Source organism: Salvia miltiorrhiza, chromosome 8 (assembly GCF_028751815.1).
Source record: "Salvia miltiorrhiza cultivar Shanhuang (shh) chromosome 8, IMPLAD_Smil_shh, whole genome shotgun sequence".
Lineage (NCBI taxonomy): Eukaryota > Viridiplantae > Streptophyta > Magnoliopsida > Lamiales > Lamiaceae > Salvia > Salvia miltiorrhiza.
The window spans coordinates 41,063,963-41,136,051 of NC_080394.1; the positions used below are offsets into that span (position 1 = coordinate 41,063,963).

A 72,089-nucleotide genomic window follows, 5' to 3' on the forward strand; every position below is an offset into this window, starting at 1 on the left:
CACTCACACTATATCACGTTGATATCAGCCACAACACACACACTAACACCTACAACACACACACTAACACCTAAAACACACACACACACTTCACGCATAACACCATTTTCTTTGGTGTTGGAGCTTTTGACCTCCGATTTGAGCACCGAGACGAGCGTCGATCATCTTTTCGATCACGTATCTAAGTAGGTAAGATCTCTACCTACGTTTTGATGGTTTTCTTTTCGATTTTCGTCGACGTCGAAAAACGTCGATTCTCGACTTTATTTTGAAACGACGTCGGATCGTCGTGAAATTTTAGTATGTTGTTCTTGGGTAGATGTTGAGCATGTTTAATGAAGGGAGTAAGAACGGAACGAACCGTAGCTATGAAACCCATGAGGGCAGCCCCGTTTTTCACATATTAGCTTGTCTTTCGATTTTTGTTTGATCGTTTTGACTTGATATTTGTGCTTAGGGGTATGCTAGAATCGATATATATTAAATTCGTATTTTTCCAAGCACGAAAATTGTATAAATTTTTAGAGTATGATTATTTAAATTCGTGAAGTTTGAGACGTTGCATAATGAATATTATTGCGTATATGTGTTCTACGATATCACATGAGCATGCTAATTGATTTACAATTTATGGATGATAATTGTTGAACGAAATTAAAACTGGAATTCTGTCAAAATTTTACAGCAGTTTCAAGCTTATGTTTCGATGAGTTTTCATTGCTTGATGGCTCTGAAATTTTAGTATGTTTATCTATGATATGTGTATTTCGTTGCTGCAAAATTTCATGTCTTTTGGATGATGTTTGCTATTTTAAAGATATTTTGAAAAATCCTTGACAGAATCTGTCAACTATTGGTAGACTTCACAAAAACGTTTATATCTATTAATCCATGAAGGATTTTGCATCACCGTTTTTTTTTAAACGAAACTAGACTTCAATACTTTTCTAAAAACATAAGATTTCGATTTTTATGACCTCTGAAATAGAGCAGTTTATTATTTCAAAAATGCCCTGTTCTGCTGTCATATTTGTCCAACAGTAAAAGTGTATGAGTTTCATTGTTTATTTGGCAGATCATATGAACGTTTTCTCTTGTGAAATTTTAACCAAATCTTCAAGGATACCTTTAGTTTTGGATGATTAAATTTGATGGAATTTTATTAAGGTTTTCCTTGGTTTCTAATGGCCTAAACAAAATTGGCAGAAACTGTCAATCTTTGACAGCCTGCACTAAAAGAGCAATATCTCCAAAAACCTTTAACCTTTTTGGTTAACTACCATTTTTAGAGTGAACTACACTTCATGAAGTTTTTGAGATCAATTGGTATGAGAGTTTATGATGATTGAGTTGGTTGTTATGAAGTTTTAAAGATGACACAAAAACAGCAAAACTTTCTAGAAAATAACTTGATTATATTTGTTTTGATGGATGATACGATATGACTAAATGGTGTGAGTTGTGAGAGTTATGATTAACGCACATAAATGTTGGTATCTGACACTCGAACAATTGGTGTCGAGTATAAATGATAGTTTACTGATAAAGAGTTTTGATGATTTTGAATTGTTTGGGTTGCGTTGAAAAGATGTCAAGATGTTAAGTTTTGAGTCGAGAGACGAGTTCACGTAGTGAGATTCACGCGTTGAAATCTCGTGGCTGACATGATATATGAATAGGTCATGCCGAAATTTTTAGTGAAATTAGAATTTGAGCATAGTCAATTCTTGTTGACCCGTGACTCAAATACATGCCTAATGGAAAGTTTAACTTTCTAATCGGTTAATTAGACGAGATGAGAGCGAATAGATCTGCTAAGAAAGTGAACTTTTCGATGTGTTAAATATTTCTTTTAATTGAAGCGCTGCTAATTATAACATAAGGATGTTATAATTAATGAGTAATGACGAGAGATAATAATTGTTATATTGATTAACAATCAAGAGAGATGAACATTAGAGATACTAATGTTTCATAAAAGAGATTAGATTATTAATCGAGGTTTCTTTTATAACTTCTCACCAATTCTTCATAACGATGAAGGTCCTTTTGGGAAGTAACGACTTGAGGGAGAGAGTGACGTTACTCATTGATACAGAGACACAACGAGGTGGGCATTACTTTTATTATACGTATATAGAGATCCCCTGCTTGTCGTAGGCCTCTTATACGAATGAATGCATGAGATGATTTAACTGTTAATTTCAGTTTTATATATCTATCAAACGAGTTTAATGCTACCTTTGAGCAAGTTATTTCATGACAAAATCTTTGAGTTAAAGTTATTTCAAGTATTGTCTTGCCATAAAATGTTTAAATTTTAGTATGATATCTATCTGCTTTGGCTTTGCCAATGATGCAATCGAATTCGGGTCCTGAGCAGTTGATAGCTATCCTGCCAGGACTAGTGTACACCAGTGACCGTGAGTCATCTAGCGGGTTGGCCGGTCAAGTGACCGTGAGAGGTGGCCACCTCTCCGGCACACAGTTTCAGATATGATAGATTACAAAAGAACTTAGTCTGATCAGACGAACTTTAAGAATCACAAATGAACTTAGTAAGCTTGGGCCTTTTTAGCGAAAAACTCCCTTGCTGTACTGTTTATGATGGCATGACAATTTACAGTTTTGAAGCATGTATTTTTATACCTAGGCATACGTGCCCACTGAGTGCTTTTGTACTCAGCCCTGCATATGTTTTCTAAATGTGCAGGTTGAGCTGATGTGATGATGGTGCTGCAATGAGCGGAGTCTCCAGGGTTGTTAATAAATAGTTAACCTGTCTAGAATATGTCTTCATACATATGTCTAGCTACTTTCCGCTGCAAGATGTTGTTGATGTTATAGTATGTTATGTCATACTTTGAGTCTTAAGAGAATGGTTTCATACGATGTATAACTTGATTAATGATATTAATTAAGTTTTATGCTGTCTTTCATAGACTGTTTTCAATTGAGTATTAATGAATAAAAATGACGAGTTTTATTAAGATGAGTAAGTTTTACGGCTATAAATGACGCCCTTTTCTTCCCCTTCTTCTTTAACCCCATCCCTAGTCGTGGATCACTCGACCTAACTATCCATAGTTAGGGCGGGCTGTGACAATATATATATAGGGAGAGGTTCAAATATGAACCACTAAATAAAATTAGAACAGAGAACCATTTTAAACCATTCGATCATCAAGATCTACGGTGGATGCATCATCTTGGTGGATGAATGCAGATCCTGGGTTCGAATCCTGAAGGGAGCAAAAAATTTATTATTTTCGGATGCATTAAATTTAATAGCGAATGCATTAATTTATATAGTAGATGCATTGATTTTAATGGTTCTTATGTTCTCACGATAAGTGTGGTTCTCACTATAACCGCACCCTATATATATATATATTGATTGATCATCAAATTAATATTTTTCATATCAAGAGTCTGGAAGTACATAAATGCATTGGCTTCGGTAAAATTTCAAATAGAATATTTCCAATAAACGAAATCTAGACACATAAGACAAACACATATATATGTAAAGCTTCAACAAGTTTGGCAGAAGCCAACTCACACAACTGTGTAAGCAGCATTTAAATAAGGAAATATTACCACCATTAGTTAATTTACCTCCCCACAAAAAGAAATTAGACTAAAGTTTTAGAGCCATGCCAACATGGAATAGATCACCGTCATTTAATTTCTATAACAAATTAATAAAATATAATTTTAATCTCGTATATTATTCCAATTTCCAGCCTTTATAAAATCCGGAGTCCACCCAGGTCCACACAAGTCTTCCCTTTCTCTCTCCACTATCGTACTTGCATGTATCCATGGAGACTACCTCAGCTACCAACCATGAAAAAACACGCTCTAATTTGTTCGAAAATGTTAAGGTTAGGCTGATGGAGACAGCGAAGAATACGAAGAAAATCGGAGAAGATGATCCCAGGAGAATCTTTCACTCCGTTAAGGTTGGATTCACTCTGACGTTAGTGTCTTTGTTTTACTACTTCAGACCACTCTACAATGGCTTCGGACAAGCCGGAATGTGGGCCATTTTGACCGTCGTCGTCGTCTTCGAATTCTCAGTTGGTACGTATATATATATAATCACTTACATGACATTAATTATTTGATAATTCTGATGATGATATGATATGTATTTATTAATTTTGTAGGTGGAACAATTTCGAAAAGTTTGAACAGAGGGGGTGCTACATTACTAGCTGGTGCATTAGGAGTTGGAGCTGAATATTTGGCCAATCTTTGTGGAGAGAGAGGAGAGCCTATTGTTCTTGGCCTTTTGGTTTTCATTCTAGGTAATTAAACAAATTAATTTCTTTAAATATGTATATGATGATGAAGTTGTTAATTCCATGTTTATTGTGAGTGCAGCTGCTGTATCAACATTTACGCGATTTATCCCAAATGTGAAGAGAAGATACGATTATGGGGTTTTGATATTCATACTTACCTTCAGCCTGGTGGCGGTGTCCGGTGCTCGGATTAGTGAGATCATGGAGTTGGCTCATCAACGCCTCTCCACCATTCTCATCGGCGGCGCCACCTGCATCGTCGTATCCCTTTGCATTTACCCCGTTTGGGCTGGTCAAGATTTGCATCATCTCATTGCTTCTAATATACAAAACCTTTCTGCCTCCTTACAAGGTACGTACGTGTATTTATATTTATATTATCTAAATTTTTATTATAGCTAGGCTAGGAAATTAATTAATTTGTGAATTAATTTCCAGGTTTTGGTAACGAGTTTGGCGATGTGGTTTCGTCTAAGGATGGTAGGGATAAGTCATATCACCAAATTCATAAAAGTGTGCTCAACTCAAAAGCAACCGAGGAATCATTGGTTAGTACTTTTTTGTTTTCCTTTTCTTTTCATATATATATATATATATGCATGTTTTTTACTATTAATAATATTCTATTATAGGCGAATTTTGCATGGTGGGAACCAAGTCATGGACGTTTCAAGTTCAATCATCCATGGAAACTCTACTTGAACGTGGGTAGCATAGTCAGGCAATGTGCATGCCAAATTGAAACACTTAGTGGATGCACAATCAATTCCAAACCTCAGGTAAAAAACAAAAAAATTTCAAGAATTGATATAACTAACTTACAATTTTTCTAATCGATATAATATTATTTTGATTAATTTTAAATTTAATTTTATAGGGAGTATCTGAATTCCATCAGAAAATCCAACCATCGTGCGTGAAAATGAGCATGGAATGCGGCAAGGCTCTAAAGGAATTATCAACAGCAATTAAAAGCATGTGGATTCCATCATCAGCCGTTGCAGTCCATTTAAACAACTCCAAAGCTGCAGCTGATGAACTCAAAAACATAATGGAAAACTATTCCTCGTTGCCAAGTGAAGCAGACGGCCTTCAAGAAATCGTGCCCATACTCGTTGTTGCATCCATACTCATCGACATCATTAAATTCGTCGAAAAAATCGCAGTGTCCGTTAATGAATTATCTCAGGAAGCAGGGTTTAAACAACCGCAGCTGCTCCACCGTGGGATTGTGAAGCCTATAAATGATGATGATCAAGTAGTTGTAGAGATCGTCGACACGCCGGAGAGGAAGAAGCCTCTAAGAAATTAATTAATTAATTATGGGACTTAATTAATAATTAAATAGATTGTTATTACATGTTTCTCGATGGAAATATGAAACCATGTATATATGCACCATTGTTGTGCATAGGTTGATGATGTATTTTTGTCGGAGATCGATGTGTGATATTAATATTTGAATTTTTATCATATCACAAAATTAAACCATCTTGTTATAGTACAAAAGGTGTGTGCAAATAAAATTGCTCTTCTTTTTGGTAGAAGGTGCGTTATACTTTTGTCACCATTTGGCTGCATGCTTTTTGTTGATCCAAAGCCCTTTTAACTTTTTGCTCATCTTTCTTTCTTGAAGCATTATTTAACTAATAAAGTATGTAATATACGTCCCTCACTAATATCCATCACATCAAGTTCATCAACCAAATTAAGTCGGAAAATCTCCAAGTTGATCACTAAAATCCCTTTTCTTTTTTTATTTTTATAATATAATATTTCCTAAATTCGGTTATATATATATATGATCACGAGGTGTGTTCTAAAAATCCTTGTCTTAGGTCCAACAAATTAATACTTGTCTGAATCCTGTTTAATTAGGGTTTTATACCATCATATTGTATCAAGGGTGTGGATGAAATATATACATTTCTTAAGATATAAAATAAGAATAATTTTCAGCCCTTAGATCATCAAGATCTACGGTTGATTCGTAATTCTGTTGGATGGATTTATGGTCCTGAGTTCGAATCCCAAAGGTAGCAAAAAATTATTTTTCACAATTCATACCTTTATGCAGCGAATTCATACGTATTCTACATAAAATTCATACATTAAAAATTGTTCTTATTTCTTATTTTAAAATGTGCTCTCACGGTAGCCCACCCCTATATATATATATATATATATATATATATATATATATATATATATATATATATATATATATATATATAGGGTTAGGTTATATTGAGAAGCTCAAATGTGTTGAGAAGTTGAGAAGCAATTTAATTAGATGAACATGCCAATTAGTTTTTATGAACACGAGTTTGATCTGGGGTTCGATCATTGGCGGTGACGTATTTTTTAATAAATTAAATAGATTCGTATGTTCGTCAGTTGTATTTGGTATGTTCAAAGAATTTATTTATATAGTGTCTAATTACCATGTTCATCAAAATATACTAACATGTTCATCTATTACATTGCTTCTCAACTTCTCAACACATTTGAGCTTCTCAATTGAACCAATTCCTATATATATATATATATATATATATATATATATATATATATATATATAGGGGGGCTAAAATAAAAATATTTCTTAAAATATAAAATATAAACAATTTTCAGTCCTTAGATCATCAAGATCTACTGTTGATTCGTAACCCTGTTGGATGAATTCGTGGTCATGAGTTTGAATCTCAAAGATAGCAAAAATTTATTTTTCACAATTCGTAACCCCGTTGGATGAATTCATACGTTCTACATAAAATTCGTACATTGAAAAATATTTTTATTTTTATTTTAAGAAGTGTTTTCACGGTAACTCTTCCCTATATATATATATATATATATATATATATATATATATATATATATAATAGAAAATCTCAGTTTCCGACCGACGATAGTGTACATGTTCCAAAATACGTTAATTACATTAAGGAAATAAAAGAAATTAATATAAGTATGATGGTTGAGTGCATCACAGGCTAGGAATAATATTATATATATACCAGAAATGGCTGCACGCTGTCCACAGCATATATATATAGGCCCAAAATGATTAATTGTTAGTAGTACTAGTAAGTGGTGATATATATTGAGATACTATAAAACTCGATTTATTTAGAAACTAGAAAGAAATAGCCTAGATAGCCACTCAAGAAATGCACCCTATAAAGAAAATGAAGGGAATTGAGTTGTTTTCCACTCGATCTCAGCAAGTGGCAAAATTAAAGAACACGAATACTTCCCTGAAACTATTTCACAATGAAATCAGGTTAGATTTGACCCGATTCAATTCATATAATATATATTAAATCTGCGCCTCAATTATCATATGAGGACTTAATGCAGATAATTTGAACCCGCGCCTTGCATGTCAAGGTCGCGGGTTCGAAACCCATTAAAGGCGATTTTCTCTTCTTTCTTTCGAACGCCTCTCGTTTTTCATTTTCTTCTGCAAAATTTTGTTTTTTCTTTTGTTAGCGAAATTTTGTTTTTTCTTCTTTGAAAGTATAATTTTCAGTTTCTTTTTTTTTCTTCTTTTTAGTTTTTTTTTTTGAAAAGTTATAGTGTCATTTGAAATCTTGTAGTGTCATATGAAATGTTAAAGTGTCATTTGTATGTCGGAGTAGTATCATTTGAAATGTTAAAGTGTCATTTGAAATGTTGTAGTGTCATTGAAAATCTTAAAGTGTCATTTGAATATCGGAGTAGTATCATTTGAAATGTTATAGTGGCATTTGAAATCTTAAATATTATAGTGTCATTTGTATAATACAATAGTGTCATTTGAAATGTTATAGTGTCAATCATAGTGTCACTTTAAACCTTATAGCGTCATTTAAAATGTTATAGTGTCAATTTCGTTCTTCTAATGTCATTTGTATATGTGAATAGTGTCATTTTCAACTTTTCAGTGTCGGTTATACGCGTGCATTATCATTTACAATGTTATAGTGTCAATTTCAATCTTATAGTATCATTTGTATGTCGGAGTAGTGTCATTTAAAATGTTAAAGTGTCATTTGAAATCTTGTAATGTCATTTGTATGTCGAAGTACTGTCATTTAATATGGTATAGTGTCATCTAAAATGTTATATTGTAATTTAAAATGTTATAGTGTTAATTTTCGTATTATAATATCATTTGTATAACATAATAGTGTCATTTAAAATGTTAGTGTCAATTATACAATGTCATTTTTTTAGGGAAAAGATTATAATGTCATTTGTATAATAGAATAGTGTCATTTAAATATAAATGTAGTATCATTTATTAATGCATATAGTGTTATGTAATAAGAAAAATAGTGTCATTTAAATATATTAAAAGTGTCATTTAAATATAAATATAATATCATTTATTAATGCATATAGTGTTACTTATTAAGAAAAATAGTGTCATTTTTATATATTAAAAGTGTCATTTACTAAGAAGAAGAAAAAAAGAAGGAAAAAAAATGAAGAAAAAAGAAGAAAAAAACAAGGAAAAATCGGGGGGGGAAAAAGAAGAAAAAAGAAGTAGAAAAAAGGGGGAAAAAAAGAAATAAAAAAGGGAAGTCAGCGCTTGAAAAAAAAAATCAACTTTTGGCTTCAGAAAAGGTTTCAAACCCTCAGACTTCCAGGAGATCATGTTGAACCACTTGCGCTAGCAAATTCAGATGGTAGATAATGTGTAAATTTAGTATATATTATATGATTTTGAATCGGGTTAGATTTGACCTGATTGGTGCAACTGATTGCACAAGAAAGTGCCTCCAAAAAGAATCTGTTCAATGAATTTAGAGAGTGAGAAAGAGTAAGTTGTTGAAGGAAATTCAAAATAGAAGAGTTTGATCAATTTTAGTTACAGGAAATTTTTTCATATATAGGATTTCATGAGATGGGCCAAATCCAGCCATTTATCTTAACCAAAAATGACTGTTTGTTGGTTAAAAACTTTTTAGATAAAAGATTTTATCGATTTACATCCTCAAATGCATTCTTCAAACATTAATGTGTAAAGGGGTTCCCTAGGGTTTCTAGGGTTTTTTGTTCTCTAGGCGTCTCTAGGGTTTTGTCTCTCCTCTGTGAGTTTTATTAGGGTTTCTACTCTCTCCGTTGACGATTTTGATCGTCGGCCTTGCTGTCTTCTTGTGTCGTTTCTTTCTTTTCCCTCCAGTCTTCCTTTTTCCTTTTCTTCTGTGTGGATGTGAGTGTTGGTTTTCGTTTGTCTCTTCTTTGTTCTTGCAGGATATGGAGCGCGGCGGTTCCTCGCGGGGTTATGGTTTGGGATCAGAAGTGGAAGAGCGAACTGATCGTGAATCTGACATTATCGACATCTCTAGTGATGTTGTGGGCGAAGAATACCCCGCAACTGAACAAAGCTATTGTCTTGTGGGTAAATTGGTGTGTATGAAACCTCCTAATGGTTTTCATCTGGTGGAAGTTATGCAGAAATCCTGGAAAACGCAGAAGCCTTTCATTGCTAGAGAGTGGAGGAAGAATTTATTTCTGTTTACTTTTACATCGGAAGGGGATCGTGAATGGGTCCTTAAGCGCCAGCCTTGGCATTTTGATGGGCAACTTTTCGCCATAGCGTGCCTGGACGGATCTGAACAACCTTCAAATATCACCATTGATAGGGGAAGTTTCTGGGTGAGAGCGTATGATCTTCCGATGAGATGTACTCGGCCCGCTGTTCTGCGCCATATTGCAGCGAAGGTTGGCTACGTTGAAGATATTGATACAGATTCGAACTATGCTGGGTGCTTTGCAAGATTTAAAGTCAGTCTCAATATCAAGGTGCCCCTTCTGCGTGGGATAACTATTTCTTTTGAAGGAAGGCAGTTGTGGATACCACTCAAATATGAGAATCTCCCTACCTTCTGTTATCGCTGTGGTTTTTTGGGTCACCATATTCGAGCTTGTGATAAAGAATCTGATGAAGATGAGAATGGTAAACAGTTTGAAGAACTTCTTTATGGTGCTTTTCTCAAGGCTTCTCCCCTTAAGAAAATCCATCCTCCTCGAAAATCCGACTCCCCCCCTCGTCGCTTCACTTCCCCTAATGTCCCACCTCCCCCATCAAACCTCCCTCCTGATATTCAAGCCATCATCCTCACCCATAACAATTACCGTAAACCACGCCCGCCCCCCTTGGCTCACAATCCAATTGCTGATACTATCACTCTCATGCCTCTGAATGAGCCTAGGTCTAGCCAACAACCACAAAAGCAAATGATGACAGATACTAATACTGACAGCTTTACCAACACCACCAGATGCCATTCTTCTAATACTTCACCCACTTTTCCTTCTTCCTTTTCAGCTCCCAACCTTTCCCACAAGAATTCTTCCTGCTCTACCCAACTGGTTACGGATATTATGGGATGCCATTCTTCTAATATCTTAACCGCTTCTCCTCCTTCCTCTACAGCTCCCAACCTTTCCCACAAGACTTCGTCCTGCTCTACCCAACTGGTTACTGATATTATGGAATTTCTTAAACTTCAACCCCAGCCTGATTCTACCTCTAATCTGGTTCCTAATCCCCTCCCATCTAGCATCATTAATCCGACAGCTCCCTTCACTCCAACAAATATCCTTATCCAAAATCTCAAGTTGCAGCCTACCCTGGAACAGAAAACAACCATCATCTCTGACGTTCAGTCCTCACGACCGAACGGAAAAAAATGGAAACGCTGTGCCAGAATTCCTACACCCTCACCTTCTACTGCCCTCGTTGTTCCCGGTTCTAATAAAAAGCGTCATTTGCGCGAGGAGGAAAGTGACGTTTTTTCTGTCAAGATAGATACTTTTGAGCTAGCCCCGAAACGACTCAGAGGCCTCTCTCCTGACAATGCTCCCACCTCATTTGCACCATCGGCGGAGATTGCTTCGGAGCAATCCCGTCGGGCACAATGAATTCTTTACTCTGGAATTGTCGGGGGCTTGGGAATCCCTCGACAATTCGTCAACTCGTTTGGTTAACCAAACAAAAGCGTCCCGATGTGGTTTTTCTTATGGAAACTAAACTCTTAACTGTGGATTGGCAGCCTATTCTCACGGCTACGGGTTTCAATAATTTTTTGGCCATTGATTGTGTTTGTTCGGCTAGAGGCCGAAGTGGTGGTTTATGTCTTCTTTGGGGGGATGATCTGAATATCACTCTTAAATCTTCCTCTTCTCATCACATTTTGGTTTCGGTGGACGATGGCATTCATGGAGTTTGGGATTTTTGTGGTATTTATGGGTGTAGTAAGACTGAAGAACACTTTCACACGTGGAATCTTATGCATTCTCTTCTATCGCAAGTGTCGAGTAAATGGATTTGTGGCGGCGACTTTAATGAAACTTTGTATCATTTTGAAAAAAGAGGGGGGAGTCTGAAGGCGGACTCAAGACTGCTACAGTTCAGAGATACTATTGATAGATGCGGCCTGAATGATCTTGGTTTCATTGGTGATCCTTTCACTTGGTCTAATAATCAACGGGGCGACGATAACATTTTAGAAAGACTTGACAGGGTTCTCGGTAGTTCAGATTGGATTTCTATGTTTCCGGGCTTTGAGGTGTCTCATCTCCTTCGAAAGTCAAGCGATCATTGCCCTATTCTTTTGTGTTTGGAGAAGGGTCCTGATGATCAGCAAACTCGACCTAAACCATTTCGCTTTGAGGCGTTGTGGCTTAGGGATGACAGTTGTAAGCCGTTTTGTGAGCAGCTTTGGAATACCAGTCTCGGTTCCTGCTCACCAGAAGATGTTAGCAGCAAGATTAAGTGTATGGGTCATGAACTCAAGCTCTGGGAAAAATCGGTGTTCGGTCATGTTAAAAAAAATGCGCTCAAATCAGGGAGCAACTGGCGGATTTGCAAAGGCCTTGTCGAGATCCTTGGTCCAAGGAGGAACAACACCAGCTTGAGAATGAGCTTGACGATCTCCTTTATAAGGAAGAGATTATGTGGAAACAGAGGTCTCGGGCTGATTGGATGGCGAATGGGGATAGGAATTCGGGTTTTTTCCATAAAGTGGCTGAAGGACAGAAAAAACGAAACCACATCAAGGAGATTCAGCGTGTTGACGACACCATGACGAAAAAGAATAGTGAGATGGATGAGATATTTCGGGATTACTTTCAAGAGCTCTTCTCTTCAGAACCTCACCATAACCCTACTGAGGTCCTTCGCTCCATCGATCCGGTAGTCACAGATGATATGAACAGAGAGCTCACTCTCCCTTTCTCACAGATGGAAATTGTTCAAGCCCTTAAACAGATGTCCCCTTTGAAGGCCCCTGGGCCAGACGGTATGCCTGCTCTTTTCTACTCTACTTTCTGGTCTGTTACTAAAACTGATATTGTCCCTATGTTACTTGATATTCTTAACAATGGTGTCTCTCCTGGTCCCATTAATTCTACTTTCCTCTGTTTGATTCCTAAAAAGAAAAAGTGTGTCCATCCCTCTGAATTTCGTCCGATTAGTCTTTGTAATGTCATTTATAAAATTGTCTCAAAGGTTTTGACTAATCGTCTCAAAGTGTGTCTCCCGTCTATTATTCATGAGAGTCAGTCTGCTTTTGTCCCGGGCCGTCAGATTACTGACAATGCTCTTCTGGCTTTTGAGATTTTTCACATGATGAAGTTGAATAAGGCTAAATCCCATGGTGTGTTTGCGTTTAAATTAGATATGGCGAAGGCCTATGATAGGGTTGAATGGGATTTCTTGGATTCTATTATGAGGCATTTGGGTTTCTCCCCTTCTTTTGTGGATTTGATTATGCGTTGTGTTCGTTCTGTGTCGTTTCGTGTTCTTGTTAACGGTTTCCCAGGTGAATCTTTTGAGCCAAGTCGTGGGCTGCGACAGGGTGACCCTCTTTCACCCTTTCTCTTTCTTTTTTGTACGGAAGCTCTGTCGGGTTTGCTTCGGAAGGCTGAATCACAGAATTTATTACACGGTGCTCGTTTATGTAGAACGGCCCCGAGGGTTAGTCATCTTTTGTTTGCAGATGATTGCATCATTTTTGGTAGAGGAAATGCTAAGGAGGTGGGAGTGGTCTGTGATGTATTGCGAGCTTATGAAGGTGTGTCAGGGCAAAAGGTTAATCTTGAGAAATCCACCATTACTTTCAGTGGTGGTATTGCTGAGTCGTTCCAAATTGAGCTGGCGAACTTGTTGGGTGTTAACAGAGGAGGGCAGCGATCTACTTATCTGGGCATACCTAGTACAGTTGGGCGTTCTAAGAGCGAGATTTTCCAGATGCTTGTTGACAGAACTAGGAAAAAATCAAAAGACTGGAAGAAACGTTATCTCTCTGGCGCGGGCAAGATGGTTCTTATCAAAACAGTTCTTCAATCTATTCCATCTTACCTAATGAGTTGTTTCTCTATTCCTGATCAGATTTGCCAGCGCCTGAATAGTGTGGCGTCGAACTTTTTCTGGGGTCAAAAACACGAAGAAAGGAGAATTCACTGGAAAAGTTGGAAAAAATTGTGTACGGCGAAAGGTGTTGGTGGTTTGGGGTTCAGAGATATTAGCCTGTTTAATCAGGCTATGCTTGCTAAACAAGCTTGGCGTCTCCTACTCAATGACAATACTCTTCTTGCTCGATCTCTTAAGGCGAGATACTATCCGCGGATGATCTACTGTTGGCTAGAAATGCTCATAACCCATCCTTCACTTGGAAAAGCATTCTTGTTGGTAGAGACTTACTTGCGGAGGGTGTGGCTTAGAAATTGGGTAAAGGAGATCGGATCCGTATTGGAGTTGATCGGTGGCTGCTAGCTAGGAGAGGTCAGTTTGTGACAGCTGAAGTTGAGGAAGAAAAGCAGTTCTTGCTGGTTAAGGAGCTTTTCATTGAGGAAGATGGATCATGGGATGAAGATAAGCTGTTGGAGGTGATGGACAATAGTCATAGAGAACGGATTTTGGCGCAACTTCAAGGTAACCCTGCTGAACCCGATAAGCCTTTCTGGCCAAATGGAAAGTTTAATATGTATTCGGTGCGGACAGGCTACCAGTTGGCGTTGAACTTAAGATCCAGGTTTGACGCTTCTTCTTCTGATTCGAATGGCGAGTTATGGAAGTGGATATGGGGTCTTGATGTTATTCCAAAAGTTAGACTTTTCATGTGGAGATGTCTAGCTGATGCTCTTCCCACAAACAAGGCTCTCCGGAGCAGGAGTATTGATGTGGACGCTTTCTGTAGAAGGTGTGGTGACCAAGAAGAAACCGTGGAACATGCGCTTCGGGATTGTGGATGGGCTGAGGCCCTCTGGTCTGTTTCTCCTCTTCGACTGCAACCTTTATCTGGAGTTTGTTCGATAAAGGATTGGTTTGAAATGATTCGTAGCAGCCCTCATCGGGAGAGTCAGGCAAGGTTTGCGACGCTAGCTTGGTCCATTTGGTATGCTCGGAATTTGCTTGTCTTTCAACAAAAAGAATTGGATCATGTGGATTGTCTTGCCATTGCTTCCAGAGCTCAATGGGTGGCGCCTGTGATTGATTCACCAAATCAGATTAAAACTACAAAAGTGGCCTGCACCAGGGAGGGACAGATGAAGATGTCGATTGATGCGGCGATTGTTGAAGGTGTCGGATTCGGTGTGGGCGTTGTGATGAGAGATAGAGAGAACAATATCATCTGCTGTCGGTATGGATTCAGAGCTGGTGAGTTTAAAGTTGTCGATGGGGAGGCAGTCGCTATGCTCGAAAGTTTCCATTTGTGCAGGGAGCAGGGTATCTTGGACGCTGTTTTTGAAACGGATAACCAAATCTTATATTGGATGCTGATGAAACGGGTGGAAGATCTCTCTTATCTCGGCACTACTCTGAACTCTATTTATGGGATGATGTTGGAATATAAAAATAAACTTGATTTTTTGAGTGAAGATATTTTAGAAGAAAAATATAGAGAATTCTAGAAAAAGTAAGTGAAGATATTTGTATTAGAAATATCTAGAATCAAGATATTTTAAGTAGAAAAATCTAGATAGAAAAAATCAAGAGAATTCTAGAATTCTCAATTGACTACTATATATATGTGTGGAGGTTGTATCAATTGTTTAGAATGAAGTAAATTGAAGAAAGATTGTGTTAGCAAACTACAATCCTCCCACTCAAATTCCTAAGCACACACGTCCACAACCAATTTCTCCAAATTTCCTTCTACCAATTAAATAAATCCTCCATTATATATACTTATATTCCAACAAAGTGGTATCCGAGCCATAAAATCCTACCTGTGGAATGGCCAACCTACAATCGTTTCAAGTCCCCATGCTCAACAAGAGCAACTTCGACAATTGGAGCATCAAGATGAAGGCGCTATTGGGAGCCCACGACGTTTGGGAGATCGTGGAGAACGGCTACGAGGAGCCGCAGGACGAGGCCGCACTATCCCAACAACAAAAGGATAGATTGCGAGACATGAGAAAGAGAGACAAGAAGGCTCTCTGTCTCATTTATCAAGCGCTGGGGGACGACGATTTCGAGAAAATCTCAAACGCGAGCACCGCCAAGGAAGCATGGGAGAAGCTCCAGAACGCGTGCAAAGGAGCGGAGCAAGTAAAAAAGGTACGACTTCAAACTTTAAGAGGAGAGTTTGAGTCTTTGCATATGAAAGAGTCCGAGTCAATTTCGGATTATTTTTCAAGAGTCTTGGCGGTGTCTAATCAAATGAAAAGAAATGGTGAAAAATTGGAGGATGTTAGAATTATGGAGAAAATATTACGCTCACTAACTCCAAGATTTGAGCATATAGTAATCACAATTGAAGAAACTAAAAATTTGGAGGAGATGACGATTGATCTCTTGTTGGGGTCGCTGCAAGCATATGAGGAGAAGCAAAAGAAGAAGCAAGAAATTTCAGAGCAACTTTTAAAGTTGCACGTAAGCCCGAAAGATAAAGAAGAAAGTTCGAGCAACAGCCGCGGACAATTTGGGAGAGGACGTGGTCAAGGTCAAGATCGAGGAAGAGGTCGTGGACGTGGACGAGGACGAGCAGGCTTCGTCAACAGTAGTGAAAGAAAGGAGTTTACAAGTGGTCGAGGGAGGAGCAACCCGCAGTCGAGGTACGATAAATCCTCAATAAAGTGTTATAATTGCCATAAATTTGGGCACTATGCTTCCGAGTGCAGAAGTGAAAAAGTAAGGATTGAAGAAAAGGCCAATTATGCCGAGAACACGAGCGAAGCAAATGGTAGTGTGCTTCTGGCATATAAAGGAGAAGCTGGAAGAGATGACACGTGGTACCTCGACACCGGTGCAAGCAACCACATGTGTGGGAAGAGAAGCATGTTCGTGGAGCTCGATGAGTCGGTAAGTGGCAACGTCTCCTTTGGTGATGAATCTAAAATTCCAGTTAAAGGAAAAGGGAAAATTTTAATTCGCTTGAAGAATGGAAATCATGAATTTATTTCTAACGTTTATTACGTGCCCAATATGAAAAATAATATCTTGAGTTTGGGACAACTCTTAGAGAAAGGTTATGATATTCACATGAGAGATTATAACCTTTCAATAAGAGATGGCAAAAATAATCTTATTGCCAAGGTGCCAATGTCTAAAAATAGAATGTTCTTATTGAATATTCGAAATGACGTGGCAAAATGCCTGAAAGCGTGTTACCAAGATAAGTCTTGGTTGTGGCATCTTCGGTTTGGGCACTTGAACTTTGGTGGATTGGAGTTATTGTCAAAGAAGGAGATGGTGAGAGGACTACCATCCATCAAGCATCCCGATCAACTCTGCGAAGGTTGTCTACTCGGGAAGCAGTTCAGAAAGCCATTCCCAAAGGAGTCAAGCTCAAGAGCTCAAAAGCCACTGGAGTTAATTCACGCTGATGTGTGCAGGCCAATCAAGCCAAGCTCCCTCGGTAAAAATAATTATTTTTTGCTCTTCATTGATGATTTTTCTAGAAAAACGTGGGTATATTTCTTGAAGCAGAAGTCAGAAGTATTTGATGCATTCAAAAAGTTCAAAGCTGTCGTCGAGAAGGAGAGCGGACGACAAATCAAGGCCATGAGGTCTGATCGAGGGGGAGAATTCACATCAAGGGAGTTTCTAGAATTTTGCGAAGCAAATGGAATTCGACGGCCCCTGACAGTTCCGAGATCCCCCCAACAAAATGGAGTGGCAGAAAGAAAAAATAGAACAATCATGGAGATGGCGAGGAGCATGCTAAAGACGAAGAATCTGCCTAAAGAGTTTTGGGCCGAAGCAGTGGCGTGCGCGGTGTACCTATCCAACCGATCGCCGACAAGGAGCGTGTGGGGAATGACTCCACAAGAAGCCTGGAGCGGGAGAAAGCCAGGAATTTCCCACCTAAAGGTATTTGGGAGCAAAGCCTACGTGCACGTACCAGATGAGAGAAGGAAGAAGCTCGACGATAAAAGTGAAGCATTCATCTTTATCGGGTACGACTCTAACTCTAAAGGCTATAAGTTATATAATCCAAATACCAAGAAAACTGTGATAAGTCGAGACGTGGAGTTCGACGAAGAAGGAGTCTGGGATTTCAGCTCCAGCGGTGACTTCACCTACATCCCACAGTTAGAAGAACAAAGAGCAGAAGAGCAAGTTGGAGAAGTACAACAAGAGCCAGTGACTCCACCAGCTTCACCAGTGCCAGTCACTGAAGACTCGCCACCATCTTTCTTAAATGAAAGAGTCACACCACGAGCAAGGAGTTTGGGCGAGATATATGAGGATACTGAAAGGTTAGAAGATCTTACCTTATTTTGCCTATTTGCTGATTGTGAGCCTGTTAGCTTTGAAGAAGCAGCAGATAGTGAAAATTGGCGAGTCGCGATGGATGAAGAGATCAAAGCCATAAAGAAAAATGATACATGGGAGCTCGTAACACTACCAAAAGGGCACAAGGCCATTGGAGTCAAGTGGGTGTATAAAGTTAAGAAGAATTCCAAGGGTGAAGTGGAAAGATATAAAGCGAGGCTTGTCGTGAAAGGATATAGTCAAAGAGCTGGAATCGATTATGATGAGGTATTTGCTCCTGTCGCTCGCTTAGAAACTATTAGACTAATACTCTCTCTTGCAGCCCAAAATAGATGGAAGATTTATCAAATGGATGTCAAGTCAGCCTTCTTGAATGGGTATATAGACAAAGAAGTCTATATCAAGCAGCCAATGGGCTACGAGGTGAAAGGGCAAGAAGATAAAGTCTTGAAGTTGAAGAAGGCCCTATACGGACTAAAGCAAGCACCAAGGGCATGGAATAGCAGGATCGATAAGTACTTGGAGGAGAATGGCTTCACCAAATGCCCTCACGAGCATGCCCTCTACGTTAAAGTCAATGGAGAGGATATATTAATTGTGTGCTTGTATGTAGATGATTTGATCTTCACAGGAAATAATCCAAAGATGATTGAGGAGTTCAAGAAGGCCATGTCAAAGGAGTTTGAGATGACAGATATTGGGCTGATGGCGTACTACCTCGGCGTGGAAGTCAAGCAACTCGAAGATGGGATCTTCATCACACAAGAAGGATACGCCAAGGAAATTCTCAAGAAGTTCAAGATGGAGGACTGCAAAGCAATCAACACGCCAGTGGAATGCGGGATAAAATTATCCAAGAATGATGGAGGAGAAAAGGTGGACCCGACATTGTTCAAGAGCTTGGTTGGAAGTTTACGGTACTTAACTTGCACAAGGCCGGACATTCTTTATGCGACAGGACTCGTGAGTCGCTATATGGAGAATCCAACCACTACGCATTTTAAGGCGGCGAAGAAAATACTACGATATCTCAAAGGTACGCTCGACTATGGCCTATTCTATTCAAATACTGATGATTATAAGCTTGTTGGCTATAGTGATAGCGATTGGGCTGGAGATAACGATGATCGAAAGAGCACAAGTGGCTTCGTGTTTTTCATGGGAGACACTGCCTTCACCTGGATGTCAAAGAAGCAACCTATAGTGACGTTGTCAACGTGTGAAGCTGAATATGTGGCTGCCACATCCAGTGTTTGCCATGCAGTTTGGCTACGAAGTTTACTGGAAGAGCTTGGATGGCCACAAAAGGAGCCAACAACGATTTGCGTGGATAATAAGTCAGCAATCGCGCTCTCAAAGAATCCGGTGTTTCATAATCGAAGTAAGCATATTGACACCCGCTTCCACTACATCAGAGAATGCATCGCAAAGAAGGAAGTTCAAGTGAAATACGTGAAATCACAAGATCAAGTTGCAGACATCTTCACAAAGCCACTCAAGCATGAAGATTTTATCAAGCTGAGAAGTTTGCTCGGAATGACAAATCAAGTTTAAGGGGGAGTGTTGGAATATAAAAATAAACTTGATTTTTTGAGTGAAGATATTTTAGAAGAAAAATATAGAGAATTCTAGAAAAAGTAAGTGAAGATATTTGTATTAGAAATATCTAGAATCAAGATATTTTAAGTAGAAAAATCTAGATAGAAAAAATCAAGAGAATTCTAGAATTCTCAATTGACTACTATATATATGTGTGGAGGTTGTATCAATTGTTTAGAATGAAGTAAATTGAAGAAAGATTGTGTTAGCAAACTACAATCCTCCCACTCAAATTCCTAAGCACACACGTCCACAACCAATTTCTCCAAATTTCCTTCTACCAATTAAATAAATCCTCCATTATATATACTTATATTCCAACAGATGATGAGTTCCTTCCACCAGATTGCTTTTAGCTGGATCTCCCGTGATGAAAACTCCTTAGCTGATAGGCTTGCTTCTTATGCTTTACGTAATCTCCTTCCTTTTTCCTCTGCTGGAGCGTTGCCCCATGATGTAATCCCAACTTGAGTTTGGTTTTAATTGATTTCCCTTTGGTTCTCAAAAAAAAAAAAAAAAAAAAAAAAAACTTTTTAGATAAAAGTTAAGCAACAAATATTATTTGTTTCCAACATTCAGCGGATGAGATATGATTTGATATAATATAACTAAAAGAAAATGGTTGAATATTATCTTATGATTTGATATATAATATAATTAACTAAAAGAAAATGGTTGAATATAATAATTATCTCTATCTACTTCAAGACCGATCGTGTTAATGCATGCTTAAAAAATTAATCGTGCTCTAAAAAGTCCGCAATTTTATATAATTACAGATATTTTACAAGATCTTATGTCCCATGACTTCATTTGGCAAGAATTGAAAATTGATGGTAACTAAAACTTTTAAATTAATCAAACTAAATATAATCAATTAATAACAATTAGCTCATCTACAATCTTCAAATTAATTTCAAAATCTAGTGTAAATTTTGTGATTATAATAAAATTGTAGGTTTATTCGTAAAAAAAAATTTATTTCTTTTTTATTATTTTCTTGTTTTTGAGCTAATTGCTAAAACAGGAGCTTGACTTTCAATGTTTTTAGAAACATGTCTGTATATTACGGAATTTAAAAACGATGATTATAGCTTTCATTTTTTATATTTACACTCTTATTTTGGGCTCAAAACCAATTACTATTTGAGTTTTGGTGACACCTGAAGCCCGTTGCTGGCGTGGTCGTGGCAACTCACCTTTTTTACAATTTTTTTTTTCATTTTTGTATTATCGATTTTTTAGCATATTTCAACCTAAAATAAAAATTTAATTAAAATTTATTCATTTTCATTTAGAATTTTCTAATTAGAACTAATTAATTAATTTAACTAAAATAAAATAAATAAATAAGAAGAGGATGACACTATATTGAAATACAAATATTATATGAATAGATTTCATTGTATTATTTTAAGCTGAAATGTGCTAAAAAATCGATAATACAAAAAAGAAAAATAATATATATAAAAAAAATGTGACATGGCACGGTGCGCCACGTTAGCAACGGGTTTTAGGTGTCACCAAAAATTCAAATAATTGATTTTGGGCCTGAAATAGGAGTGTAAATATAAAACAAGAAAGCTACAGTCCTCATTTTCAAATTCTGTAATATAGTCCTCTTTCTGAAAACATTGAAAGTTACGGTTCTGTTTTAACAATTAGCTCTCTTATTTTCTATTTATTTCTTTTCTAAAATTTTAAAATTCTACTCCCTCCGTCCCAACTTTTAGTATCCAACTTTCCTTTTTTGGTCGTCCCACATTTTAGTATCCATTTCTATTTTTGGTAAAAAAATAGGTGGGGCCCTTACTCCACTTTAATTATTTTAACTCTCATATAAAATGTGGGACCTTTATTCCACTCACAACACATCAATCACTTTATTAAAACCCGTGTCATTCTCAACTGGATACCAAAAGCCAGGACGGAGGGAGTACTAATTATAAAATATTTGATATGCATATCAAATTAAAGATCACAAAGAACTTTAATTTGATATATTTTATGTAAATATTTAATTTAAAAAGTAAAAGAGATATTTATTTAAAAGATTAAAACTTAAGAAAATTCTATCTCTTCTCTCATCTTTTTAGAATAAATCTATTTTTCAATTCTTTTTTATTTTCATTTTCATTCTTATTTTTATTTTTATTTTTTCCTTTTAGCTTATTTTATTTTCTTAATTATTTTTCTTTTTCATACTATCAATTTTTATCATTGTGAGTTCTTTTGTATTTTTTTTTCTATATTCAACTTAAATATATTCAGTTAAAATTTTATTTTTATTTTATATATAAATATTTGAATTAGTATCATTTAAATACATAGGGAGAGGTTCAAATAAGAACAATAATTTAAAAGGAGAACTAAGAACCATTCTCAACTTTTTGATCATGAAGAGCTATGGTGGATGCATCATCTTGATGTATGAATGCACCAGCTGAGTTCGAATTCTGAAGAAAACGATTTTTTTTTTCGAGTGTAGTTAATTGCACAGCGAATACAGTAACTGTAAACATCAATATATCATTCTCAATTCTCATTTTAAATTGCGATTTTTACTATAACAAATCCTATATATATATATATATGGTTAGCTTCTATGGAGACCACTACCCTACATAGAGAACAAAGACCAAATCATGTGCGTCGATCTTGCTTAATCTAACGGTTCATACAATTACCTGATTTGATTTTTCATGTAATTAAATATTGGTTGATTAAATCCACTGAAATCTGGGATCACCTTGAATAAATCCCAAAAATTCTGAAACTTCCTGTTCTGGGACCTGATCCGTCAATGAACACAATATGTGAACATTATTATGTTCATTTATTTTCCTACGAAAATATCGACAAACATTATTATGTTCATTAGAATGTTCATTTATTTTTTTACGAAAATATCGACGAACATTAGTATGTTCATTTATGTTTTACGAACATATCAACGAAAATTAGTATGTTCATTTGTTTTTTACGAACATATCAACGAACATTAGTATGTTCATTAGTATTTTCTACAAACATATCAATGAACATAATATGTGGATGCAGTATTCACGTAACAGACTCTTCATCAAAATAATATTTCATAAATAAAAGATTTGATTGCCTATATCTATGACAATTAACGAAAATATCAAATCTTCACCAGATGAATGATCACCCTTGGATATACCAAGATCGATACACATGATTTGGTCTTCGTTCTTCGAATTTTTGATGGTCTCCATAGAACTCTATCATATATATATATATATATATATATATATATATATATAGAAGGGATCAATGAAGAATGCTAAATGTAGAAGGAAACAACGAAGGCTGAATAACTCAATTATATATATATAGGGGAGGGCTAGAATAAAAACACTCTTAAGTGTATAAAATATAAATGATTTTCAGCCCTTAGATCATCAAGATCTACGGTTGATTCGTATCCCTGTTGGATGAATTCGTGGTCCTGAGTTCGAATCTCAAAGGTAACAAAAATTAATTTTTCGCAATTCGTAACTCTGTTGGATAAATTCATACGTGTTCTACATAAAATTCGTACATTAAGAAACGTTTATATTTTAGAGTGGATTTTGAAAATAGCCACTTTATATAGTAAAAATAAATTTTACCCACTAATATAAAAACTTAAAAAAATACCCACATTTACCATTTTACCCTTGCATATAAAATTTTTACAAATACCCACGAATTCACAACCAGTGAATTCACAACCAAAATAAATTTTGGTTGTGAATTCAAGTTTTAAAACTCGAATTCACAACTGAATAACAAGTATTGGTTGTGAATTCAAGTTTTAAAGTTTGAATTCACAACTATAAATAGTGTTAGTTGTGAATTCGCGTGAATTCACAACCCACACTATTTCAAGTTGAGAATTCACAACCGATAAAACTTGAATTCACAACCAACACTATTTCAATTGTGAATTCACAACCAACGCCGATAATTCAGTTGTGAATTCAAGAACATTTGTACAAAATTGCGTGATTTTCATCAATTTCTTCGTTACTTATATTTTTTTCGATTAAATTCAAATTGAATTCAACTAAAGTCTCCATCCCAATCATTCTCATCTCTCTCTCATCATCAACAATGAACTCTCCCCCAATTCTCCCTCTCTCTCACAATCGAAAATTAGGTTTTAATTGAATTGAAATTAGGTTTTAATTTTAATTGAATCAACAACAGCAGTTGTTATGCTGGAGATTGGCGACGAGGTTGAAGCGCAGCTGGTCATGGAGGAGGATCACGTCGCCGGCTGATTTACAGAGAGAGAGAAATCGAGATCCGGCGGGCGCTGCAGACTGCGCGGGCGATGCAGATCCGGCGGCGATGCAGATCCGGGGCGGCGTGGCGCTGAGGAGGCGGCGTGGTGAAGGACGGGGCTGCGCGGCGGAGGCCAGGCTCCGCTGGACGCGATCGGAAGCAGAAATCGAGAGAGAGTGAAGTCCTACGGCGGAGGAGACGGGCGCCAGAGCCAAGGAGACGGGGGAGTACACGGCGGAGGAGACGGGCGCCAGAGCCAGGGAGACGGGGGAGTACACGGCGGAGAGGACGAAGGGAGCGGCCGACGCCGCTGCACATAAGGCCGTAGAGACTAAGGATGCGACGGCGGAGAAGAGAGATAAGAGAGAGAGCGTGCAGAGAGAGAGAGAAGAGAGCGGGTAGAGAGAGAAGAGAGAGAGAGAGAGAGAGAGAAATGAGATAATGAAAGGAAATTAGGGTTTGCCCATTTATATAGAAGGGTAATTTAGTCCATTCAACAAAAAAATGGGTAAAATTTTAAGTTTTAATTTGAGTGGGTAAAATTTATTTTTGTTATAAGAAAGTGGGTACTTTGATATATTAGCACTATATTTTATACACTTAAGATTGTTTATATTTTATATTTTAAGAAGTGTTTTTATTTTAGCCCTCCCCTATATATATATATATATATATATATATATTACACGGATACAAATGATACTCCCTCTGTCCCACTTATCTTAGTAAATTTTCATTTTTAATTTGTCCTATTTATATTGACATTTTGTAAAAATTGTATGTGGTCCCTATCTTTTTACACATATCAAATACGCGGTCTCCTACCCACTTTAGACACTTAATTTTTTATTCTTAATCTCCGTATGTCTAAAGTAAATGTATCAAGATAAATGGAAGGAGGGGACTACTTAATTATTAGTACTTCTCACTGCGCGCCCATCTTGAAATTAAGAGGGTGTTTGGATGAGATTATAACCTCTTCAAAATAGCTTATAAGCTCCTTCAAAGTGTTTGGCAAAATAAGCTCATAAACAGCTTATAAGGTCCAAACACATTTAATCCAGTATCTATAATTTTTATATTATCTACCAAACACTAGGATATGATACCAATCTTAATTTTTCTATAATACATATTTTGAATTTTATCTATATTAATTAATCTCAATGTTAGGTTCGGAGGGTCTCGAATAGGTGTATGGGGGAGGGGGGAATACACCTATAGGCTATTTTCGATCTTTACAAGAGATCAAAACGAAACTTCAAACACAAACTCTGACATCTGTTTACTGAAAAGAGTTTTGACCAAAATAGGGTAGACGACTGATACTGAATACTCTTCAGTAAGGAGTTATCAATTAAGTCAAAAGAACTTAACTGATTCACGTAAGGCTTTAGTCGAGTTTGATAAACAGAGATGTTATAAATCTTACTGACTATCAGAGGATAGATCAGTCAGACTGATAACACACGCAGCGGAAAACTTTTATTTCACAATAGCCTGTAAGTTGAGCACGTTGTTAGTCTTAAGTTTCTCTTTGCAATTAATCAGTTTTCAGTTTACGAAAGGAAGAGCACAAGTAAGAACGTAAATACTAAAAGTTGTAAATAACACAGAGATTTTTACGTGGTTCGGAAAACACTTCCTACATCCACGGTCGGTTGATCAGACCAACAACTTCACTCCGCAAGTGCTTACTGGTGCACTGCAAACCTGAACATGTGCTTACGAGTACACACAACCAAAACAACCGAAGATCCAATCTTCAGTACCAACACACCTTGTTGGATTTCTCACTCCTAGCACGCACTGGGCACTAGGATCTCACGGAGACAGAATGTCTTTCTGAACTCCTTTACAACACAAACACTCGATTCAGTCGGTTGAAGGGAGGTTTGAAAACTTGCCAACTAAACTTCAAAGAACAAGTTCTTTGCAGTTAGTTTGACCTAGGCTTTGGATAAACGAGGTTTGCCTAAGGTCTAAGAGAATTTATGTAATCAGCAGTGACTGATTTTTGGCTTTGGGATTCTCTTCTTCGATTCAAACTTGGAGAGTTTGGGCTTTAGCTGAGAAACAATTTCGGCAGAGTTTCAGCTTATGTCGTTGAATCGGTGAAGATTGAAGTGATCCTCGAACGTTATTTATAGGAGAAGTCTTGAATAGATCCGTTGGCGGAGAAGGTCTTCAAGATTTCTTCCGTTAGAGAGTAATTTGAACTTGGACTGAGACTTCAATCTTCGAGGTTCCTAGTTTGGTGAGAACGACTATCTTGAAGAGCAGGAGATGCGACATCTCTGAAAAGGTGATCACCAAAGAGGAATGACCTCTGCAGAGAAAGGACGATCCTGAGATCTCTGCATTTAATGCGGCTGTACTTCTGGAGTGTGTGGCTTCCTTTGAACGTTGGAGGTTCAGTCCGAGGAAGAATGTTTAACTGATACTTGACTTTAGTATCAGTCCGCAGATTCCACGTGGCATGCATTAAGTAATCAGTCTAAACTGATTCTTCGACTGATGCTTCAGTCGGCAACTTCAGTCTTCAGTCCTTCGTTCTTCAGTCTTCAGTCTTCAGAACAGCAAGCTAAACTAGAAAAAGAACTCTAACACTTGAGTTCGAGCAGTTCTAGTCTATTACAAAAGAAACCTATTGATTTTGGTATCATCAAAACAAGGATTATGATATTTCATCAAGTTCCCAACACTCAACTAGGCTACCAACATGCCCTAAGTTTGCATCACTTTCGTGCACAGTAATGGGTCTTTTTGAGTGGTCATTTTATGGCTAGCTCAATTGCTTACGTAATGCTTGCCATCCGAAGTCATACACGTCGCAATGAGCGTTTTGATGACGCACATGTGCATCATCACAAAGAGCTTTGAGTTGTTGGCTCAATGTGATTCACACGTTGACACATGACTATTTAGATTGGTGGTTAAGATTTGCACATGTTCGTGAACAGTCACTTGGAACCTATAAATGGGCCTCCAAGATGGATGATTCATTCATTCAGCATACTCTATGTTGAATCAGGTTTTAATCTCAATAAAATTGAGCTAAGAAAATTAAAAGAGTTTGAACTTGGAAAGCATGATGTAGAGAGAGAAGTCAAAAAATGATAACTTGAATAACTTATGGACTTTGAATATAAATCCTAAACTAAGCCTCTATTAGAAAAATTTGTTGGCCCAAGTCTCATTAAAAAATTTTGATAAAAACTTATCACTATTTTTATTAGCAACAAAACCGCAACTCACACAGCGCAATTGTAGTAATAAATACGAACTAGAGTATCGTCTCCAGAAGGACTAATAATTGAAACAACTTTAAGTACATCCAAATTAAACTATCATAGTAGACAGACAACCAGAATAATAAGGAATGATTAAAGATAAAAACAGAGCAAATAAAAATCAAATATAAAATTCAAATGATAAACGACTGATCCCGGGATTGTAAATTCGTTAATCAAATTCACATAATCAACTTGTTAGGTCCGGAGGGTCTCGAATAGATGTATGGGGGGGGAATACACCTATGGGCTATTTTTCTCCTCTAAAACATCTCAAGATAGAGATCAAAACGAAACTTTGCAAGCAAACTAAGACACCTGATAACATAAAGGAGTTTTGACCAAACAGGGTTGATGTCGCAGCCCGATCCCGACGCTAGTGATAGCGGGGTACGAGTATCGATACGACTATTTTAAAAGAATAAAAGACAAGAATAATAGATTGAACATCAAACGGAAGCTCGCATGAAAAAGTGCTAAGGAAATCATCATAAATCAACTCCAGGGGTATAAACGTCAACATCGTCATAACTCCATAAATATCGGGAATTTCAAGAACAAAAACAAAATGGGTATAGCTCTTTTTTCATAAGAAATCATAATATGCAGAGTATCGCAGCAAAAGGCGAATCGATTATATGTATGAAGACATATAACCGCGAGTGAATTGCTTAAATTCAAAAGAAAAACAAATATCTCAATTATCAAGACTCTATCAATCATAAAGGCAAAACAATAATATAATACATCGATTGAAATGTTTCCCCCACCAGCACCAGACCAATCTCGCTCCCCGCTTAGTCTGCACATTTAGAAATATATGCAGGGCGTGAGTACATAATACTCAGTGGGCTAACGCTGAAAAACAAGAAAGGTGCTCTTAGAGCTATAGGTTTGAAACTTGCCACATCTCAGCAATACACAGGAATAAAGTTAGCGTAAATGAACCTGTGTAAGCAGTTTTAATAATAAACATCATAAAGAAACGATAGCGCTATCAAAGTACTCATCATGTATGTACCACATCTACAACTCATCATCATCAAAGGTACTGAGAAGTAGGCCTCCTTCTCAAGTACCGTGACCGGCCGACCCGAAGACGGCTCGCAGTCACCTCTGTGCACACTAGCCCTGGCAGGATAGCTATCAACTGCCCAGGACCCGAATTCGTCTCATCTCATCAGTAAAGGGTAACATACAAGCTCAACATCAAAATTTGGCTAGTCAAACAGTTCTCAAACATCATTTATCTCAAAACATTTGATAAACTCATAACATCGTCAAATCATTATAGAAAGCTCGTATGATATATGTATACTCAAAATATTGCTCACCTGAAGTCCTTCGCTTAGTTTCGGAAAGAAAACAGGCGACTTACTTCTTCGTCTCTCTCGGCCTTCATAAATCATCATCATCGTCATTGAAGGTTCATGTGATAAAACAAACCTTAGTTAGAACTCATAACTAAAATCCAAACTCGTCTCAACGATAACTTATCACTCATCTTCTATTTACCCAAAAACATCTCGATCCCTAAGTATACTTAACTTCTAAGGATTCACAAGTCCTACTCTCGACCTATCTCTCAACTCGGATCAAACTCATAGCAAACAAGCACATAAACAAGCATAATCACATAAGCATATCAAATCACATATAGACATGTCACAACCAAACTTCATTCTGCACTGACTCGAATTAAAAACGTCACCAGACTCGGTACAGAACTCCTCTGGAGTCGTGACCTATGCCATTTGAAAACCTCATTGAGTCTAGTTTCATTCAAAAAAAAGTAGGATTAAAAACTCCAAGTATTTTAGGAGATATGACTGTTTTACTACAGTCTACTATATTCGGCAGTTTTGAGCAATCAAAAACTTTGATTTTTGAAAAATAGTAAACGTTGCCGAAAAGGTCTGAAATTTGGTGGGTAGTTAGATAAGACACTCATGTCTCAACAATAAAAATTTCGACTCCAGAAAGTTAGGGAAAGATACTGGAAAAGGCGACTATATTAGCTACTCACCGAACATTTCGGCAGAACGTAGCAGTTTTGGTTTTCCATTTTATAAAAATAGTAACCAAAGTCCAAATGACTTGAAATTTTACCGGTATGCTCAAGACTCTCATATAAACGTGTCACAAAATTTTCAAGGTGTTTAGGTAACAAAACCCTTCGAAATCAGTAGGTCCGTGCGTCACGAAAAACATCTCCCAACTCAAACACACAAGCAAACATGCTCGACTCTATACTTCATCAATAAAAACTTCTTAAAACTCAACTTCAACACTTATAGCACTTAAAAACATTCAAGTATGAACATATTACTCATCACAACTCAAGCTCGACTCTTCTCTTACATCTCAAACTCAAATATCAAGAAAACGTTTCAAGAACGCATCGTTTCAATGCTCATCTCATTTTCATGCTCAAAAGTATTCAATCACTCATAATTGACCTCATACATCACATAACTCGTTACACGTACATAGATTTTCTTATATCATGCAAACTAAACTCAAATAAAAACTCACGTATCGACGTGGACTCTTAATCAAAGCATGACAAACGCTCATATAATTATCGTAAAGCAATTAGACATTAAACCAAGCATCGACCTCTCAATATATGAAAACTCAAAAACTCCTATAAACTAAACTAAGTCAAAATTTTATATAGCCAACAATTGACCTAACCAAACATAATTAGACTCTAATATCATGCTCAATTTCAATTATTCTAAGCCAATTCACTTAATTAACACATAGGCATGAAAGTCCTAATTTTTATTAAACTAAACTTTTTGAAATTCCACAAATACACATGAAACTTTAATCCAATTATAGATCTATCAATTTTAACCATTTAATCTCACATATAAACCATCAATTAACAATTTAGGGCATAGATACACATATCCCTAATTCTATCAAACTAACTCACATCAAAGTCATCAATTAACATCATATTCTCAATCTACTCCATCAATCATCATCTTAGACATCTCATAGACTCATTCTCATCATCAATTCATCATTTAAAACATCAACTCACAAATTCCCAATTTTGGGTAAACTAAACTCAATCAATTTTTGCATCTCAAGGCATAGCCTTACACAACACACATCAATCATCACCAAACATCACATAGATCTCATATTTCACCCCAATTCAAGGAAAGAACAAGAAAAATTTTTGAAGGGTAAAAACCCCAAAAATTTCTAAACTTTGAAAAAAAAGGAATGGGTGTTTTCTTGCTTCAATCTTCCAAATATGCTCACATATAACATCATACAAGTTAGATCTATGAATTTAAAGATCACTTACCCAAGCTCACACCAAAAATCAAACTTTATCTTTCTAACTTTGAAATCAAACTCCAAGGATTTTCTTGAATTCTAGGAGATAGAGGGTGTTTAAGCTAGATTTAGGGGTGGATTTGAGTTGTTGGTATGATTCTATGAAGCTTTCAAGGTTCTCAACAATGGTGTTAATGGAGGAAAAGAGAGAGATGAGGGAGAAAGAGGGGTGACCGATTGGAGAGGGTGAAGGAGAGAGAGAGAGATTTTGCAAGATTTGCTTTGATTTGGTTAATCTTTGAGAAGATTTGCAAATCTAAGAAAATATTTGGCATTTAATGTCTTGATCTCTTAATCTCTACACTCTTAAATTAATGCTCTAATCCACTTGGCAATTTTTGGTATTTAGTCATATGCTCGAGAAATTAAAATAATAATGTGAGAGAGGTAATTGAATAATAACAATAATAATCACGAAAATGTTACTCAATAATAAAATGTCATAGCATAATTATTCATGTGACCAAATTAAAATAATTATAGCACTAATATTAGTGCACTCACTCAATTATAATATTCCTCCTCATAGGAAAAATAATTTGAAAATATTATGCTTGGAAAAATTTCTATAAACCAGCATTCTTTGATTTCTCGGTAAAAATAAATCGCACTTGCTTTGGAAACTTAATTAAAATTCCAAGCGCTAAAGTCCTCAAAATAAAAATCATAATAACTTGCTCATGAAAGCACACGTAACGACAATCACATAATCAATCAGTCACGTAAATTCACATATCATCACGTCAAAGCAATCGGCAAAACACGGACGACTAAACGTCTCTCAGACCGACTCTTTTCATCAAGGGTTTTCACTCTTTCTTTCTCGACTCTATTTCCAACTCATTATTCCTATTTTCTTAATAGGACAGTCAATCTCTGATAATTCGGTATACGGTAACTCTATTCCCGGTAGTTGGAAATAAAATAAAATCTCAGCTCAATTCAATCAGCATCTCTAACTCAACTCATTTCTCAAATCTCTTCACTCTAACTCTATCATTGTTTTGTCCACTCATAACTCTATTTAAAAGACAATCTGTCTTATCTGGTCATAAAAAAAAAAAAAAATCTCGCATCTCGGCATCTCAGTACTCTCATTAGTGTTAAGACACTATTTCTCAATAAGAAAAAGTACGGGGTACTACAGTTGACGACTGATACTGAAAAACTCTTCAGTAAGGAGTTATCAAATTAAGTCACTAGAACTTAACTGATGCACGTTAAGGCTTCAGTCGAGTTTGCTAAGACAGAGATGTTACAAGTCTTCCTGACTATCAGATGATAGATCAGTCAGACTGATAACATACGCAGCGGAAATAACTTTGTTTCGTAATAGCCTCGGTTGAGCATGTTGTTAGTCTTAGGTTTCTCTTTGCAGTTAATCAGAATTCAGTTTATCAAAAGTAAGAACACAAGTAAGAATGTAAAACTGAAAGCTGTAAATAACACAGAGACTTTTACGTGGTTCGAAAAACACTTTCTACATCCACGGTCGGTTGATCAGACCAACAATCCACTCCGCAAGTGCTTAACTGGTGCACTGCAAACCAAACCGTGTGCTTGCTGGGTGCACACAACCGTACCACTGAAGATTCCAGTCTTCAGTACCAACACTTCACTCGCGTTGGATTTCTCACTCCTAGCACGACCTTGCACTAGGATCTTACGGAGTCACAGTACCTTCCTGAACTCCTTTTCACTCAAACACTCGATTCTATCTCGAAGGGAGGTTTGAAATCCTGCCAACTAAACTTCAAAGAACAAGTTCTTTGGAGCTAGTATGACCTAGGCTTCTGGGTGAACAGAGGTTTGCCTAAGGTCTAAGAGAATGTGTGTAATCAGCAGTGACTGATTTTTGGCTTTGGAATTCTCTTCTTTGATTCAAGCTTTGGGGAGGTTAAGCTATTGGTTGAGAAACTATTTTGACAGAGTTTCAGCTTATGTTGTTGAATCGGTGAAGATTGAAGTGATCCTCGAGCGCTATTTATAGGAGAGGTCTTGAATAGATCCGTTGGCGGAGAACGTCTTCAAGATTTCTTCCGTTGGAGAGCTTTTCGAATTTGGGCTGAGGCTTCAATCTTCGAGGTTCCTTGTTTGGTGAGAACGGCTATGTTGAAGAGCAGGAGATGTGACGTCTCTGATAAAGTAGCCACCAAATAGGAATGACATCTGCAGAGAGGGATGATCCTGAGATCTCTGCATTTAATGCGGCTGTACCTTTTTGAGTACGTGGCTTCCTTTGAACGTTGGAGGTTCAGTCCGAGGAAGAATGTTTAACTGATACTTGACTTTAGTATCAGTCCGCTGAATCCACGCGGCACGCATTAAGTAATCAGTTCCGAACTGATTCTTCAACTGATACTTCAGTTGGTATCTTCAGTCTTCAGTCTTCAACCCTTCGTCCTTGAAACGAACTCTAACACTTGAGTTCAAAAGTTTCTAGTCTATTACAATAAGGTCCTATGGATTTTGGTATCATCAAAACAAGGATTAGGATATTTCAATAAAGTTCCCAACACAACTTATTAATCCTAATTACCAGTTTAATCCAGCTATGATGAGAGATCACACAATTAATCAATTACTCTCGCTAGAGCAACAACGCTCGTAGCTTAGTAAATTATCTATCTCCGCCAGGTATCAAGAAAATCTACCAACTCCCAAAAGTGCATAAGAATAGCTCCCTATGATCCACCTATCTCCGTCGGGTCTCGAGGTTAAAATCATATCACACATTCTTGAATCCGCTAAACAGTTATCTCCGCTAGGTATCAAACCGAATAGCTAAACATGCAAACTATTGGCCAGATAATTCACAAGAATTCAAGCACTAGGAATTATGAATCATAAACTGGAAGGCAAAAAGATATTAATAAATTAATCACATGAATTCAGATAACTATTTACAAACCCTAGAAATATTAGATAAAGAAACTAGCCAGATATAGCAAAAGAAAACATAAACATAATTAAAAAGACAGCAATTGAAAGAAATGAATTATATAAAATCGAAAGAACGATCTTGAATCTTCAATCCTTGCATAAGTCCAATCCAAGCTCTAAAAACTGGAAAACAATGAAAACGAAAAGCTATAGAACTCTGTAATACCCCACTCATTTCTATTAAGTTTATAATTTATTTTAAGATTAGATTAGGATGATTTACGCCGGAGAAATGAAAATGAATTTATTTTAAATTCCAATAAAATTTATTTTCAAAAGCTTTTATAAAATTTAGTCTTTTGATTTTTGTGCATTCCATAAATTGAAATATATGAATATGCGATTATTTTATATGTTAGCATTAACTTATATATGTTTTAAATTAAAGTCTATATAGGACTATGATTATTTATTTGTGTCGATCCTTGACAAATATTTATTAGGCCTCATAGTTAAGATTAATTTGGTTATTTATTGGGCTTTTCTTTTGGCCCAATTCTTTAATAAAATCGGCCCTTATGAAAAGGGTGAGTGATGTTCCTGCACACTGTATTGCAGCAGCTCAAAATGCTCCTCCAACCATGCGCCCATCTCCCACTCAATCATGTTCACCTCATACTTTTTCTATTGAGTTATTAGCCAATAAATACATGAACTTTTTATATTTTCTGAAATTTAATATGACTTTTATTTTTAGCCAACAAATACACGAACTTAATATTTTTTATTTTATTTTTGACATTGACATAAAAAAACTCTATTTATTGTTGAGGTGGAGGCTGGAATACATGACGTGGACTACGAAATATGCACTTGAATAGAGTGGACTACGAAATATGCACTTGAATAGAGTAATTTGATTCACTATTTTGATTAGAGAGTGAATGACATGGTATACCGGCCTTCACGTTAATAGTAAATTAGAATTGTTTCTTGCCGATGTCAAAAATCAGAAAAAATATTAAGTTCGAGTATTTGTGGGCTAAAAATAAAAGTCATGTTAAATTTCAAAAAATATAAAAAGTCCGTGTATTTACATGCTAATAACCCTTTTCTATTCAATCCACATCTTGAACTAGGGATGGCAATGGGCCGGATCTGGACCGGATCCTGCTTGGTCCAGATCCAGATCCATGTTTTTTACTTAGATCCAGATCCGATCCAGATCCATTGGATCCAAAAAATTGGGATCCAGACCCAGATCCATTAGATCCACAGGGTCTCGAGTTCAGACCCGGATCCATATTATTTTCTTTTCTAAAATAATTGTGACTAAAATTAACATTTCGAATAAGCAATACTTAAATATATTTCCTACATCAAATAACATTTAACTATCATCTAATTGTCAATTGTAAGATCAGCTTGTTTACTTCCATGATTACTAGTTTACTACTCTCTCCTAGGTTTACTCCAGTCACAGGTGCTAAATTGCATAAACATGTTTCGTGCCTAGTTTCACTTGCAATTAGAACTATCAATTCATCTGTATATATATTGCTTTTTCATCAAATAGATACATTTTACTTATCAAAACAATAAACAAGAAAAGAAAAAAAATATAAAAATGAGCTTAGGGATGGAGAATTAAAAATAAAAATATTATATATTTAAATATAACCGGGTCCATGGACCGGATCTGGACCAGATCTGGGTTTTATATCAACTACTCCAGATCCGGATCCGATTTTTTAGAGAGTGGTCCAGATCCGGTCCAGATCCACCGGGTCCAAATTTTGCAAGGTCCAAATCCGAAAAAAAGGGTCTGGATCAGCGGATCTGGACCGGGTCTCGGATCCTCCATTGCCATCCCTACCTTGAACTGTTCTCCCCCTTTCCTTTATAATCTCTCCCTTATTCATCTATCACCTTCACCCCAGCAGCAAAACACCTTCGGTAAAGTTTCTGCACTCAATTCATTTTGTTTCCTCTCACACCAATCTCATATGCTCTCTGCATATTTTCTGCAGAGCTTTGGAATATCATAGATACCTCTGCACATTAATTCTTCTCTACAGAAACACCAACATCACTGAATACAATCCTAAAGGTTTTACCTTTTAAACTCCAACTTATTTTCCTCTGTAAATGACAATATGATGCATCCTATCCATGTATGCTGTTTTGCTTCTACAAACTTATCAAACCAACAAAGCATGAGTATAAACTGCATAACTTAGATACTATACTACACATTTGTGCTTTTACAATGTTATACATGAAGAAAGACTTAAAAAAGATGATAAAACAAGATTTGTAAATTGAAAAGAAAAATTCGAACTTGTGTCTTGTTATGTCGACTTGTGTTGTTGGTGTTGCTTGCTGTCATGAGAGTCGAGTCAAGAGGGGAGGGCAGCGGCGGCATCTCACTGTCGTTCGCCGGAAATAGGGGGAGTCAGGGGAGAGAGAGAGCAGGTGGCGGTCGGCGGTGGCTTCGAGCTACTGTCTGGCCGGAGTGTGTGGGGCAGAGAGGGATGAGGCGGTCGAATTGGGGCCTTGACTAGGGCTTGGCGGTGGCGGCTTTATGGTCGTGCGGTCGCCGGGAATTATAGGAGGGAGTGAGACCGAGAAGTGGTGGTATCCAGGCGGAGGCGACGTCGTGTGTGTCGACGTCGCTGCCGGATTTGTAAGCTAGGGCACGATCGCCGGAGTGGGGTCTGGTATTTGGGGATCTAGGGCTGGAGGCGGTGTTGTCACCTGATATACGGGTCGACGGCGGCTGAAATAGAGTGTAAGGCGGAGGAAGATGAGAGGAGAGGCGGCGGGCTGCTGCTATCGTCGGGGAGCGGCGCAGGGCCTGTGTTCAGGGTGTGTGTTCTGTTTTGGTGGGAGAAGAGGTGAGAGACTAGAGAGGGAGTTGAGAGGGTGACGGGTGAGAGGTGACCGGCGGCGATTGTCGTCGCCGGAGGAGACGAGAGGTAGAGGGAGATGGGACGGCCGCGGCAGCGGATTTTGCAGAGAAGAGGGGTGGCGCGGTGTAGCCTTAAGAGAGAGAGAGATCCGCCGTGAGGGTGTGTGGTGTGTGCATGAGTTGTGTTAACGAAGAAGAAGATATTTTGGGCCTTAATTTATTTTACAATTGGGCTGTGCTTTTAGTTTGAGTTGGGCTGCTCCTTTAATTCGGTTTAGGCCTCTGATTTTTATTTTAGTTGGGCTGCTATGATTTAACTAAAATGGGCTGCCTTCATATATATTACTCCCTCCGTACCAGCCCAATAGGCTCGTTTTCCTTTTTGGGACGTCCCACTCCAATAGGCCCAGTCCAAAATTGGAAATAATTAGGGACTCTAATTGAATTATAACTACTTAATTAAAGGGGATATACACCCCTTATTAAAACTCTAAAAACTCTCTCGGCCGCTTTTCCTTCTCCCCTCTTCCACCTTTTCCATTCTCAACGATGAGCGCCGCCGCCATTTCCACCGCCTCCGCCGCTCCCCTTCTTCCCTCTCCCGGCCATGGCGGTCTTCTCCTCCACCAGATCTCGGAACCTCTGCCAAACCGCCTCCTCTCCACCCGTCTTCTTTAGCGGTCTTCTTCTACCTCCGCCGCCGTATCCTCAACGCAGTCTTCTTCTACCTCCGCCGCCGTATTCTCAACGCAGTCTTCTTCTACCTCTGTCGCCGTCTCCACCGCGTGCTACCGTCTCCACCTTCCATCGCGTCCTCCGTCTCCGCCCTCCATTGCGTGTACCGCCTCTACCCTCCACCTTCTCCACCTCGTCTACGGTCTCCATCACCGCCGTCCGCCTCGAACATCGGGATCCCCAGATCTGGTGAAGGAGACGATGTGGTATCTGCAGATCTGAAGAAGAATCTGCAGATCTTCTTGATTTTTAAGGTTGCCTCCTCTCCAGATCTTCTTGATTTTTAAGTTCTTGATTTTAAGTTCTTTGATTTTTTAAGTTCTTGATTTTGAAGGAGACGATGTGGTGGCTGCAGATCCTTTTGAAGAAGAATGAGCAAAGTAATTTATGTATTGAATTTTTGTTGTTGAATTTCTGCATTGAGTTTCATAATTTGCTGAATTTGTTTCATTGTGAAACGATAAGATGATGAGATTTTTGATGCATTGAATATGCTCTGTTGGGTGATGCTATGTATGCTATGTTGAATTCATTGTGTTTGATTCCTCTAATTAATTTCCAGATTTTCCCCTAATTAATTCGTGTGCAGTAAATTGCAAATATGATTAAGGAAAAATAAGGGAACATTTAAATACTTAATTATTGGTGGACCACACCATTTACCTACTAAAAAATGAGTTTCTTAATCTCCGTGCCGAAATGAACTGGGCCTATTGGCCTGGGACGGAGGGAGTAGTAATTAGATTTCATGTTAAGTTTGATTGATTATTTCTAAGTATGATTTGCATAATAATAATATTTATTATGTGTATATATTAAGTGTGATTACTTGTTATGTAAATTAAGCATGGAAGAGATTTGCATTTACACTTTTGCAAATAAAATTGTCTATGATTTAAATTGGTTTTATTATAAACCCAATAATTATTTAAGAAAATCGAGCAAGGATATTGTTGGTGTTCTTGGCTCACTAAATTTAGTTTTAAAATTTTTATTATTAAATTTTAGAAATCCGGCGTGATGAATCAAGATTAGATATCATTGACTATGACTTAAGATTAGATTCAGGAGACCTATTACGATTATAGATTTTTTGTAGGCTTTGTGGATCGTGAGGACTAGCGTTGCTATTCCGATTCAGAGTTAAGAATAAACGACAAGCATTGCCTAATCAGGTGAGCTTATTTTACAAATGTATGATTTAGCTATTGAGCTTAAATATTTCAATGAAATACAAACTGTTTATCCGATAAAATATTTTTATGCACTCTGCTCTGTTTAAGGTTCGCATAAGTTAATCGATCGAGGTTCTCTCTTGACCTAACACGTTATTTGAGAATTGTGTACACCTATTAGCTGACTCGGTGGGTTGATATCCATTCGGGCACTAATCATGTATGAAGCGTTACAAGGGTGCTCGACGGGATGTGTTCCGGAGCATTAGGTCCCAAATGGGAACTTGGCTGAGTTATGGCCTCAGTTCAAGTGAGTAGGAGTAATGGATCCGTCGGTGGCTAAAAGGTCCGGGATCACAGCGAGTAACGAAAAGAGAGTGTGACAATTGCGCGCAAATATATAAAATGTTTTAACATGCTTAGAAGTTATTTCACTTTAAAACTTTCTAAGTCATATCAAGTATAATTTGATAAACTGCTCTTATGAATTATGAAATGTTTTAAAAGTTGCAGCCCACTAAGTACATTAGTACTTAGCCCAAAAATACTTTCAAATATTTTTCAGGTTGATTGGTCGGTGCTGACAGGGCAGAGCTGAGGCTGGGGTTCAACTCCGTATTTTGTCTTCCGCTGTTGCACTAACTCTTATTGTCTTTTGTCTCTCTAACTTAAGACTTTTATGTTAAATTCTGAATTATGTTTCTTATCGAGCTTAGACTTTCAACTTCTAGCACTATGTTATTTAACATTGGTTATCAGAAGCATGAAACCAAACTTGTAATCCTGATGTTTAGAATGTTGTTGATTGATTAGTATCACTTGATTTCTATCTTTCTTCACTCTAAGGGCGTTGCCCGACTTTTTATCCTATTATTTGAATTTCACAAGGTTCTTCCCTTGTTTATTTCTATGATTTTAGTCGCACCTCAATTATAGTTTATTCCTTCAAGAATTGGGGTGTGACAAACTCAAAATTAAAGGTGGGAACCGTAAATTGGTCAAAAAAAGACCTATATATAGGCATAGGAGACAAATACAGTGTAGAACTCAAAAATACTGATAAAATATCAAAATCTTGTAAAATCCAAAAAATTCGGAAATTCTCGTCGGGCACTATTCACAACTACGCGCAACTTTCTTATTCTGGCCATATATTTCTCGTCCGAACTTGGATTTGCAAACCGTTTGCGCCTACGAACTCGTGCCGAGATGAACTACTACTTACATTAAGACCACCGGTCCAAATTCAGACTACATATTTCAGTAAAATTCATCAAAGTACGAGCAAATATCATATTTCACAAGATAAAACAATTTAAGCACAAAATAATCATCCAACACTCAATTTCCTATAGAATTGACATCATATGAATACTAAAAACCATGGAAACATGAGTGTTATCAAAAACTCAATGGAAAAAATACCAGTCAAGGAAAAAAAGTACTTGGTCTAAATGATGTAGTTCGAATTACACATATTTTCTGTCTTTCAAAGCTAATTATTCTTCCTTCAGGACTGTTGGGTCTGACATATGTCTTTAGGGCTCACTTTGTTGTCTTCTTCAAGACTGATTTTGTTCCCTTTAGCACTGATTTTGCTAGCTTCTTCAGGGCTAACTGATGTAGAACACGTATCATACGGCAGCAATTAGATATCTTATGCATGTCTTATTTAGTTTTGGTTTCCTAGTTATGTTAGTATTCTTTTAGTTTAGTTAGGCCTTTAAATACGGAGGTTTGATGTATTGAGAGGCAAACTTTGAATATTTTTTATGATATAAGATTACGTTTCTTACTTTTGCACGAAGAGCGTTTGTCTTCTCTGTATTACTGCTGTGTCAAGTGGTATTACGAGCCTTGGTTTTTCCTTGGTTATGGCTGCCAACGACAAAGAAGTATCCCTCGCTGACATGTTCAGAGAGATTCAATAATTATCTACATCGGCCCAAACTTTAGTTGTTCGTGTCGAGTGAATAGAAGCAGGACAACATGAAGAACATGATAATCTAGATAGTGTTGATAGAGGCAGGAGAATTGCTCGTGACCTTCAACGCAATCGCGTATTCGTCCAAAGAAATCCAATCTATGATGGAGAGTCGTCTGATGATGATATAGAAGGTATTTTTGGTAGAAACCCTAATCCTAATCCTAAGGAAAATCGAGTGAACAGGCATGATGAATTCCGTTTGAAGGCAGATCTTCCTTCCTTTAATGGGAACTTTAATATTGAAGGATTCCTTGATTGGGTGGCTGAAGTAGAGAGGTTTTTTGACTTTGCCGAAATACCAGAGGATAAGCAGGTAAAACTGGTAGCTTATCGTCTAAATGGAGGAGCATCGTCATGGTGGGAGCAAATCCAAAACCAACGACGTAGATTAGGAAAGCAACCAGTCAGGTTATGGGCAAAGATGAGAATAACGTTGATGGCTCGATTCCTTCCCCCAGATTATGAACAATTTTTGTTCCAACAATATCAAACGTTGGTACAAGGACAAAAATCTATTACAGATTATACTTCAGATTTTCTGCGTTTATCATCTCGCAACAATTTGATGGAAATTGAAGGGCAACAAGTCACACGATACGTACATGGGCTAAAGCCTGCCATTCATGAGAAGATCGGGTGTCAAATTATTTTGACCTTTAGCGAGGAACAAAATATGGTGCAGCGAGCGGATGCAATGAGTTTTCAAAAATTTTATGATAATCGGAGAAGTTTTAGTGAGTCACCAAAGCCAAATCCTAAACCCAATATCGAAAACGCATCAAGTTCCAAGAAGCACGCAGTCGAGAAGGACCAGTGACAAAACAAAATACTAATCCTTACTCGAGACCAGTTGGGGATAAGTGTTTTAGATGCGGAGAACATGGACATCGATCTAACAATTGTCCACGACATCGACCAGTTAATCTTGCTAAACATGAAGAGGCAAGTGACGATTTTCATGATGAGGATGATGACGGAATTTGCAGGCCTGATGACGAGGAAGAACATACACAACCTACCTTAGTGGTTCGGAAAGTCTTACTGACACCTCGAGGGGGTGATTCACAACAGAATGCTTTATTTCGTACAAGGTGCACAATTTTCAATCAAATTTTTGAAATGATTATTGACAGCGGAAGTTGTGAAAATATTACTTTTAGAAAATTAGTTGTCGCTTTGAAACTACATGTGGAGAAGCACCCTGAACCTTGTTGTTGGAGACATACCAAGACGACCAGTTGCATCATGGTGTTGTTGAAAAAATTTATCGGTGGTGACGAGCTTGTTCATTATACGTTCAAACAAAGGCTTTCGCATGCGAAACCTTGTTCGAAATATTCTGGAGGATAGATTGGATCTTCTGAAAAATATTGCTCGAACACACCTTCATTACCTATCTCACGTCTTCTTTCAATATACCGCCTCCTTCATCTAATGACATGATTGGTAGGTTGTACAAATAGACTTGCGGCATGGATGACCACATCCTCAATGATGCGATCAAGTTGGCGATTATGTTCGGCAACGCTTTGTTCCCATGCTTCATCATCGCTAGAATTTGAAGCATCAATATTAGAACTAGAGACCATTTTTCGAAGATGAGTTTTTTCTATGTAGAGTATAGAAGAGATAATTGTTCTGTCATTTGAGAGAGTACATGGATAAATATATAAGCAAGAGCATGATAAGTGTCACATGCTATGTTACACAAACTATCGTGACAATAATTCAGAAATCACATAGGTGGTGCCACCGAAACTAAAGGCTTTTGGAAATATCGTGACAATAATTCAGAAGTCACATGGGTGATGCCACCGAAAGTAAAAGCTTTTGGAAATGTCATGACAATAATTCAGAAATCACATGGCTGGTGCCACCGAAAGTAAAGGCTTTTGAAAATATCGTGATAATAATTCAAAAGTCACATGGTGGTGCCCCCGAAAGTAAAAGCTTTTGAAAATGTCGTGACAAAATGAAATTACATTGAAATTACACAAAGCGAAATTACATTGAAATTGCACAAACTAAAATTACATTGAAATTGCATTAATTGAAATTACACAAATAAACCATTCAACAATAATTTCAATAACACAATAATTAAAAATAAGCATAATAAGTTCGATTACATTCCATAAAGTTCTGCCATTAGCCGACGTTTGAGAGTTTCCTCATCTGGAGATAACTGGTTTTTTTTCATCAACGTATTCAACGTAGATGTTTTCATTTCTTTTTCACGTGTGATTCTCATTTCACGTAGTTTAGCACTGAAAGTATCTAAAACTATCAAAGATTGTGATTCTGTTTGTTTTCCTTTTATTTTAACCTTAGCTTTAGCTTTATCCCTACCAATAGGACGATGAAATTTTGAAGCATCACTACCTGGAGTTTCTGGAGTGGAGTCGGTTGGAGGATCCACATCTTCATATGTCCTTGATTTTTTGAGCTGCTGCGACTTTCGTCAACACTGTCTTCATCGTCTGGGTGAGAACGTCGTACGTAACCAGTACTATCCAATTTTAGTTCCCAGTTCGGATAGCTGCTCATAACTATTTCAAACACCTCATGGGGAGTAAACTTATGTTTACCATAAATTGTTTGAGCTGTATTCTCAATATCCTCTTTGGACTGACCGCTCATTCGTCGCTCATATGCTTTCTTGTATGCAACAACATACAGAGTTACATTTTTGTTGAGGTGTTTGTAACAATTCCTCAATGATTCCAAGGTCCTTCGACCTCCAATTTTTTGGATTATCTGCTCGACTTTGCTCATACATATCTGCAACATTTTTCCAAAACGACTTACTATTTCAGTTAGTACCAATAATTGGATTGTTACTGACAAAGCACCAAGCAGACATTAGTGATATATCTTCTATATCAGTCCAACTTTGCGCATTGTTGGAAGGGTTTGCAGAAAAATCTTCAGAGGTTTGGTGATATTCAGAAATACGAGAATCAGTTGGATTATGCGAGAATTCTGAATTCATAGCATAATCAAACTCTGGGAATTCATTGGAGCTTGGAATATTAGCAAGATTTGGATAATAATCTTGGGAGGGATTGAAATTTTGAGAGTTGAAAAAAGAATTATTGTCTCGATCCACTGAAAAATAGAGAAACAAATACGGAGTAATAGAAGTTATATGTAGAGAGGATAAATGGGAGAATTTGAAGGTGGATTGAAATATAGCAAGAGTGGTCTCTATTTATAGAGAATGAAAAAATATAAATTTTGGATTTTTCTTTTTAATATTTTATATAGGAGAGAGAGAGAGAGACCGAGAGTGGTTTGATTTTTGGAGGGGTCGACCACTTCCAATCAACCAACTTTTAATTGTTATTTTTTTTTTTTTTCATATTACACATGTGGAGGTCGACCTGGTCTGCCAAAAAACCACCGATAAACTTGGCCTTAAGGAACGTTTTCTTTGCGTGATTCATGGTATGATTGATAAAATATATGATCAAATATTTTTATTTTTAAAATTAGAATTTTTCGAATTTCATTCTTTTAATGAAATATAAATTAAATAAAATTAATTCAAATTATTGAAATAATCAAAGAGCTTGAAATGTCTCAAAGTTCCAATGTACATAAACAAGGAATCAAAGAGCTTGAAATATCTTCAAAAGTAAATATTCCTTTAATACATGCATATATGAGATGACAAAATAACAATTTTAAAGTTAGTTACTAAAGAATGGAAAAGAACGTCAAAATTTTAAGACATCATAAAAATAAATACAATCCCCTAAAAAAAATTTAAAAGATGTACAATGGTCTGTTAAGCGATTTAATTAGAACGAATTACGACGCACACAAAATTAAAATGTTGCTTCAGAAAATGTCCGAAATAGATGACCTATATAAAATGAAGACAACCAAAACTGAAAAAAGCTGCTGGGTTAAGCTGTATTTACATTCAACTTTCAAGTTGTGGCACAGTAACCATTCCTCTAGTATTCGTTTTCACAGCTACAGATAGCAACGGGTGGCAAAACTGAGTAGTGCTATAGGACTATCAAGAAATCGAGTCCAAGCTTACGCTTTCATATACCCTAACAACTTACTTCACGTATCTATCTTACATTATGAAAAATAATGATTTACAAGTTGGCTACCCTTACCCATCTACCACCCATATATCGGGTTCTCCACCTGCGGAGGCAGCAGATGAAGATCTTTGCACTGCTGGTTGTCATATTCCCTCGTCCCCGGGGTTGCTCCCGTGCACAGCCTAAGAAACTCATTACCAGTGAGGCAGTAATGCGCAAACGCCAGCCCTCCATCAACCACATCGTTCAAGTTGGGCATTGACCTCGATTTTGTCATACTATTGTTACTTCTACTACTACCCGGATTATTCAGAACCTTGTCAAGATCGGAATATTCCATGAATCTCTGGGTGGCGGCCTCCCACGAGAGGCTGTATCTTTGCTCGGGAGTGAGAGGCAGGGGTTCCTTGGCCATAGCTTCTTTTACTTTAGCAACAAAGTCTTCTGGGGTCTTGTATGTAAAACAGTTGGGGAATGCCCTGAAGAAATCATTTGAAGGGTGGTCGGAACAGACAACAAATTTTCCCATCGCAAGGGCCTCAGCTGTAGCAGTACAGAGCACGTCGCTGACACTGGGATTTATGAAAATTTTGTAACTGCAGCCAAATAAACATTTGTCAAACCAATTCCATATAGTGATGACAATAATCTAATAAATCATCATGAAAGTAGTTTACAGGAATCACGCATTTTCACAAATTCTAAGAATATGTTAGAAGACTGCAAAGGAGGGAAAGGAAACTTACCCTTGTAGGGAATCATCCGCGTGGTCTCTGCCTTTCATAAAGTTGACATTTAAATTTAGTCGTTTGGCGGTGCTTTGAACATCATGAGCGTCCTCTCCATTTCCATACACATCCAAGTTGAAGCCATCAAGATCATTTTTCTGCTTCGCAAGCAAATCTATTAGCTCCTTATAACCTTTTGCCCAAACCATCTTGCCTAGGAAATATGCTCCTTTGGAAAAAGTTTGCTCTCCACGCTCCTTTTCTGCAGCTACTTTTTCACCAATCTTTATGAACTTGGGATTTACACCATGAACGTTGCAAACAATGGACTTAGGCAAATCTTGAGTGGCAGCAGAGAGTCGCAGGACCTAACAAAGAATTATAAAGTCATAAATTTCGTAATAAATGGAAGCAGCAATGATCATGACAGATTTCAAACGATTGAGAGAAGACCAATACCTTGTGACAGTACGCTCTTACAACCCAATTATTTATGTGCTTGACAAAAAAAGCTTGCAGAGCACCATTTCTCTCCCTCTTGATGTATTCCAAGTAATTTGTATGAACAATACCAACAACATGGTTGAATTTATCAGTCCATCGTTTCCCATGATGGTACCAGTTCAAATGTTCAGGTTCTTCCAGGATTGCAATGTCAGCATCCTTGGAAGAAATAAAGCTAGACGTATCTCCAGCTGGCATGATACTTCGTCTTGCCTTTGAGAACTAAGAAGTAGAAAAAAGAGAAGTGAAAACGGCGAACCAAGTATCAAACTTATCTCACTTATTAAAAAATGAAATTAATGCATATAAATATGATACAAGATCAACTGATATAACTACCTTTCCGGGGTAAAATGAAATCTTGAAGTCAGCCTTGAAGCCAATCCTTTCCTCAAGCCAACTACGTATATAACTTTCCTGCTCCTCAGGCGAGCTAAATGTTATATTGTTGGGATAAACAAGCTCTTGATCAGATTGACAAAGCCACGGAACCAAAAGTGTAACATTCTGCTTAGCAGATTCTGCTAGATATGCCGCTCGGAACAATGGATTTACAGCTGTTCCTGTCATCCAAGGAAGGCTGGCGGTAGTGACAATAGCCACATGCCTCTTTTTGTCTGACGAATCTGACACATCGTTTTTTCCAATATCACTCCAAAAGCCACCATCATAATGATGTCCTGTACTTTGGAGTACACTGGCTACCCTTAGGTCTAACTCATCATTAATGTTGTCACTTTCAACAATAGATGACTCTCCATCAGACAATGAGCGTAGCATAAGTTGATTTTTTCGTTTGCTGCATAAACTCTCCACTATCTTGTCTGATATGCCTAAACGCCAACAACAAAATTCATAAAGTCAGCTAGCTGCACCTGTAGCACACAATTTTAAACTGAAACTGGACAAATTAAAACCCTCGTAATGCCCTCATTGTCCAAGTGAATTACTGATACAGTAGGCTAGGCCATGGTGATACAGAATCAGTGGATAGAAAGAAATTCTAGGTTCTTTGTACACACCTTGTTTTACAGGGAAAGTTAAATTTTACTATGAAAAAGGCGTGGGAGGGAAATGAAAAAATCATACTCCCTTGAAGAGAAACAAATCCCATTTCTATGGCAAGCAGATAATGATCTCTTAAAAAGGTAATCCATCTGGTGCATCCTTGGCTACCTGGTATCAGTCTGTAGACTATTTCTATTGTCCATGAAATGCAAGGCACTGAATCTCAAAGATGTTCCTGAGGTCTATTAGGTATTTAGCAAGAGCTTACAAGCTATATGTGCCAAGTAAAATCAGTTAAACCACTAGCTCAAGAAAGAACAGATTCAATATAGCACCTTTGTCACTTTCAACTTTCAAGGTAAAATTACGGGAAGAACAGAAGTTGTTCAATAGGATCCACATACCTCTACCTATGCCCAGTTGATCCAGAAAGGGGCTAGACTGCCTCACTAGACATGCCAGCAGCTCCGGTACATCAAGGGGTGGGACTTCCTAGAAATCCAAACAAACATAAAACTGTACAAATTATTCAGTGATGACATAGTAATTTAACAGACTAAGACATATAGGTGGAGTCTATCTTGAGTCATAGATTTTATGTAAAACTCCACTTATTTTCATTTGTAAGTGCATCATATGTCATTTTTCCCTTCAGTAATTACTGTCAAAATTGGTTATTAGGTGTTTTACATCTATGCATTCCTTCAGATAATTCAGCTAGCAAAATGACGACGAGTCATAAATCATAGAAACAAAATAGGTCTCGAATTCTCATAAAACCATGCACAATGGAGATTAACACACTAACCTTTGAATCGTTGGGATCCTTGCATATTGATTTCTGCAGAAACAATTTGGAAGGTAATTAATGGAAAATCAGCATGATGAATCTAAGTAACAAAATGCTAAGCCAGTATAGGACACTATAAATTTATAATAGGAGAAGTAAGAAAATTGTTCCTTGGAGGTATTCATGTAAAAATTGACAATACAAACAAGCTGTTTTAAAGACTGCTTGTCTGCAGGCGAAAACAATATTGAACAAGCTAGGAATATCAATTTTATTGATTTTTTCTCTTAATTCAATGGAACAGATTATCAAACTGGGCTAAGTTTCAGTTTACATTTTTTCACTTTCTTTCTCCATATGATAGCACATATGCTTTTATACTTCTTATAAACAATGTTTGCATGCTCTCGCAAACATATCATAAGTTATAACTTAGGCGAAAAACATCTGCACAAGTACTTGAATTAAACTAACCCAAGAGAAAATTCCTAAACATAATTCTGACAGAAAAGAAACAAGAAACTCATACCAGGCTTGACTTGAACTTCTCGACGAACTCACTATTCTTAATCCCCTCCAAAATCTCACTGGAGCTTTTCTGTTCCAGTTCCCTCAGCCTCGACTTGAACGTTCTTATCGGTTCCCAGAATTCCCCAAATTGGCCCTCCTCCCTCTCCTTCTCCTTCAACCTCACACCCCTCCACTTCCTCAACGTCTCTCTCTCATCCTCCTCATCCTCGTCCTCCCCCACCTCCGCCACAATCGCGTTCTTAATCGCGGACAGATTGATCTTAATCTGCGGCCTCGGGTAGAACTTGAAATCCGGCGACGAATACGCTCGCCGGAATTCCGAAAGCTTCGGCTGCAGCTTCTTCACGAAGTCGATCTCCGCCGGCGGAGCCGGGTTGAGAGTGGCGGAGGCGGTAATTGTGGGGACACTGAAGGGCGTCCTCGAGGCGGAGTTGAGGAAATTCTCGAGCTCCTTATCGGCTAGGTTTTTGAAGGAGTTGGCGCGGTTTTTGAGCAGTTGAAGATCGGCGTCGGCTGAGGAGCGGACCTCGCGCCAGCCCTTGGATATGAAGGAGAAGGCCTTCTCCGCCGTCACGATGGAGCCGGACGGCCGCGCCGTCGTGGAGGCCGACCGCGACTCCGGCGGCTTGAAATTCATGCTCGGATTCTAAATTCGCCGACAATTCCGAGTAAAATTTAGGGTAAATTGAATTTTCCGATGAAAGGAGAGAGTGTGAATGGCGAAGGAAGGAGTTGTGTTGTGTGAGAGTTTTAACGGCTAAGATTGCGGTATGTTTTTATTTGCTTATATTTTGGAAATATGAATGTGATGTGGCTGGTTAGCGTTATATGACAATAAAGTAAGGGAGATTTTTTTAAGGGGTTATTTTCGAGGAAGGCAGGGTGACACGTGGGATGACACGTCGGACGAGCTGTGTTACTTGATTGGAGCTGTGGCTGTCCGTGTTGGAGCTCTCAGATATGGTGACGTCAATGTCTCACGTGATTATCATAATATTTTATTATTAAAAAATACTACTAGTATTTCTTGTGCGATGCACAAGAGCCAAACTAGTGTACGTAATTACACGTAATAATATGTTGAACATTATTGTTATTATTTGTAGTTACTATTATTTGTAGGGGAATTGTTAGTACTTAGTAGTAGTACTAGTATAGTATTTCGTAGTTGGTGTCATGCATGGTCATTGTATTGGTTCTACATGTACACAAAATTGTACCACCTTAGTGGTAATTTCGTTTTTGTGATCATATCGAACATTTTCCTTCTGCGCCTCATAAATATGTATAATTGAAAATAATACGAATTTTAATAGAAAATTATTTAAAATATTAATAGTGAAGAAATGATTCTATGTTGAGAGTTGTTAAATAGATTGTGAGTATAGAGTAAATTATAAGAGTAAAATTATGAAAATTATGTGTAAAGTAATATTCAAAAATAAAGTGTGCACAAATTTAAATGACATACCAAAAAAAAAATGCATAAATATGGAGATGGGAAAGTATTAGTATCAAATCGTGTCTGTATTTGATTTTATTGGTGTCATTTCTACACGATAACAACCTAGCGTGAGGAGTGCATGCTAAATGAATTGGTGAAAAAATATATATAGGAATCTATTATAAAGGCATTCATTGTTTGAGAGCCAAATCATGCTACAATTATCAGGCATAATTATGTTATAATTATTTCAAATATTCAATAATTTTTTTTATTTATTTTATTAATTAAAAGTTATAATTAATTCAACTCAATTTAGATGTTACTAATCTGATGGTAAAAATTGATTCACTTTACTTTTACGTAATTTTTTTCTTGATTGTATAATTTATTAGTCACGCTAATTCTCCTGTGCGACCGTCGCACAGTGTGCGACGGGTCGACCCGGCCCAAACCCGCCCTCCTGACCCGGAACCCTGACCCGCGTGGGTTTGACCCATACTCATAATTATTACATTTGTTTATAATAATGGTTACTTTTAATAAACATAATATATACATTTGTTCATATAAATGTATATTGATATGTATAATATTTTATATTGAATGAAGGTAAATATTTATATTAATATAAGTATACATTTGTGCGACCAAATGTATATCTTATGCTTATTAAAAGTAAATACTCCTATTAGGGTTTAATGTTCAGACTTAGGGTTTGGTCTTCACCTATTAGGGTTTAGTGTTCACGCTTAGGGTTTAGTTTACAGGGTTTAGGGTTTAGTTTATAGAATTTAGGGTTTAGAAAATATAATATTGTATATTAAATGAAGAAAAATACCTATATTTATATAAGTATACATTTGTGCGAACAAATGTATATTTCATGCTTATTAAAAGTAATAATTATTATAAACAAATGTAATAATTTAGGATTTAGGATTTCGGGTCTGGATTGCGGGCCGGGTCGGGCGCGGGCCGGGGCGGACCCGTCGCACACTGTGCGACGGTCGCACCCAAGACCAGCCCTATTAGTCATTATTTTGCTATCTTTAATTATACCAATTTCAATTTTGCAATTTTATGATTTTTTAAGTTCCATACAGTATGATGCTCATAATTCAATTATAGTCTTTCAAGTTTCAAACGAGATGATACTCAGACGTCAGAAGTGATATGCTAAGCTCCAAATTAGATGATTCTCATGAATTAATTGTAGTCTTGCAAACTTCATGCGAGATGACAAGTTAGTTATGGTCTTTAAGTCCCGGAGATGATGATCACAAGTTTGTTATGATCTTTAAGCCCTCAGACAAGACGATACTCAAAAGTCAAATATGGTGTTTCAGGTTCCAAGCAAGATAATGTTCAAAGGGATATTTTATTTACCCAAATATTTAATTGATGAAAGTGATTGACATTATTACCAATTTAAATATTGTACCACCAATTTAATTTTATCAAATCAAATTAATTAAAAATAGTTTATATTAAGACTATTTCATAGTATGTTATAACTATAAAAATTAATATGATTATAAATAACGACGTAAATTAATTTTTTATTGAATTCCAACGGATTACAAACTAACCTATTATAAAGACATTAATTGTTTGATAGGCTACCTTCTAATAGACTTAGTGTCCGGAAGTCTGCCGAAACAATAGGATATATGCATGGATTATCATTTTGAATTTAAAATTAGAAAAAAGTTAAAAATAGTTGGCATCTATAAATAAGAATAAGTTTGGTATTCTTTTGCATACAAGCATCATTGATTGATTTGAAAGGTTAGGCTCAAAATACCAATCAAAAAATTATTAAACTAGCCGACTAGTAAATGGGTGATTCTATTCATAGCCCCCATTTTACTTTTTATAGCCTTTTATTTAAAAAATAATTAAAATTTTACTATTTTACCCGATATTTTATAACCCTTAAATTTATAATAAATTAACAATTTCATTTAAATAAATTTGAAAATATTTATAGCCTTCTATCATAATCTGATAAAGAAATACATTTATGCAGATATAAATCCTGCAAATCACTGTGTAGCTCCAACTTAAAATTATGAGAATCGCATGAAATGAACTACCAATTAACGAAGAAGAGCTCGTCCACGTTAACCAATGAAAGATCGTGGAAACGGGCAAACACTTGTTGAAACTACTCCAGGTACTTTGATATTCAAATCATAGCTCATTTGAGAATGAACCCAACACTTCTTATGGTCAATATAGAGTAACGAAAAGATGCAAAAGGGATATGAGATCCATGATTATTTGGATAAGGCATTTCTTCAAATTGTAACAGATCTCCTCAAACTCCTAAAAACAAATTTGAGTGAAAAAAAATTAAGGCATTAACCGAACCCTAATTAAGCCCCAAATCAGAAAGTAAAAACTTGATGATCTCCAAACAACGCTTAAGACAATTTTTAACTTTATTAAATTATATAGAACCAATTCAGATTTCAATTATACACATTTCAATTGCTAAACAATTGATAAGAAATTTGTTGCGCCGGACTGATTTTTGAGAAGGCGGCGCTTCTTCATACTCCTTTACCGATAAATATTTTCAGATTGCAATTAAGAATTATATATATTTATTCTTTCAGATTTATTTATATAAAATTGTTAATTTATTAAAAAGTTAATTTAATTCGGAGGTTATGAAGTATAGGGTAAAATAGTAAATTTTAATTATTTTTAATTTTTATTTTAAATAAGGGGCTGTAAAAAGTAAAATGGGGGCTATGAATAGAATCACCCCTAGTAAACAGGGACGGAGCCAGGGGGCTAGAGCCCCCTCCCAAATTTTGAGTTTTTTTTTTTAATTTTAAAATATATATAGATATATGTTTATACCTATTATAAAATAATTTTGTTTTATAAAAGAGTATTTGGTTATTATATTCTCTCATATATACTTAATTTAAGGATAATTCTGTTATTTAAAACTATATAATCTATGAAATATTGTTTGTTATTATTACTATTATACTTGTCTTTCAATAAAAAATGCCTAATATGTATGAAATGCTAAAAAAAATTATAATGTATTGAAACTAATTTGTAATATATAGAAAATATATAATTTATGAACATGTTGTTTGTTATTAATATTATTATTATGCTTGCCTTTTAATAAAAAATGTCTTAAATATACGGAATGTCAAAAAAAAAGTTTTGTGATATATTGAAACTGTATAATCTATGAAAATATTGTTCGTTATTATTAGTATTATGCTCGTATTTTAATAAAAAAAATACCTTAAATATACAGAATGCCCAAAAAAATTCTCGGGGTCAGCCCCCCCAAACTTAATTCCTGGCTCCGTTACTGCTAGTAAATTTATTAGAAAATATACAATTCCTTTTTGCACGTATTGATTATAGCATTGATCCAAAATCCTGCTCATACAATATAATTTGCTCTAAAAATTATTCCCTCCGTCCCGGCCAAGATGCTACATTTATTTTTCGATACGGGATTTAAGGAGTTGTAGATTAATGTTTTAAGTGTGTAATAATAAAGTGATAAAGTAAGAGAGAGAAAGTAATAAAGTGATAAAGTAAGAAAGAGATGGTAATAAAGTGATAAAGTAGGAGAGAGAATGTAATAAATAAATACTTAATTAGTATTAATTAAGTGTTTAAAATTTCTTATTTTTGCCAAATATAGAAATGTAGCATCTTCGTTGGGACGACCCGAAAAGGAATATGTAGCATCTTGGGCGGAAGGGAGTATATACAAACTTAGCATGACTTCACGTTTTAGTAGTCATAAAATAAACAAGAACTAACAATTTAGAATTCAAGTAGTGCAATTTTTTTTTTGTATAATTTTTTTACTTTTTTTGAGAATATGAAGTGATGCATCTTGTCGACATAAGTTGGGGCTTTCTCGAGTTCCACACAAACTGTAACGTGGAGCTTTTTGAGCAGATAATGTTAGTATTGTGATGCATACCGATAATAGATTTGATTTTAACTCTTGAGTGATAATGAAAATCAGTTAAATTAATTAATTAGTATATCTTGTGCCATTTGACAACAACTCAACAAGTAGTTTGTGGTCTCATATGTCCAGGCCCCTGACAAATGGCGGCTATTTATTGGTAGCTGGAAGGTTGCAGAATATCCTAGAACAAAGAATATTCTTTTTGTTGGACTAAGGAATAATCCGGTGAAACACGCTCCGAAAAATCACAATTTCTGTGTGTATTATGCTTGCAAAAAATTACTATCATTTTTATATACAGACTAGTATTATACCCCTGCGAACCGATTATTCATGCGTATTTGTAATACATAATAGTATTATAGAATTTTATAATTGTACTTAAGTGATATAAAAAATAATAATTTTGATTAAAAGAGAATTAATAAGTAAAAATATTTAATTAAATATTTTACTTAAACAAATACTTAATATTTTACTTAAACAAATATTATGTAAATAATTAAGTAAACAAATACATAATATTTTACTTAATTAATAAGTAAAATACTCCCTCCGTCCATAAAGAGTGTGTGGTGGAGTGGAGGGCACGAGTTTTAATAAAAAAAATTGGAAGATGTGATTTTATTGTTAAACCGTATGAGGCCCACCAAATTGTAAAAGTAAATGGTGGGTATTGTATAAATATTGATTGTGAATGAGGTTTAAAGTATAAAGTATGTTTCCAAAAAAGGAAAACACAGTTTTTGTGGATGGAGAGAGTACTTAATATTTTACTTAAACAAATATTAAGTAAAAATATTTAATTCGTATATATGTATATATATTATATATAATGGTTTATTTTCTGAAAGGAGAATTAATAATAGAACAATTAAATAAATACAGCCCAATACAGTACAATAAATTCAGCCCAATTAAATAAATACAGCCCAATAAATTAAATACAGCCCAATAAATTTAACAAAAAATAAAATAAATTAAATACATCCCATCTACACTTTTCAACCCTAAAATACATCTCGAATACTCATCTCCTCTCATTTTAGGGTTCAGTGCCGGCTCTTCTATCTCATTTCTTCTCCCAGTCCAAACTTTCCACGTGCGCCGCTGCCGGCGAGAAGCCACGGTCACCGATGCTCTCCATCGTCTTCTCTCTCCCTCTGCCTCACCCTCTGCCGGCGAAAAACCTGCAACCATATCACGGCAAAGCCGCCATCCAAAAGCCCTAGATCCCTAAACCACCAACTTCGCCCTCACATCTAGGCACTGACGTCGCTCCACGCGGCGTCGCCTCCCTTCTCGACGATGATAAATGTGCCGCTGCCTCCCTCTGCATAGCCTATATCCAGCCGCCGTCGGGTTTCAAACTACGGCGTCGCCCAAGCCCTAGCCTCCATATCTCGGCCTCCTCTCTCGTCTGCATCTTTAATTCTAGCATTCTCCATATGAAATTTTGAAACTTTTTGTTGTTGATTAGTTTTTTTATACTTAGTAAGATCTAACTTTTTTATGTTTATTAGTTTTTCATTTTTTAATTTTTAATTTTTTTAATTTTCTCCATGTTTAATTTTTCTTGTTGAAGTATTGTTTTTTTTTTTTCATTTAAACGATAGCCACAAATTTTCGTCTGCATTTGCCCCAATGTTTTTGTTCATCTTGTTCATTAAAAACCTTAGCCACAAATTTTATTTGAGAACGACTTCAGGGTTTTTCTAAATGATAGTGCTTCACTTTTCTTTTTTTTCCTATACGACATCTTTATTTTTTTTCGCATTATTAGTTTCTCGTTTTTCAGATTTTCATTTTGGTAGATCTTTGAATATCTACACATGAAACTGGTACTTTGACGTTTTTTAGATCTCTGCTTTGTCTTGTTTTTCAGATTTTCATTTTGGTAGATCTTTGAATATCTACAAATGCATTTTTGCTGCATTTGCCCTTGTTTTCGCAATCTTCATGCTTGCTGTTCTAGGCTAGGGCCATGGCTCTTTCTCAATCTTCATGTCTGTTGCATTTGCCCTTGTTTTCGCAATCTTCATTATTCCGCAGGTTTTGTCAGTATCTCATTATGCCAAGAAGGGTTTTATGGTTTAAGTAATGATTGATTAAAAGATAAATAAATATCCTTAAAATGCTGGAAGTTCAACCATGCTATATGTATTCTTGTTTTCAGTAGTCACGTATAGTGAAATGATGAGTACATTTGACTCCATGGATGTTCAGGAGTTGGCCTCCTTGATCTCTAGAGAAATACTCGACTTCTTTGATCTCTAGAGAAATACCCAACTTCTTTTCTTGTTATAACTATTCATCTTGCTCCGCATACTTTTCCTTGACTGCTAATCACAAGGCTGTGGCCGAAAATTACCCAGCTTCATTTCCCTTGCCACTTAGAGTGGAACTCAAGCCAAAAAGTGGAATCAGGTAGCTTCAAATTCTCTGTCTATCCCTTTCTATCTATACATACATATTAAAAAAATAGAAATGTTTAAATGTGTTTCCATCTTAAATCAAGTTTCTTTTTTCTTAGTTAAAAGTATATATTCTACTCAACTGAAATTCTATAAGTTAAATCTATAACTTTACAAAATCTAATAAAAAAGAACAACCTTGAACAATGCTTACAATGCTTTTGATAGTTCAACATCATCTCATAAATGGATAATTGTTATTAGAATTCAATTGTGATGTGTTTCATGAAATTTCTTCTACTACCAATTTATTCCCAAACTATTTTTTTGATGTACAAATTTATCTATTTTTCCTATAAATCTTTAATATACTCAAACCATTTTTTTGTGACTTTTGCAGATTTGAAAGGTCACACTTCGCTGCTCCAGATTCATGCACCAAATTTAACTCTTCATTTGTGGAAAAAATTTAGAAATATTACCTTTTAATATCATAGTTTTAGACTTTATGTATAAAGTAGAAAAAAATATTGTAATAACTGGTTAGTATTTGAGTTGTAACTTAGACTAAAGTAAATAGCCCAAAAAAATTAAACAAAATAAAGATGAGAGTATCACATAAAAACCATAAAAATAAAAATTGGAACAATAAAAAATAGAGAGATAAAAATTAGAACAATTAAAAATTGGGAAACGCCTCAAAAAAGCATAAAAAAATAGAGAGAGAAAGTTTGCATAGTGAAAAATGGTCTGAAATGAATTGATATTTATAGGAAGAGTGTTCAGCAAATTGGCTCCAAGATTGGCTGTTTTTGAATTTCAAATTTCAGTGTGGGCGCTAGTTTCTGGAGCCAAAATTTCTGGAACCTTCCAGCTGTGTGTAAAGCAAAAGAAAATATTAAAATATTAAATTCTGATAATTTTAATGCAATCTGAAAGTGGAGCCAAAAGTGACAAACTTGTATTACCCAGCAGATAAAGTTCGAAGTATTCAATGGATAAAACGAAGCATGGCGGGAAACACATTCCCCCAGAAATCTAAGCTTTAATATTAGTATAGATAGATAGATAGATGTACATACTCCATTAGTAAATAAAAAAGTTTTTTAAAATAAAGATAATTTATTCCGAGTGCCAAAATATTTAATCATATCATCATCAGCACAGAAGCATATATATCATTATCATTGCATTAGTATTATTGTTATTTAATCATCATCGGCAGGGAAGGCTAGCTTTGGGTCATGCATGGACTGCATAGGGCTCCGAAAGAAATAAAGACCCTAAAAATATATAGATCTGTATAAGTTCATATGTATATCATTGCTAAAATTCTTTTCATTGTTTTTTTTTTTAGGAAAAAATGAAGCTTGCATTAATTCAAATCGCGACGCACAATATCTGTGAGTCCCGGAGGAAAATCGAACTTCCAGAGCATAACTTCGTCAAAAGAAATAGCATCTTTTGCCAAAAAATGGGCCACTCTATTAGCTTCCCTACGAACATGATTCACCTCGAGCACTATCCTCTCTTTCGCGCAAACGAAAGCATCATAAAATCTTTTCATTGTTAAAATGCCTAGTACAGCTCAATGATGAAATTTTTTTTTAAAAAAAAATTCTTGACCTTGGATCAACTATCTTAACAACAATTTTTTTTTAAGGTTTAGAGACCAGATATTTTTTAATTTTTTAATCTTTTATTTTTAAAATAACAATTGCTTCACTCAAACTCATTCCTTTGTCCCTCGTCCTCTCTTCTCTTTTTTACACGATCAATTGTCAGGCCAAATGTCTCTGATCTCTCTCATCTTTTCTTTTTTATGTTATCTTCAACGATGTCTTAAGTTTAGAGTAAGGTAATTCCTTTAAAATTTTCAATTATAAGTTTTATACTTTCATATTTTGTTTTCATTATTATTGTTGATAATTTCAATTGATGAAATTCTAATTCTATATTTAAGTTGTATGTATTAATATGTGGACAACCTACTAAACTCATATTGACCATATAAGAATAATGATGCAATCTTTCTCTCTAAATTCTTATATTATTTGATTTTTGTTTTTTTTACTTTGTTTAATTGTACAGTTGACACTTATTCTATATAAAAAAATGCATTATAAAAAATAGAACAATTTATCTAAATTTGAAGGAAATTGATGACGAAAGTGTTGTTAATGGGTTAATTTAGTCAAAACACATGAACTTTGGCCCATTTTTCAAACTTTTCATGAACTTTTTTTTAATCATCAATTCACTCAATTTAAAGCGTTGTTCAATTTTTCCACACTGTTAGAGTAAGATTTACTCTATGCTATTTATTGTCATTTATATAGATGTAACTTCAAGAACTCCTTCTTCATGTAGACTCGTTTTTCTCTGCTCATCAATCTTATCCTTAAATAAACAATCTGATCTTCCAAGAAGTAGTCAGATTCGTGAGGTATCAATGATCAAAGAAGTATATCCATTCAAGAGTTATACTTCTACAAGGATTTCTTTGTGGCAGACGAGTAAGATTTACTCTATGCTATTTATTGTCATTTATATAGATAGTATTGTGGTCGTAGGATACCATCTGTGATACCAAAAGTGATACCAAGTGTGCCACAAAGAAATCCTTGTAGAAGTATAACTCTTGAATGGATATACTTCTTTGATCATTGATACCTCACGAATCTGACTACTTCTTGGAAGATCAGATTGTTTATTTAAGGATAAAATTGATGAGCAGAGAAAAACGAGTCTACATGAAGAAGGAGTTCTTGAAGCTACATCTATATAAACCCAAGTGTTAGTGAAGAAGGGTTTGACTCTTTTAATAATTTCTCTACAGCAGCCTTCGTGTTCTCTGCTATTTTTCTGGAGTTAGTCTGTTACTTTGTTGTTCATGTTAGTTTGAGCAAAGTAAGTTTCTTGTGCATGAGTTTACAGATCGATGCTTTGTTGTTCGTTCGCAAGTTTTCAGATCGTGTAAGTTGAATTTCGAGTTGTAAGGGATTAAGTGTGTTCGTCGGGGTTCACACTTAGAGAGTTAGTGTTATCTAGCTTTCAACGGTTTATCGTGTGTTGGGGCGTTAGAAAGATTGAGTTTTTGTATAAGTCCTTCTGTAATTTAACCTCACATAGTGAATCGTTTTCCCTGGGTGAGGCCCCCCAGACGTAGGTGTTCTATCACCGAACTGGGTTACCAATTGTGTGTGTTCACGTTTATTTCTTTTCTGCAATCTGCTGTGCTTTGGTATTTCGTTTGGTACCATATTTGGTTGCTGCGAATTTTATGTTTATAAGAGCAGACAGATTTTTCACACACTTTTGAGCTCCGGTGAGTACCGAGCTGACATGGCATCTACGTGGTAGTATCGAGTTGACATGACGCCTATTTGGACTAAAAAATTGACACTTGAAAAATAATTATAAAAAAAGTCAACGATCTCATCATCCCAAACTTTCAGATTTGCTTGCCTTTCCCCCCCACCTCCAAGTCCGCCGGCCTCCTCCAAACTTTCAGATCTCGCCAGCAGCTTCTTCATCTCCGCCATGACGGCCCTCCCCGTCTCTGACACCACTTGTTGTTGTTGCTCCACCAACCATTTCAAATCCCCCAAATCGAGAATCACCTCTCCCAATTCCTCCCCCTTCAGAGAATCATCCCTAAATCGAGAATCACCCTTCCCAAATGGAACCTCTGAGGGAGGTGACCAGCAACCACTTGAGGATGAATATGAGAAGGTGACCAACAGCCACTCCACCGCCCTCCCCCCCCCCCCGTCTTCTTCTTTGACACGGCCAACCCTAATTCCTTCAAATTGGGTGTCCAACTCATCTATCCCATTTCCCTCAGATCCCCATCGTATGGTCCGACGAGAGGATGGGGAAGGACTACTCTGAATCTGCTGTCATCGGTGAAGGATGAACGAGGACAGATGAGGGGGAGGCATGTCGGCGGTGGCATATCGTTGTCGTCTGACTTAGGAACGAGAGACCCCAGGCACATCGGTGGTTATGAGCCATCGTTATCGTTATCGCCTGAGACCGATTGATTGGGGACCTAGGGTTTCTAAATTAGGGGGCGGAGCCATCACTGGGAAACGTGCAACAGAAGTAGATGAAGAGAGAGAGAGATGAGGGGGGCGATGGCGGTGACCTTGTCGTCGGAGTCTGCGTGCGGTGTGTGTGTGGGGGGTTTCAGTCGAGAGAGAGCCGTGAGATGCACAGTTTAGAGAGAGAGGGGTTTGGGCTCAAACAATGTTGTTTTATCCAATTAAATGATGTCATTTTATTCATTCACCGACAATTTCATGTCATATTTTCAGCAACTTAAAAAGTGTCATGTCAACTTCTAATTTGAGGATTTAAGAAAGCTGTGGATGAGGCTTTAAATCGAGGGAATTGATGATTAAAAAAAATTAATGAAAATTTTGAAAAACGGATCAAAGTTCATGAGTTTTAGTGTAATTAACCCTTTATTTTCAAAGCTTGCAAGTACAGCACACTTCTTAAGTAAATGACTTCGTTCTTTATATGTTTATTATGTAAAGATTATAGTCAAATATCTTTTATTTACAATTTTTTTTAAACTATGAATCGGAGATTCAAATTTAAAAGTTCGCACATTTTCAACGTTCTCCACCTCTGATCATCATCATCGTCATTATTAGTTAAGAAACCTGCACCTCTTACATAAATAATATTTCAAGAACTTTACGTGAAAAATATAGGATTATTCTTATAATTGTAGAAGCTTTTATCCAAGTACTGTAGACGAATCATAAATATTTTTGTAGTGTTCTTTTATTTACGTGTATTTATAGTATATACACCATAAAATAAAAATAAACAAAAAACATTATTATTTGTGATTCTCGATAATTACATCTCAACCCCACATAAGAAAGTTCTTCAATTAAATAAAGGTCCCTCCTGCTGGTAATTTTCAGGTTGAAGTCCAAAATACCATTATCAATTGTTACTCCTGGAAATTCAACGAACTATTTTACGTTGTGATTTATAATTATTTTAAATTATTTTTATAGTTAAAAGGTATTACATATTTTTATATAAAATATTTCTTTAATTAATATATTCTGATCAATTATATTAATAGTATATTTTAAATTTTATTAATCTCAATTACTTTTGTCAATTAGATGTTGATTTTTTGTTGAGAAAATAGAAATACCTTTTTATATAAAAATTTTAATATAATGAAGTTTTTAAAATGTTGATGTGTACAAAAAAAATGAAATATGTATATACATATATATATATATTTTATTAAATGACGATTTTATATAAAAAGAAAAGAAAAAAACCTAAAAAAAAACCCTTGAAAGCACAGAAAGAGCAGACTAAGGGCCGAGTCTCATTAAAACCTTTTCACGGAAAACCCAGTGGGAAAAACCGTGAAAAGGAAAAAGAGTACTCGTCTAGACACAAGACGAAAGTAGGGAATAGCGAAAGGAGATACAACTCCGAGATTCAGAATAACAACGAAAAAACAACCACCCATCAGTCCCAACTACCGTTTCTTACGCAGATGGCTATGCGAAGCCATGTCAAGGCGAACCGCAGCCCTAATCTCCTCAATCTCGTGCGGCCACCACCCTTCTGAACGTTGTTGGTTAGCCATAATATCTGCCGCCTTGTTTCCTTCTCTAAAGATGTGAGAAACCTACAGCGAGAAAGCATCTAACATCTTTAAAGTCCTATTCCACGCCGCCTTAAAATGCCAAGGCACATTCAAAGAACGAGTATTAAGAATTGATATCACGTAGGTGGAATCGGCTTCAATCCGAAGCTTGTGCCAATCACGATTGTGAGCAATTTGAATCGCCGAGATAACAGCCAGGAGTTCCGCTTCAAAGGCAAAACCCGAGCCACCTTTGAAGTGAAAACAACCACGCACCACATTCCAGTTATCTCTAAACACCCCACCTGCAGCAATAGTGCCCGGAGCTCCCGTCGCTGAGCCATCAGTATTCACTTTGATCCACGGTGCCACCGGTGGCCACCAATACACCTCTACAAACTCCGGAGGAGGAGCACTCCTGGTAGTAACACCCACTGCCCGGAGAATTAGATAATCCGACCAAGAATTCGACATGTAACCTAATTTAGGAAAGTTATCATCAATCTCTTTGAAAGCAACTTTCACAGTGTGGATGACACGACTTGCTTCGAACTTTTGATTATCAAAGATACAATTGTTTCTCTGCATCCAGATGGCCCAGATAACCGTGATGATACCCGCTTTCCAGAAATTACCGGTGAGGGGACTAAGTTTATACTGCCAAGCTGCCACCAAAAAACTATGAATATCATTCTCTTGCAGCCCTTGCGTGAAATTAAACCACCCAAGAAACGTAGCCCAAATATTCTGCACACGCTCACAATTCCAGAAAAGGTGATCCTGAGACTCACTTCCTTTTAAGCAAAGCAAACAGACGTTAGTCGTGATCATACCGTAGCGGATAAGGCGATCATAAGTCGGTACTCTATTATGAAGAAGACGCCAACAGATCAAAGAACGTCGAATCGGAATAAAAGATTCCCAAAGCCAAGAGCCCCAAGACACCTTCAGAAAATGATGACAATGCTTGTTGAATGCCAGCGCAGTAGTGACATTCCCGTGCAACGAGGGTTTCCAGAAACGCACATCTCCCTCAGTACCAAGAGGAGTGAGTAAAATATCACACACTATCTCAGGAAAAGCATTAACAAAGGCTTGCGTGAAATGCCAGAGGCCATCGTAGAAATAATCAGCCACCGATTGAGTAAGAAACGGAAGCATGAAATTCGGAATACCGCATTTATTCATAAGATTATACCCAAGCCATTCGTCATACCATAATGAAGTAGAAGCGCCGTCATAAATATACGAGTACGAATCCGCCACCAAACCATCAATTTCCTCACGTAAGCTCATCCAGACAGAAGAAGCAGCCACCAAAGATTTACAACGCCCAAAGCGATCGAGATATCTATCTCTAATCAAATCATATCCGAACTCACGCCCACCAACCACCTTCCACGCCATTTTCATTAGATAGCTCTTATTCATGAGCTCGAACGACCTAACCCCGAGACCTCCCTCCTCCTTAATCGAGCAGACCCTCTTCCAACTCACGGGACAAGATGGCGTCTGCTTGATGTTGCCAGTCCAAAGGAAATTACGGCAGCACGCATCGAGCTCCTTAATGAGAGCAGTCGGCCATCTATAAACCATCATGGAGTGCGTCAGGGAGCTTTGGATAACCGACCTGATCAGGCAAATCCTCCCAGCCATCGACAAGTGTAATCCCTTCCATCTCGCGAACTTGTTGATCACACGATCATGTATCGGTCGAAGATAGGAGGCATGCACACGACCCTTAAAGATAGGAACCCCAAGGTAAGTAATCGGAAAGTTGCCCTGAGAGAATCTCAATATGCTCCGAATAGCCCTGCAGGTCTGAGAAGGAACTTTGCTAGTAAAAAAAATTTGTGACTTATCCGGGCTCACAATTTGATCAGAAATTTGACCATAATATTCCATAATTTTCTGAATGGTATTAGCGTTCGTGACCGTGGCGTGACAGAAAACCAGAATATCATCCGCATATAAAAGATGAGTTGGAAAATTAATTCCCTGTCTCATTTGCATCGGTGTAAGGGTGCCCGCGCTAACACAATTTGCAAAGAGCTTACCAAGAACATCATCGGCGATTCCAAAACGAATCGGTGAAAGAGGATCGCCCTGACGAACACCCCTTGAACACGCAAAATAACCTTTAAGCTGACCATTGTACAGAATAGAAATCCTAGCCGAGTGAAGCAGAATCTCAATCCAACTAATGAACTTTGAATCATAGCCAGCAACACGAAGAACGTTAAGCAGGAAATCCCAGCTAAGAGTATCAAAAGCTTTTTTGATGTCAATCTTGCAAGCCATGTTTTGACCACGGCTCGTACGATGCATACAGTTCACGCCTTCGGACCCAATTAGAATACAATCGTGAATGGAACGGCCGCTAATAAAACCAAACTGATGACGGGAAACATAAACAGCAGCAACCTGGCTCAGTCTAGACGCCAACACCTTAGTAATAATCTTGTAAAGAAAGTTGGACAAAACAATCGGTCTCAGATCCGAGACCGAATTGACGACATCTTTCTTAGGTATCAACACCAAGGTATTAGAATTGCAGCCTTGGGGAAGATAAGAATTCCGGAAAAAAGCTTGAACAGCACACCAAATATCCACTTTAATAATCGACCAACAATGCTGAAAGAACTTACCCGAGAAACCATCAGGCCCAGGCGAGCTGTTCGGCTCCATCTGAAAAACCACAGCAGAAATTTCCTCTTCATCCGGCAAACGAATGAGCAAATTATTATAACGATCTTCGACCATCTCCTCAATAACCGCCTCAACCGCCGTAATATCAGTATAAGTATGACTGCTAGTCGAAAACAAAGAAGAGAAGAAATCCATGATATGATCCCCAATAACCTTCTGGTCGTAATTCATATCTCCATTGATCTCCATGTGAGAAACAATGTGAGGTTTACGACGAAACCTAAGCATCGCATGAAAGAACTTCGTGTTCCTGTCTCCATCTTGAAGCCAAGACACCCGGCTTTTTTGCTGTAAAAGCGAGCTCTGCCTGGAAAGCGCAACGTTGATCTTAGCTTGGGCTTCCACTTCTTTATCAAAGAGATCCTCCGTGTAACCATCCCTGGCAATCTGATCTTGAATCTCCAAAAGCTCTTGTTGAGTATTCATGATACAAGAATCAACATTTCCAAAAACATTCCGATTCCACGCGCGAAGAACCTGCCGAAGACGCTTTAATTTATGCATAACTTTAAAAATCGGGCAGCCAATCTCGGTATCCATCTGCCAGGACCCTTCCACCGTATGTAAAAAATCCGAATGTAAGATCCACATGTTAAGGAACTTAAAGAAACGATGGCGAGGAGGAGCATCCACCATGCAATGAAGAACAAGCGGAGAATGATCCGAGGTAATACGTGGAAGAGCTTGAACAAAAACCGAACTCCAGAGATTTGCAAAATAGTCAGCATAAATCGCTCTATCCAGACGAGACTCCACATGGGTAGGCATAAATCTACGACCAGACCACGTGTAATGCAGACCAACCGTAGGCGCCTCAATGAAACCAGTGGCTTCAATGAATTCACAGAACTCCGCACAAGCAGTAGAGTTAGGCATACAGTCACTACTTCTTTCATGGGCGCCTTTCACCGCATTAAAATCGCCAATAAAGACAACATTACCATCAATATGATCCAGAAGATCCAACCACAAATGCCGTCTGCCAGCATACGTGTTAACGCCATGCACCACCGCGATTTTGAAATTCCACGTCGACCATCTGCAGTTCATGATAACCACCTGCTCCGAGGAGAAAATCACATCATGAGTAACAGAAGGATGAGAAAAAACCCAAATATTCGAACTCATGCTGTCTCTTGAATTTTGAAAACAAGGAATAAGATTCAGAGAACGCCAAAATCTAGAAAAAGTCTTCTTGAGATTCGTCTTAGGCTCAATAATCCCAACAATAACAGGGGAGAAGGAGTCGCAATGCTCCTTTAAAACTCGTTTGGATTCGTCCGTAAGGCCCCGGACATTCCATACGAGGACATTCATCATAAAGACTGAGGATTCGTGTTCGGGTTTTCACCCGATTCCACTTCAGCTGCCCAACTCTTGGCCGCCACATTATTCAGGGCTCTATCATTCTTCGAGCTCCCAGATGTAATAATGAAATCTCTAGGTTTATCTCCTGCTTCCCAAGCTTTGTAAAGTTTATTTTTGATGAAATCTTCAGCCTGTTGATTGGGTTGTTGGTTAGGTTGCTGCTCCACTGACTTCCGGAGACGACTCTTGATACTATCTTCCTCAAGAATCCTCGGTTTCCTTGTCGCCAAATCTTTCGGCGGTCTCCCCCTTTTTTTCACCTGCGCCTCCGCCTCACAATTCCTGAAAGTTTCTACTATCCGCTGAGCTTTGATAGCGCTTTCCATCATCCTTTCCTGTTGCTCACAATTTTTATCCCAATTGACCGAACTTTCAAAAATGACGATCTGTTGTGAATTTGCTTCAGCCCGTGTCTTGCCATCATCCGACTGCCCATCAGACTCCTCTCCCGAAACAATCTCTTCCGTAACCGGCACAGTGATCGCCTGTAAGATATCCGGACCCGACGTCAATCTATCTCCATTGACATCCTCAAAATCAACATTCCGATCAGTTAAAGCAAACGACTGATTGTGGTTATTTGTTCCCCGCGGTGTCTGAATCTACTCTTCTTCAACAGCAACCTGTTCCAAAACCCCCAACTGATTTAGAATCTGCTCTTCTTCGACAGCTACCTGTTCCAAAACCCCAAACTGATTTTCAGTGATAATCTGCGGTCTGTGAGGTTGGGCAGTCCTATTCTGGTCCCAAGATTTTGGCTTCCAGTTAGGTACCCTAACCTCCTTTGCAGCTCCCTTATTAATTATTTCCTTGTCTTTACCCAACGACATATCTTTGGCCTTCCCATTCGTGCTGTCGTCCTTGGATTTGTTCTTCATTTTATTGCAGTTATCAATAGAATGTCCAGTGATCTTACACTTAGAGCAGAAGGCCGGGAGTTGTTCGAATTCAAATTCGACGTGAAAGGAACGTTCTTCCCCGTCAACCAACAAAGCCTCCGGAAGAGGACGCGAAAGATCAATTTCCAACAAAATTCGAGCATAATGTCCAGCAGCACCACGTGCAGAAGCCCCATCAACTTTAATAGGCGATCCCATCGCCCTTCCAATACCCGTAATGACATCCAGAGTCCAAAATTCTAAGGGCAAATAATAAATGCGCATCCAAACTTCACAAAGTGAGGAAATTTCTTTATAGGGGTCGAATAATCTTACCCATTCGCGTAACCGCATGGTTCCTGAAGGTAACTCCCAAGAAGTGCTTTTCTGAACTAACGCCTTGTCTTCAGCGATATTAAATTTAATAGTGTAGAAGCTCTTTCCCATGGGGATGATTTGCCAATCATTGTCAATATTCCAAGCCACCTGAAGATCACGTTTAAGGTCCGTGAGAAGACGCGGCTTCTCTCCTTTCCTAAGAAGAAGACGACCAATTAAAGCATGCTCAAATTGATTTATTTTGGGCAGCAGATGCTCTTTTGGGACCCTAAGCGTGGGTATTTCACCAGAGAAATCCGGTTGCAGCGAAGTGAATCGATGAACAAGCACATCCGGCGTACGTTCAATTTGTCGGGGTCTCCTCAGAAGTGAAGCAAAAGTAGTGGTGCTCGGCCGGTGAAACTCCGTTGCCGATGGCTTCTTATTATTGTCAGCAAAAGACGTCGGCGTAGATTCCTCAGCCACACCCTTTGAAGATTCAACATCAAATTTCTCTTTGTCGTGACGTTGAATAGAGAAATTATTGGAAACTTGCGGCAGATTCAGCCCTGCCTTATCAACCATAATCGGATGTTGGTTGATTTGCATCGTTGGCGTCGGTGGCTTGCTCGGCGACGTTGGCGGCATCGGTTGGAGGGCGGTCGACGGCGTGCCGGCGATCTCAGCAAAGAACTGCATTTTCCTGAAGCATAAAGAGATCCCTTACAGATCGGCAGCAGCTGCAGAGGTTCTTCAGCCGCGGCGGCGGGAGCAGACCTTCTCCAGTGGCTGCAGGGAATCGGAGGTATGAGAGAAGCCGAGCTCTCCCGCGGGGGGAGGAGAACTGGATCCGTGGCGACGTCTTCTGCTCCGAGCACAGGTTCTGGTGGCTGAGGCTCCGACTCGAGCTGCTGATCCAGGCGGTGGCTGACGGGCTCGCCGCGAGTGGAGTCGCCGGTTGAGGCAGCGCCGAGGGGCGGCGTGGTATCTGGTGTGCGTCCTGTGCGCCCAATACGCCGCCGGGTGGACACCTGGTAGGGTCGTGGTCACAGGGGCTGGGCTGTCGGCGCCACCGGCTGGAGAAGACGATCTGCCGTCCGACTGGAGCTGGACGAGCTGGAGAAGACGGTCACGAGAGAGGAGCCGCAGATCGTCTTTTACACTGTTCCTCGTCAACTCTTCTCAGATCGCAGCTTCATGGTGGTGGGGGCTGTCGGCACCACCGGCTGGAGAAGACGGTCTGCCGTCCGACTGGAGCCGAGCCGGAGAAGACGGTCACGAGAGAGGAGAGACGCAGATCGCCTTTGACACTGTTCCTCGTCAACTCTGTTCTCCTTCAACCGTGTTCGTGACCTCTGTATAATGTAACAACTAACAACTATATATATATATATATATATATATATATATCTTGAACGTATAATATAGTGAAGGATTGATGTGTCCCATTTGTTGTTATATGATTTATTATTATTTTTTAAATTTAACATACAAAAATATTTTAAAATTACATGTGGCTCTGAGAATCGATCTCATCTGAACCTTGTAAGACCAGATCATCATCTATATCTTGAAAGATCATATCAAAATTTTGAACGTTGGACTTCTGAGCATCTTCTTGTTTGAAGCTTGAGATACCACATTTAAGTTTTGGGTGTCGGACTCTAAACATCACTATCTAGATTTTGAAAGACCATAACTGACTTGTGAACATCATGTCATTTGGAATTTAAAATAGGGTTAAGGTGCAGATCCATCCCTGAAGTAGAGGCCCCTAGAGCGTTTACCCCCCCATTCTCGACCTTGGCGCAAACATCCCCCATAGTCCAAGAAAATTGTGCAATTAAACCCAGGCCTCTAACGCTGTTAAGCGTCCGTTAACGTCTTGGTTTATTTGCACCCTCTATTTCAGGGGTGGATCTGCACCTTAACCTTTTTTTTTTCAATTCCGACAACCCACCTCCGGCATCAGCTTAGCCGCCCCCGTACTCATCGGCTACGACTTGCACCTTGTCAGCTCACATGCGCCCAATCTTTTGGTTGTTGACTGCCCACCGCCAACATGCAGCAACGCCACCAGCTTCTTCACCGTCTCACACAACATCTCCTCCAACACCTTAACCTTTTAAGCTTATCTTATGATTTTAATTATGCATATATCTATCTATATATAATATATATTTAAATTTTATTTATTATTATTATTATTATTATTATTATTATTATTATTATTCTATCGTTTATTTGTATTGATAATATTATTTTTCTTTTTTCAATGTAATATAGAAGATACATTATTCCACTGCAACTTAATATTGTGATGAAGTTAGAGATAAAATTGATTTTAATGATATAATAATTAATTTTCATCCATTTTGTACATATACAATTAAAATATGTTTGTATGTCATTATTCTACTATCAATATGTTATTTAGTGCTTGATTATTATATGCTTACTTATTTTGTAATTTTATACTCATTGTTTACTATTAATATGGTATTCTTTTAAAAAAAATATATGGTTTAATTATTTGTTTTTAAATAATTATTATAACTCTAGACAATAATTATGATTTTATTTTTGGTTAATTTAATATTTATAATTTTATTTGAAAAGAGAAAAAACAATGGATCCAGGTCAGGACTCGAGACCCTGTGGATCTAATGGATCTGAACATGAATCTCATTTTTTTGGATCTAATGGATCCGGACCGGATCTGGACCTAAGTAAAAAAAATACCGATCTGGATCTGGACCAAGCAGGGTTCGGTCCAGGTCCACATCTGGAGCTGGTGATGCTGTTGCATGTCGGCGGTAGACAGTCGACGACCAAGAGATTGGGCACATGCTAGCTGACAAGGTGTAAGTCAGAGCTGATGAGTACGTGGGCGGCTAAGCTGATGTCGGAGGTGGGTTGGCAAAATTGAAAAAAAAAAAAGAGAGGTTAAGGTGCAGATTCACATCTGAAGTAGAGGGTGCAATTAAACTCAGACGTTAACGGACACTTAATGGCGTTAGAGGTTTAGCTTTAATTGCACCATTTTCTTAAGCTATGGGGGGTGTTTGCGTCAAGGTCGAGAATGAGGGGTAAAAGCTCCAGGGGGCCTATACTTCAGGGGTGGATCTACACCTTAACTCTTTAAAATATCATAGACTTGTAAGTATCATATCATCTCGAGCTTCTAAGATCATAATTGAGTTATGAGAATCATTTTGTCTAGAGTTTGAAATACCATAACAGAGTATCATCTCATCTGGAGTCGAAAATACCATAATTAAATTTTGGGCAACATCTTGTCTCGAGCTTGACATGTCACCTCTAACTTCTAAGCATCACCTCGTTTAAAACTTGAAAGACCATAATTGAGTTTTGAGCATCATCTCATTGGAGTTTGAGAGAGCATCATCAAATGTGAAATTAAATTTAATTTTAATTTTAATTGTCAGCTCTTGAGCTAAGAGAACTCTAACAGTTTATATATTTTGTTTATATATGTACTTGTATTCGTCCAAACCTCATTTAGTAAGTGATTTTACTACTCATTCTCGTCAAACTCTTATAATAATACATACTTCCTCTGTCCTAATAAAATGGGACAATAAATTAAGAAAACATAGATAAAGTAAGAGAGAAATAAAGTAAATAAGGAACAAATAAAGAAAGTAGTGAAAAAGTAAGAGAGAGAGATAAAGTAAATGATGAGAGTGATAGAAAAATTAGATAAAGTAAATTATTTCATTTTTTTGGGCTGAGATATTATAAATAGGATGCATAAAAAGAAAATTTAGGACGTTATTATTGAGAGTATCAATTTATCAAACCAATTTAAAATTTATAAGAATCTATTTAATCAAATTAACTTGTAACAATTATGATATAATAAAAGATACTCCATAAATAACAAAATATAACAAAATCACATTATTGACCGATGACGACACAAAAATATCGTGTCGGATTCAAGTTAGATACTATTTCAATGCATGTCGCTTGTTAACTTAAATATATATAATATATTATTATCTTATATCTTGTTTCCTCAAACTAATATCCATTTGAAATTTGTATGTATTGTTGCATTGAATATATTTCAAAAATAATTGGTGATTTCATTAGATTTGAAACCATTTTTTTAATGTAAAATACTTCCCCCGTCAACAAAAAGATGTCATAATTAATCATTTTGATCCGTCCACAAAAAGATGCCCTAATCTATTTTTAGTAATAATTTTTGGCTCCTTATCTCCACTCACTAACTTAATTAATTTTTCGTTTTTTTTTTATTTGTGAGCTCCTTTCTCAACTAACTTAATAAATAACACAAATTTTCTTAAAATCTGTATCACCCTTCCTTATAACATCTTTTTTGTGGATGGAGGGAGTAATAGATTATACATTGTTATAGTTGCTATTATAAATTCACAAAAACTTGGGTACAACCGGGTTGACCTGCATTCAGATCCTAACCCGCATCCTGGTCCAAACACACATTTTGACCCAAATCGTGTAAATGATACTATTCAGTTATACAAATGAAACTGCCTATAATTGACACTATTCAGCTATATAAATGACACTGTAACATCTTAAAATATTATAGTGTCATTTACAATCATATAGTGTTAATTACAGGAAGTGTCATTTTAATTTTTAATAGTGTCAATTATACACAGTGTCATTTACAATGTTATAATGTCATTTATACGCAGTGTCATTTGTATAACAGAATATTGTCAATTACATGCAGCGTCATTTGTATAATCGAATAGTGTCATTTACATGATTTGAATTAGGAAGCAAGTTTGGATCAGGATACAGGTCAACCTCGGTACACCCTGTTGTACCCAAGAGTACCTCTTGTAAATTTTATGATTTTCATTTCGTTGTCGTGTCTTTAATGTAATATATATATATATATATATATATATATATAATATAATATAATTAACAATATAATAAATTTATAATTATATAAAATAATAAATAAAATTTTGTTAAATATACTTTCACACAAGTGAAGAAAGTAACCGAAAATAATGTGGAAATAAATACATTCATATCTTTAGTTAAGGTAAACTAAGTGATATACAAATAACATGTTCTAACAATTTTGATATTGAAATAAAATGTAGAATTTAGAATTTAGAAAAAGATTATATATTTATAGCTATTTTAGAGTGATTCTATTCATAGCTTTTACTTTTTATAGCTATTATCTAAAATAATAATAATTAAAAATTTATCTTATTTATTTTATATTTAAATAGGAAGGCTGTAAACAGTAAAACAGGGTATTAGGGTATGAATAGAATGACCCGATATTTTAATAGGCAATTAATTTTTGGATAAGCTTGATTTCGTCTTATCCAATTCTCTAACTACATGGATTTGGAGAATATATTCTCCCAAGTTTGACTCTAGACATGCCCGCCCATAAATACCAACATACAAAGTAAATT

At 36.9% G+C, this 72,089-nt stretch overlaps 2 protein-coding genes and 2 long non-coding RNA genes across 5 annotated transcripts; 3 read left to right on the forward strand and 1 right to left on the reverse strand.

Moving 5' to 3' along the window:
* Positions 1-78: 78 nt before the first annotated feature.
* On the forward strand, positions 79-2,984 carry LOC130997068 (uncharacterized). The gene is made up of 3 exons (XR_009092913.1): positions 79-189; positions 2,044-2,110; positions 2,714-2,984. It is a non-coding gene; the product is annotated as an uncharacterized LOC130997068 (long non-coding RNA).
* A 772-nt stretch (positions 2,985-3,756) lies between these two features.
* LOC130997069 (aluminum-activated malate transporter 8-like) lies at positions 3,757-5,783 on the forward strand. Of its 2 annotated transcripts, none has more exons than XM_057922341.1 (6): positions 3,757-4,086; positions 4,173-4,313; positions 4,390-4,662; positions 4,749-4,858; positions 4,943-5,089; positions 5,209-5,783. In XM_057922341.1, exons 1-6 carry the CDS (start codon positions 3,825-3,827, stop codon positions 5,620-5,622), a joined length of 1,347 nt encoding a protein of 448 aa, XP_057778324.1. In that variant the 5' UTR covers positions 3,757-3,824; the 3' UTR covers positions 5,623-5,783. The 2 variants fall into 2 exon arrangements, with proteins under 2 accessions (XP_057778324.1, XP_057778323.1); XM_057922340.1 differs by having other exon boundaries at positions 3,759-4,086; positions 5,188-5,783.
* Positions 5,784-35,010: 29,227 nt separating this feature from the next.
* On the forward strand, positions 35,011-36,597 carry LOC130997070 (uncharacterized). Its single transcript, XR_009092915.1, has 2 exons — positions 35,011-35,417; positions 35,492-36,597. It is a non-coding gene; the product is annotated as an uncharacterized LOC130997070 (long non-coding RNA).
* Positions 36,598-44,163: 7,566 nt separating this feature from the next.
* On the reverse strand, positions 44,164-48,696 carry LOC130997071 (digalactosyldiacylglycerol synthase 1, chloroplastic). Its single transcript, XM_057922342.1, has 7 exons — positions 47,890-48,696; positions 47,379-47,411; positions 46,975-47,062; positions 45,902-46,395; positions 45,518-45,784; positions 45,077-45,426; positions 44,164-44,926 (listed from the first exon to the last, which is right to left on the reverse strand). The coding sequence occupies exons 1-7, from the start codon at positions 48,526-48,528 to the stop codon at positions 44,407-44,409; spliced, it is 2,391 nt and encodes a 796-aa protein (XP_057778325.1). The 5' UTR covers positions 48,529-48,696; the 3' UTR covers positions 44,164-44,406.
* Positions 48,697-72,089: the final 23,393 nt, after the last annotated feature.

Coding starts and splice junctions, on each gene's coding strand:
- LOC130997071 (XM_057922342.1), bottom strand. CDS start 48,528: ATGAATTTCAAGCCGCCGGAGTCGCGGTCGGCCTCCACGACGGCGCGG. Junction 47,063..47,378: donor AGGATCCCAACGATTCAAAG/GTTAGTGTGTTA, acceptor TTGGATTTCTAG/GAAGTCCCACCCCTTGATGT. Junction 44,927..45,076: donor GCGGATGATTCCCTACAAGG/GTAAGTTTCCTT, acceptor ATTTGGCTGCAG/TTACAAAATTTTCATAAATC.
- LOC130997069 (XM_057922340.1), top strand. CDS start 3,825: ATGGAGACTACCTCAGCTACCAACCATGAAAAAACACGCTCTAATTTG. Junction 4,087..4,172: donor CGTCTTCGAATTCTCAGTTG/GTACGTATATAT, acceptor TTAATTTTGTAG/GTGGAACAATTTCGAAAAGT. Junction 4,663..4,748: donor CCTTTCTGCCTCCTTACAAG/GTACGTACGTGT, acceptor ATTAATTTCCAG/GTTTTGGTAACGAGTTTGGC.